The 72,089-nt window shown below is 34.5% G+C and overlaps 1 protein-coding gene and 1 pseudogene across 1 annotated transcript; both read left to right on the top strand.

Moving 5' to 3' along the window:
* Positions 1-23,380: 23,380 nt before the first annotated feature.
* LOC129267434 (tyrosine-protein kinase receptor Tie-1-like) lies at positions 23,381-28,376 on the top strand (annotated as a pseudogene).
* A 4,083-nt stretch (positions 28,377-32,459) lies between these two features.
* On the top strand, positions 32,460-71,013 carry LOC135155042 (fibroblast growth factor receptor 3-like). The gene is made up of 17 exons (XM_064103467.1): positions 32,460-32,571; positions 33,313-33,477; positions 34,320-34,628; positions 38,828-39,157; positions 47,691-47,963; positions 49,873-49,899; positions 54,830-54,982; positions 55,589-55,616; positions 56,811-56,881; positions 58,009-58,179; positions 58,614-58,718; positions 59,344-59,525; positions 59,938-60,042; positions 60,358-60,463; positions 67,255-67,351; positions 68,249-68,348; positions 69,015-71,013. Exons 2-17 carry the CDS (start codon positions 33,396-33,398, stop codon positions 69,072-69,074), a joined length of 2,199 nt encoding a protein of 732 aa, XP_063959537.1. The 5' UTR covers positions 32,460-32,571; positions 33,313-33,395; the 3' UTR covers positions 69,075-71,013.
* The last annotated feature ends 1,076 nt before the right edge of the window (positions 71,014-72,089 follow it).

Raw genomic sequence — 72,089 nt, 5'->3', positions numbered from 1 at the left:
GCAGGATTATAATAAAGTGTTCAGTCAATATTATAACAGTCTTTATTTTTGTAGTATACATAACAGAGGAAAGACATTGCTATATTCGTAACTGTAACGGTAGCAAGGTTATAACATGGAGGATCCATGGTTATAATAAAGTGGTCAACAATATAATGTACTGCAACAAAGTAATCTTTACATGATTGAAGTGGTACTGCAATGAAAGTTTATTAAAAAAAATAATTTTGTGTTCTAGATTTCGACACCTTATTTGAGAAAACTATAATATAATTCACCCTTTCCTTTAGTTTTCTTCCCTTTTCCCATTTTCTCCTTAGTCCTCAGAAGTTATGGAATCCACCAAGCCCCTTCACTATCTACATTAGTTGGTCCGATAGTAAATTATTAATTATTAAATACCAATTCCCTCGCCGGGCTGTCGCCCCTATTTCTAAATTATGCAAAATAACCTCATTAATATATTCTCAAGATTTTTTTAATTTTGAATGAGGAAAAAAATCAGGTTCCATTGTATCTCTGTTCATTCATTTAATTTTACTCGGACTGGTATAGGACGGGAAGTTTCAGTATGTCTGTTGTCATGAGTTGAGTAGTTGATTAGTTTTATGCTGTAATCGACACATGATTTGATTCATTTACATAGATACCGCAAATAATTCTGATGAATTTATCCATTATCTGCTTCTTTAAAAACAATGCAGAGAGAATAGATGTGATTTAATTTTAATTTACCTGTCTACCATATCTTGAGGTCTTAGTGTGCCGATTTACAATATAGGAAGGGAATATGGAAAGACAAGCAATCAGGTCAAATAAAATATAAGGCATTTGTGTATAAATGTTTGTTAATATTGTCCTTTCCGTGATAATTTCCATGTTTATAATATTAAATTTTGACTTTTGAAAATTGGGTACTAATTTTGTTCTGTTTGGATGAGCAAAAAAAAAAACCTTCTCTCATTGGTTTTTGCTCATTTTGCTAAGTAGACTTTAGGAATATGAAATATGGCAGTACAAAAATACAAAAAATCGGCACTGAAAAAAGGAAGGAAATCTAAACAAATGTTCAAAATGACAAACAGATGTTCCCACATTTCCTTGCTATTTTCTTAAAAGCAAAAGTTGATGACGCTGAATATGCCAACATAAGACCTTTTTAAACAATTTAGAGTACTAACTATATACGAACTGTGTAAGTTACAACTTGGAGAATTCATGTACAGGTCTGAAAAGGGATTACTACCAAAATCACTCCAAAATTGGTTTAAATGCAATAGTGATGTCCATTGTCATAATACTCGTAACTCAAAGAAATTACATAGCATATATTTCAGGACCACTACAGGACAGAGAAGTGTGAGGTATCAGGGCGATCTAGTATGGTCTGCTTTAGATGATAACATCAAACAAAGTCCGTCATTACGGCAGTTTAAGATGAAATACAAAAGTTATCTGTGCAATTCTAAATAATCATTAAACAAAATCAGTGTGTAACTCGTTTTAATTCCCTTTTTTTCTGCCCCCCCCCTTATTTCCATTAGGTTGATTTTAAAGTGTTCACTGGAGGAGAGAGCTACTCCAGGAGCTTAGTTGGTCACGGTCAGAGTGCCTAATGCCTCTGACCGTACGTGCTCCCGGGGTGGGCCTCTCCTTCCTTCTCGTATTCTCCATTTCTGCCGGGGCTAGACTCGATAAGCTCTGCTTTTTCTAGCCCCGGTCACATTATTTACCATCGTATTTTAATTTTGTTGTATGTTTTTTTTTTCTCTCTCTCTTTTATATATACATGGAGTAATTTCCTTTTCTGTCTTTTGTAATTGTGTGTATTGGTTTTTAATGTGAAATAAATGAAATGAAATGAAATGAAGTGAAAACATATCACAACTTAATAAACCAAATTGCCGGCGTATACATGGGGAGATGTTTGTGCTCCCAGAAGGGGGGGGGGGGGGGGTCCAATGCCAAGAAAACAAACAAATAATTAATAAATAAATGAAAAACAGAAGGGGAAACAGGGAAGGGAAATGGGTAAAATATATACATGATTCTGAAATATATCACAAAATTAGATTGTCATCCAAAAAGGCCTGAATTTTCCCACTTAAGTTATGTTGTGGTCCCTCTACAGGCTTGGTTCATTATGCCACTAATCCAATTAGAATGATGGCCATTAATGAATACACATTTTTGAAAGGCTATAATAGGAGCATGAACGCACACTCTACGTTTATATCTACTGCTGATTACATAGTCTTTCTCTTCTTAGTAGGTATCAAGGAAATTTTCACAAAAATAATACATAAAGATTTACAAATCTTTTTATCGTGAGTTTCCGTTTCTTGTTTTCGCATTCGAGAACAAAGTAAAATGCAAAAATATTCTCTCTTGAATGTGTTCAAAATCATGAAATACGATACAAAACGGCGTCCTGGACACAGTCGTACGGGACATTGGACAATCTGTGAAATAAAATAATGCCCCTTAAAATACGGGACGTCTCGTCACCCTTGTCACACTCACACTTTACTTTTTCTAATTTTATTACAAATAATCATAATTATTCCATGTTTCGATACGAGTGTGTATGATATGTATCCCTTATGATAAAATAATTTGCAGCGATGAATATCTAATTAATGCACTAAATCAATTTTAGTTATCGTAGAACAAACTTTGAAAAACATAATTTCATGTAAAAGAAAAAAAACAGGTGCGGATATGACATCATCAGTTTGCTCCTTGAATATTCACGAAGACATGTATAGAACGTTGACGAAATAAGGAAATTATAAATGTAATACATTTGAAATTCCTTGTCCGATTTTGACGAAATTTCTTAGTTTTTAATTTGTATGCTTTTTTATCGGTTCAAGTCATACTACCTCAGCATAGATACACACATATGAAATAAGAGACAATTGAAAATTGCGCTGGATCTACAGTAGTTATTTACATCAAGAAGGATCAACAGAAATGATGAAAGATTCGGAAGGAGGGAGCAAGAGGGAGAGTACAAAAAGAGAGAGAAGGAGAGGAAATTAAAAAAAGAGAGGAAGAAAGTTAGTCTGATACCGGAATGCAAACTGAAAAATAAGCTACGAAGTGAGTTCATTCGAATGTAGTTTTTATTGATTTCCACTTAGGACCTAAGATTTAGATTTAGAGGCCTTTCCTAAACAAAGGCTAAAGGATAAGTGATATCATTTATAGTAAATGGATTACCCTGCATTATTCCTTCTCTAGCTGCACCAAGTATGACATTGAATGTGATTAGTACCTTGGTAAACCATGAGGATATGTATGAAGGAACATGTGATGCTGTTGACAATTTCATGACCCCATTTTACAATTTCTTAATTTTTACATGAAATCATAATTCGGTGGTCTGTCAAAATCGACAGATCAGCTTTTAATTTTGTCAAAATTTTCTTTATTCCTATAATTATTTAATTATTTTTAAGACCAGTATTCCACTCGTTTTCTATAGGGTCCCATATGAAAGTTGGTATAAACCAAAATAATGTGTATCATAAAATTGTCACTTGCATATTTTTTTCTGATTTATACTTCTTAATTTAGCTCCAGGAACTTTAACTGGACCAACTGTAAGAAGTTTTGTAAGTAGTAGTGGAGAGGATATGTATGAAGCAACGTGTGAAGTTGTTGGAAGCAAACCACCCGTTAACATCACATGGTATCTGAATGAAACTGAACAGACTAATGGCAATGGGAAGACAATAGTTGAAACACACCCAACAGAACCATCTAATCCACCATTATCTAATACGAAGAGTGTGTTCACATTCCCAGCAACTCAAGAAAATCATTTACAGACTTTGGAATGTCGGGCTACTGGATATCAGCTTACAGAGCTGGAAAGACAGGAATCAAGAGATTTAGATACTCATAGTAAGTAGGAATAGTAATTTTTAAAGAAGGCCTACACTTTACATGCTACTTAGGACAGTGACCATGATATGACATAAGTAGCGTATTGTTTATGTCCGAATTACATAAAAATATAATGTGAAGTAAAACCTTAATTTCTTTTTATGTATTGGAGAGAATGGAAGAGTTGCCATGGCATTGTCTATAACTATGACATCACCATTGCTGCAATCTCAAGTCTCCATTACTTTCATCCTACTATCTACTCGTCTGATTTTTAATTTTCCCTGAAAGTACTTAATTTGGACTGGATTACCCTCTGAACAACATGGCAGCCTATTTGTTCGTATGGTGAGATCTTCCTTATTTAAATAAAAGCTGATGGATCTGATATACAATGATATATAAACTGGAAGGCAGCTACCTGTTCAGAATCTCATTATTATTTTTTATAAGAGAAAACCACGGTGTGAGTACAATGTCCAATAAAACAGAAGTGAAATTTTGTTTTCTTCCTATCATTACTTTGTGCATATACAAGGATAGATAAACATACTATTAGGGGAAATACCTTTGACACCCTTATGATATTGAATTTAACAATACAAAACATGGCTGATTTTAATCTATTCAATATACTTTTTCTTTTCCCAACCTAGCCTCTCCATCTACAGCTGGTACTACTGTCACTGCTGATTATGTAACAGAGGGAACAGATAGGATCAGAGTAACATGAACTTCACAGAATGAACCTACTCCAACAATGAGAAACTACTATATATTCTCTAATGGAACCCTGATACATGAATCACTGAATAGTGTGAAGGAGTACACTGTATCAAATCCTGAAGCTGGAACAGAGTACACGTGTATGGCTGGTAATTACCTTGGAAATACATCACTTAGTGCAGCAGTTACATATGACCCAATAAGTAAGAAAATATACCTTCAAAATTCTGATTCTTATATATATATATCTTTACCTTAAAAAAATCTTCTTTCTTGTCGCTTTTGGAAACCTCAAGATTTCAACCCTTCCATGTGATAAGTTTGTTCTTGTTTAGGATTTTCTTGTGACCCCGCAGGTTTTATATTTTCTTATAGCCCCAAAGCCCCTTCCTCCTGTCGATTCTTTTATATCCAGAATTCAGCTTTTAGTGCAAGGTTGTGTGTGCGCACGTGCGTGTGTGTGAGGGTTTGCCGGGGTGGGGGCACGCTTGTGTGTGCTCGTAAATATGTTTTTGGCTATGCAGTAAAGTGTATAAGTGATTTGTATGTGTATGTCATGTTTGTAGGGGAAACTGCCTTTGTATAGACCCCTCGCCCCCCCTAAAAAAAAAAAAGGGTACAAAAGAGATAAACACAATAATGACAATAACAAGCATTCATGAGACTCATTTTGTTTAAAAGCTAGTACATATATACAATGCGAAGAAAAAGCAATCAAATTCACCCTATCCCAATTTTTTTCATTCGTTATCTATTTTCTAATAAAAATGAGAAATTGCCATTTAAAAATCAACATGGAAGTTTTGATTGTGGCTTTCTACAAACCATGTCAACCTTCCTCAAACTCAGTGAGCAATGTGGCCAAAAAAGACCCGATGGCGGCATATTGGAAGGCTGTGCGGTGTACGAATTCCTGGTCAATAATCTTACATTCACGGGGAGACGATGGAGATTTATTTATATTTTCATGTAAAAAAAATATTCATCTATTTTTTAAAACTATTTTTTAAATTATTTTTGTTGTTTTCAATATCAGGAACGGCCAGTCTTCCCCCGACAGCTGGTATGTAGGCCTACTTTAATCATTTTATAATATAATATTTGCACGAAATTGTGAATTACATGCAACATTTTATTTGTTACATCGTGCAGATGGTCATATCCTTTTTCACCTTCTCCAAATAATTACTCAATGGATATTACACACTTGAATATCAAAACGGTATCAAGACAAAACCAATACTTTATTTAGGATTAATATGAAAGAATCCTGCACAATATACCAGCGACTATGAATCATAACCATGATAACGTTGTCAGTCAATCTACGTAAAACATTATGGTGTATTAACCTTTGTTTTAGACACTACATTGCAAATGTAATTACTGATGTAAGCCAGGGTTATATTTTCCACCTTTACTTAGATATGTTTTTGTATTTATTTGTTTTATTAGGCCAACAAAGACCACATGCAAACAATATAATGAAAAACTAACAATATCATAAACCAATCATGAACCCATCAGGGGAAAAAAATTTTAGTTTGATTTTATGTGATAAAATTTATCAATTTTCACCCAGGTTTAGCAGATATACTGTAACACTTTCAAATATTTGTTTTCTTCATTGATCAAACTCACTTGAAAGGAACGCCAACTGGTATAGACGATCACACCTCGAAATCAACGGAGGGTATGTTGACCTTTGATAATCTTCTTTTCCTTCATCCAATTTTGTGCTTTTATCATTCTTTTGTATGTATTTGGGTTATTTATTGTTTATTCTTGGTGACAATGTCAGTTTGATTTTTCAAACACATTTTTGGTAATATCGTTTTTATTAATATGCACCTAACATGCCTAATACACCTTCACAAATAACACCCGTCGTGAATACGAAATAATAATAAGTAAAAAGTTTATTCATGTCCCTATTTGTTACATCTATTTTTTGAAATTTTAAATTCAAGGGGTAGGGGTGGTGGGGCTATTCAAAAAGACGAATTCAGGTACATATTCGGGATTGACCAGTCAAATGGTGTGTACATAAATATTCTGCCTAGTGCGTGTGTGTGTTTGGGGGATGGGGGTTAGAAATTACGAATATGAAAAAACGGTCTAGTGGGCTATTTGTGCAGTCCCCCAAAGTTCTCAAATGAAAATTACTGACCATTTATTTCTTCATGTCTTAGTTGAAAATGTAATAAACAATTGAATAAGAATATAATCGAAACAATAGATGTTGCCCTCATAACGTATCCAGCTACATATTGCGACCTTCCTATATTTGTGAAGAATAATAATAAATAGGAAAAGAGCGTTATGCCAAAATAGGTTTAAGAAAATGAGATTTCAGGTAACAAGCTGTCTACACTAGACATCCAAATTTCGGTGCATATTTCATGGTTTAAATGGGTAACAGGGGTTAAACGAAAAACAAAAATGAGTAAACACGAGTAGACCAGCTGGTACCTAAAAATGGCTGCCAATTTACAATTCAACTATTACTTTAATTTCAGTGGTCAAGTATGTCCAAAAATCCACGATGGCTTCAAAAATGGATTATAAAATGACTGATCACAAATAGACATAGTCCATTTGATATCTGCCCGGGATCATTTGTTGTTTAAACCATCATATGGTTTGAAGGGTGAAATGATACATTAGGACAAGTTAAAAAGAACACTCAGTGGTCCAGTATGTCCAAAAATCCAAGATGGCTTCAAGAAATTGGAGTCTAAATTTACTGCTGATACTAAGAAAATTGACATACTTCGTTAAAAATCCACCTGAGAGATATGATTGTGGTATTTATATTAAACTATGGTTTGAAGGGTCAAATAATACATCAGGACAAGTGAAAAGGACAATGGTCCAGTATGCCCCAAAATGTAGACTCCAATAGTGGCACTGATTTTGTTGAATAAGTATGGGCTATTGAGCACCAAAAATCGCTGCCCCACTCGATGTTATATGAGAAAACAAAGCGCAAGAGCTGAAAATTTATCAAAAAATAATGAAACAACTCTACTTTTACCATCAGAATGTACACCAATATGTGGACGTTAGTGGTCTAAAATTGGTTCATTACCTTGATAGAGAATTGAATATATCAAATTTTAGATTTAGAGGAGTTGGGCGGATGATACCTCCAAAATGCTCCTATTATTTTAAGAATTACTTGCTTCTCCCCTGTCTTTGTATATATGTTCAAAGCAAGTAAAGATTACACCTTTTGCTAAAATTTCATATTAAGCTTAATACTACATATGGTTTGCGTGAAGGCAAAAAAGTGATTCACTGGAGCAAATCAAACGAGGGGATTGTCATCAAGCATGGAGCAAAGATATTTGGCGGATAGATTGTGCGCTACAAAAGCCATAGTGATTGATATACAGTGCGTCCCATACAAAACGATACCGAGATTTAGCGATGATTTATCATAACTTAATCTCAAATACAATAGACAAATAACCTACCTTTGTAAAGCTTAGAATCTCCTCTTTCATCTGAAATTACTTAGATTATGTCACATGTACGCATGAGTGAGTAAAAACAATTTGAAGAGGGGATACCAAAAAGTCATTAGGCGGGCTGTATCTGGGTTTCAAAAAGAAAACCACATTTTTAAAAAGTTCAATATCTATTCATTAATTTGATACCTCAATTACAGAAAATGGTCAAGGAAAAACAAAGTTCTGGTTATTTGAAAAAAAGCTTGAATTTCAATAATTTCATAAAATGAAGAGGTTTTACAGGCTAGCGTTCAAACTCACTCGACACTCCGTTTAGTTGACGATCAGCCATGCATTAAGTCTTTTGTTAACCGTGCGATAGCTTCTGTGGGAAACCGGTGAAAGCACGTTTATTTAATGAAATTATGGAAATACAAGCATTGTTTCGAGGAAATATAACTTTTTTACTTTTTGACCATTTTCTGTGATTAAGGTATCAAATAAAAGAGCAGATATTGAACTTTTTAGGCATGTGATTTTTTTTTTGAAATTCAGACACCCCCCGCCAAATGAGTTTTTGGTATCCTTTCTTCAAATTGTTTTTGCTCACTCATGCGTGAATTAGGAATAATCTTAGTAATATCAGATGAAAGAGGAGATTCTAAGCTTTACATTGGTAGGTCATTTGTCTATTGTATTTATGATTAAGTTATGATAAATCATCGCTAAATCTCGGTTTCCTTTATTCTGGGACGCACTGTATAGTAAGAAGGGTTACTTTTCTAAATATACCCCTCAAAAAAGTTTGAAAATCTGAGTTTGGTCATTAATTTCTTCAAATTTCACACAGTGTATATTTGATATCATTCAAAAGATCATTTAATTATCTTTAAATTGATACCATGCTTGTTATGATCATGCCATCACGAAAAGAGCATTATTCAAAATTGTTGGATGAGGTCTGAATTGAAAAGCTGCAAAAGGAGCAGAAATAGTCACGAAGGGTCATTAAAGAACATTATTCTTGTTTATGTGTCAATAGAGATAAAAAATCCATTCAAATCAAGCCCCTTTTTCTTCATTTTTGATGTTTTGTTGTGGTTTATGTAGTCATGCATGGTTCTGTGAGATAACAAAGTTTGAGTCGTGTTTTGAAATACCCATGCATGTATGCTTGTTTGTTATGTGTTTGCTTGTGCAGAGGTGTGTTTGATTCCATATTAAGGTTGATGTTAAGGTGCATGAAAAAAAACCGCTGAATAACTCACTCATCATCACGGATAAAAAGAACAGTGAGTTTCAATATTGTGTAATTTTGCAACTTTTGAATTTTGACCTTGCCCCACATTTCAAGGCACTGCACCTCCGCGTGAACCACAATCACATCATGTAGGGTATAATTTTAAAGAGAATTAAATGATCTATTGATTAGTATCAATTACACATTAATATAAACTATGTATGGAAAGATCAATGTCAATATGATATTTATTTGCACACATCATGCGAATTCGCTTTGGTATTCAAGATATAATTAGGGTCCAAAGTCCGTTTACTATTGTTTTCCTGAGCTCCAGACGAAGAGTAAATTCATTTCTTTCAAAATGTTATTTATAAGGTTCCTCTTTCGGTGGTGGATATTTTTTGGGAAGTCCCTTTTCTATCTTATAATGACAAAAATAACACTGCGCAGCCGAATAGAATATTTATAGGATAATGGTGCTACGAAATACCAATTATTATTAGTAGTATTTACATTATATGATAATATTGTCATTATTATAATTATTATTCTGATCATTGTTAGTTTTATTATCATTTAATGTTATTTTTATTATCACCGTTATTATCATTGTGATCATTATTATTATTGTAAATATTATTTATGATCATTATTTCTATTGTTCGTATTATAACAATAATTATTAATGCTATCTCTATTATCATTTTTAATGTTATCATTAGAATTTCATTTATATTTATCGTAAATGTTTTCAGTAAGTCATTATACTGCATGTCTATCAAACCCATCATACTGCCATAAGTTAGTGAAATACTTTTTCGTTAAAAGGAATATCTTCAAAAAGTTCAAAGACACCCTCCCTCAAACATACCGACAAAAGGCCGAGGCACCTCTTTAGTACACCACATCACCAGCACAAACACATTAATTTAATGTTTGAACATGAACAATGAATGACTAAAATACTGTGAAATATATGTAATAATGGGGGTGGCGCAAAACCCAAGTGGGAGAGATGCAGATTTAGTAGGAAATTATTGTAGATATGATATCACATTCTTCAAAATTAGACTTTCATCTTCGCCACTTTGAAACTTTGTAAAATAAAAATGTAGCCCATTACCCGTATATGGTGCATTTTAACAGTTGTCGACTACGTATGCAACTGATTAGTTGTAAACCCATGTATTGTTATATTTAATTATATTTAATTCACTACCTTTTTAACTATTGGGTTAACATTACCCTTCTTTGTGAAATACAAATTCTAACCCCCTAGAATTTAGCTCAGCCCTAAGTTATTATCTAGCTCTATAGAACTTAGTCATTCCTCCTTGTGAATCCGGGCCGAGACGTTTTTCTTCTTGTCTTTTAAAGGAAATTCAGTTTAGGACAGTGATTTATTTTACTATTTTGTTATATGTTTTGCGGCAAATTTGAAGATTGAAAATAATTATGGACATATAATTAGATTTAGAAATGAGACCATACATGACTGACATACTGCACGGGTTTTATTATAGAATGTCGTCCCGAAAACTGGGTTGCAGCATGGACCTTCTACCTCTTGCTGTATGTTTGTAGTATAATCTATGATTATGGTTGAAATATAATCTATGATCAATCGGATTTTACAGGTTTACGAATTAATTCATATGAAATAAATTCCACAATCTATATTAACATCTGATATAAAACTCTCTCACTAACCAGAGACTACACCCGAGCCTACACCATGTCCTTGTGCACCGTCTGGTTTGAGTTCTGGAGCATCTGCTGGAATAGCTATTTTAGCCATCCTCTTAGTAGCTTCTATCATCGTCAACATTGTTCAATTCATTCTTCTTAGGGGAAAAACCAAACCAGGTGATTACTGAGTAGTTATATTCACATAGAGTAAATGTGAATGTAAAAGAAGAAGTAATGTAATGTAATAAGTTAACCCTTGTTTAATTTAAAAGAGTATAACTCCAACACAAGAGGAACATGTTCAAAGGTGCAACTTTAAAGGTGTTCCTCGTCTAATATTTGTAAAGGTGCAAAGTTGGAATATATTTTTTTCTGATGATCATGAAAATACACATTAAAGCAACATTGTTCCCCCCCCCGCTACTCATATCGTGTCTTGTCGTTTATCTAACTAGATCTGAGCATATTTCCGCTGAGTAAGATCGTGTTAGAATTACTATACCATAATTCAAGTAGGTGGGATATTAAATAATCATCGATACGTTAATGTTTTATAAAGGGGAGATAAAACTGAAAGTTGATGGCAAAGGTATATCAAATCTTGAGCATCTTGACCTCGAGTGCTCTCTTGAATTTATTTTGCCATCTCAGTTTACATATGGCTACATTTTTTCCTTCATCACTCTATTGTAAACGTGTATATTTATATATTTATCCACTAGAGTTCCATGAGTCAAAGAATAATAAGAGGTAAGTAGAAGGAAAAATATTTTGTCGGACACACATACACACACACCCTAGAAGGCAACACCCACGCTCACATTTTATATGACTACAATTAATCTATAATAGGTACATATCTCCATTAAACCAAACCCACAAATTTTGCACACCATTTTCTCTCCCCCACATGAAAAAAAACACGCACACTCACCCAGACACCCACTCAGATAATCTCACACACACCCACGCACTCACACTTATCTTTAAAGATACACACACTTTTACAGACACTGCCTGCACTTTCACATTTGCTCCCTATCATACACACACAACTCTCTCACACTCGAACACATCACTCCCTCTCTAACACTCCCGTCCTCTGACACACAACTCGCATCCCGTGCATGCACACACTCTTCTAACTCACCTTACGAATACGCCCGTACAACCTTGCACTCACTCACCACACATTCATCCACTCGCGCACACCCTCAAACCCGATACTGTAACAGCCCATACTAAATAACCACACATATTTATACCAAACTTTACAACATCCTATACCATTGAAAAGAACGGAACACACTCACATTTCTAACCATACACACTTCGCCTCAACACACAAGCTAGTATTAACGTAAATTCAAACGTTCACGCGTAAATTTTACTGAGATACATACACATTAACTGACGGAAATAGGATGACAAAGGATAAATTCATTTCAACAGATATATATTTGATTTTATTTCCAATAGGGGAAAACCCAAATCCTTCAAATAATAAAGGCGTTCTTTGAGACTTTTTTTTTAAATCCCATTCTTAGGAACGCTTTAATAATGGGTAATACTCATTGAATAATATAACACTTCCCTCATTGTGATTGTTGCTGATATATATGTGCCATGAAATGCCTTTGAGTGGATGTAAACAAAAAAATATAATTTCTCATGAGATAAAATAAACTCTATTCAATTTATATATTTTTTACAGCAATGAAATAAATATACCACAGGAGGTGAATGATAACGTGGCTTATGAGATGATTCAAAGTGGGAATCGAGGTTAGAAGTTACTTAAGAAGGAAATTTTCTAACTTTTCTATTGATTCTGCATATTAGCTGTGTATCATTAAATCTTAAACTCCATCTAAATATTATTTATTCAAATAAACGTGTATTTTATTGTCAACATTTTTTTTTCTATTAAACATTATGCATTCATACAACTACTTTGATTTAATGTTCTGTTTAAAAAAAGTACCTCATTCATACTATGTCGTTATCATCCTGATAATTCACAATTAGGTCTCTATGGCGATAGGTCAAAAGTACATAAAAAGGATAAGTGAAAATTATATTTGAAGCATCAGCAGGTGTTTACCTTATCTTTATTCTAAGTGGTGCGAGGGAACTCTATATAAGATGTATACCACTACTATTAAACGGGTACTCCAGGCGGAAAATAATATTATTTCAATAGATAAAGGAAAATCAAACAAAGCATTACCAATTCTATGAAGGGGAAAAAGGTTATGACATTTTAAAGATTTGTATTATATCACTATAAATTTTTTTTTTTTGCATTTCTTCATGAATATTCAGTGGGTTAATTGATGATTTTGTTATTCCCACTTGTAACTTAGTATTTTATTATATGCAATAATGTTCATTAAAATGTTCACCTCCTACAATAAAGAATATTTCAATTGACAACTGGTTTCACGTATTGGATATTCGGTGACCCGACAATTGCTCCGCCGACATCTGCTCCGCCGACAATTGCTACGCAAAATAAGACAGTTGCTCCGCCGACAATTGCTCCGGACAATTGCTCCGCCGACAGTTGCTCCGTCGACACTTGCTCCGCCGATATGTGCTCCGTCGACACTTGCTCCGCCGATATTTGCTCCGCCGATATTTGCTCCGCCGACATGTGCTCCGCCGACATCTGCTCCGCCGACATCTGCTCCGCCGACATCTGCTCCGCCGAAAATTGCTCCGCCGACATCTGCTCCGATTATACGACAATTGCTCCGCGACAATTGCTCCGCCGATATTTGCTCCGCCGAAAATTGCTCCGATTATACGAAAATTGCTCCGCCGATATTTGCTCCGCCGACATCTGCTCCGATTATACGACAATTGCATGAACATCTTATTTCTCCAAGTTGGTCTATGTTAAATGATAAGAAATTCATCCTGATACAAATTGTTTTGTCGTTGTTTTGTTCTTGTTATTCGTTAATGTTTTATTTATTTTATTCTCCCCCTATCATCACAGCTTTCTGCTTAAAAAAACAAAACAAATTGTTCTCCCTGCCGCTGCCACTTGACAAATTGTAACGGAGAAGGGGAATGACACACTCCCCATTGAAATTGTGAATCTGGATTTTTGTTCATATATTATTATCATTGGTTTCACTCCGGTCTTGAGCGGGGAGAGAATTTGGGGAGGGGGGGGGGGTGCTGGACACAATATCTCCTCTGCTTTCCAGCAACTTATACACCATACATTCGCGCGGGCTCTCTCTCTCTCTCTCTTTCTCGTTTTGTTCTTTCACGTTGTTTATTTTTATTGGTGACCGCTTGATTTATTGTATATTTATCAGTATTATAATTATTAATATTTTTATCAATAATTTTTATTTACGTCTTCGGCCTTATCTACCCTTGCACTTTTTTTCCTTCAATTTGGTTCAAACGAAAGTATGATCATCACTTGCGTACAGATGGGGGAGGGGCGTGCTAGGGGTCACGGATCCCCCCATTCTCCCCACCAATGAAAAAACAAGAATAAAGGAAAGGAAAATAAATGTCATCCTTGTCTCGCCCCCTCCATTTTTTGTTGTTGGCTCATTACGCTACTGGTGAGTTACTATAAAAATAGACTTCGGTTGTATTTTTGTTCTATTCTGTGCAATAGCGACAATATAAATATATTATAATAAATGAATATATGTATGTATCTCTCTCATTACGTCTAAACAAATAATGTTATTTTTAAAAGACAATAATATATATACCAGCAATAATATAGTTACAAATTCATGAAACCCAATACGCATCTCACTGAATTTATAATGCGAGCACAAAGCACGAGCTGTTATTGACATGGAAAGGGGACATTTATACGCCTTTTTTAAATTGTAAACATGAAGCATATCTCGGGGGGGGGGGGGGAGATATCTCGTAAAAGAAATGAGAGCACGATGCGTTAATTTAATATTTTGGATATATTTACCAGAGTTACAATTCTATATATTATTTTTTTTGTGTTATTTCTTTCGACAAACTGTAATTGAAGTATTGAAGAGTATATAGGCTGTTATGCCTGCTGCTCATGATAGAATGTGGATTATTTTGCTGATTCATTAGATCTTAACATGTGTTCTTTAAATTTGGTAATTTGGGTACATGTTAGAAACACAGGCATTGTGCATTCAGATGCACATTGTGGAAATGAGATTCAGTATTCCTTGCAGCTAAGAAAGGTTTTGAAAATGACACTACTCTCAATTACATGTATAATGTGTCCATAGTTGCGAGCGTGTGAAAATGAAGGTGTTTGCAGTCATTAAAGTGTAGTTTTGGTTGGAAAACGTCAATAAAACTGTCGAGAACGTACAGTCTTCATGATTTCATTTATATCATGTTCTGATCAGTAAATCAAATAAAAAATTATAATAACGAGAACTTGTTAAGTTTATCCTTTTATTACAATCCCATGAATAAACAGAAATCGCGATATTCAGAAATAATAAGTCATACACCTCCCTTTTTCCTCAAGCTCTCACTCACTCCCCCTCTTTCTCTCTCTCTCTCTCTCTCTCTTTCCCTCCATAACCCTTTTCACAATCATTTTTGTTTGATTTCCGCATAAGCAAAACGACGACGACAATGATAATGATGGTGATGATGAAGATGCTGATGATGATAATGGTGGTACAATGATAATGATAATAAGTACATGAACACACGTTTTCTTCTCATATAGTTCATTCTTGGAAAATACATAGGCGGCCATATACACATGAAGGTATATCATTTATAGAAGAAAATCTTGTTTGATTGATTTTTTTTATTTTTTGAAACTACGTGTAAAATTATATCCCCCATCAACAACAAATTGTTACTTACATTATAACATCATAATGAATATAATTCGACTATTGGCGGACCATATTTAGATTTAGATTAAGATTTATTCACTTTCCGTTCACAAAGCACAACAAAATCAAAGTAACAATACATAGTCAAATTTAAACTACAATATCAATCGGAATAATGCATAAGAATTAAAACGTATAAACAATGAGAACTAATGCGAACTAAAGTAACCTTGACTAATAACTATATAAAACAGAACATATGGATTTTATTTTTGGATTATTAAAAAAAAATTAATTATCCTTTTTCTATCAGTGAAGAAAACAATCATGATCAACATAAAACAAAAAAGCAACTCACTATTATATACAGTATTATCATAATCTAAAAACCTACGGTGTGTATGACATGATGTGGATGTTGAGACCAGACTGAGAGCACTGTGTGTACGAGATGATATGGAAACCAGAGTGGAGGGGTGTGCCGAGAAGGTGACACGACATGTAGCCTTTCACAAGTTGGTATTTACTTGAATATTAATTTTTACTTACTGAATGTCTTGGTCATGTTTGTATGGCACAAAATTTGCCGACAGTAAACATTTTGCGTGACTACAGTACAGGTTTTCGACAAAATAAGGTGGGGTATACCGTTGAATTTCACCTGGAGCAAATGTCTCCACTTCGGAGCATATTTCGCCAGTCTGAGCGATTTTGACGCTAAGAATGGGGTAGGCCTATGTCTAATTTGTTTCTACTGTTATAACATGGAGCTATATGGTTATAATGATTACATGAAAACGCGTTTTTTTTTTTCATTTTAATCGCCAAGCACGTAATAAAACTTACACAAACGCTCCCCCCCCCCACCATGAATAAGCATTAAGAATATCTATCCCTCCTTTGTGCTTACCCTTTTTTTTTCTATTTCTTTCTATATGCATGTATCAGGGGCCGCGGAGCCGGGGGGCTTTAGCCCCCCAATTTTCCAAAGCCGTGTACAAAAAACGTAAGAATGACCATATGATTGTGATTTTTAGCATGGACAGCCCCCCACTTTTGACTCAGCCCTCACTTTGAAAACCGTTCCGCGGCCCCTGTGTAGGCCTATGACATGTAATATATCATGCAAGCATAGTTTAAGTTTACTTTGTAAATTCATGGAGCTATGCTCCATGGTAAATTGACGCCTTCAGCCTGTGCTAAAATTGTTATGCGTATGAAAGTACGAATAAAAAAATAAATAAATAATTGTGGCATTATCGGAGCAATTTACGGCGGAGCAGATGTCGGCGGAGCAATTATCGGCGGAGCAATTGTCGTATAATCGGAGCAGATGTCGGCGGAGCAAATATCGGCGGAGCAATTGTCGGCGGAGCAATTTTCGGCGGAGCAGATGTCGGCGGAGCAAATATCGGCGGAGCAAGTGTCGGCGGAGCAATTTTCGGCGGAGCAGATGTCGGCGGAGCAGATGTCGGCGGAGCAAATATCGGCGGAGCAAATATAGGCGGAGCAAGTCGTCCCTGTTTTTACGAAGTGACGGATACGAGAAAAATCGCATTTTTTTCAATTTTGAGTTTTTTGCATTTTTGGAGATCTTTAATTCATATCTCGAACCTCAACAAGTTTCAGATCACAAAAATTTCTAATTACGTTGCTATGACAACAGTGCACACACGAAAATACCCAGATTAAGGATTTCTTGTTTTTACGAAGTGACGGATAAGCAGCCGTCAATTCGTGAAAATAAACGAATACGCTTCATCACTCAAGAGTTTTTTCACGAAGTGACGGAAGGCAAATTTTTACAGTCTGGAACAGCCGAAGACCATGAAATGGTGAGTTTTTTTGTAAATGTAGGAAAGTAAATAAATTTAATGCAGCTCTTTAAGTCATTTCGAGTAATTTCAACCCTTTTAAACGTCTCTGATCGCAAAAATCCTTAAATTAACGTCCAATCTTTCCATACATTGCCCCACATATTCATTTTCGTGTCAGTGAAAATTGAATGGAGTATTGCGTGTCATTTTTTTGTCCTCAATTCAACTTGAATGTTAAGTTTAGTCAAACTAAAAGGGTAAGAATATTTTCCCAACATTAATCAAGACTAAATAGATTTAATGAAGGCTGAGGATTTGGTTAAAAAATCTACAGGGGCATTATTTTGGGCCTAGATCTAGATTAATTTACACGAATTGCATTGCCATTGGACTCCAAAAGAGTCCAATGTTAACTCGTTATGTTCTAACTTGTCTTCACAAGTGCCTAGTATTTGCAATAAATTTCCACCAAAAAAATCTGAAATAAATACATAGATTATATTGTCTTCTTTACTGTAGTGTTAGTTAACTCATCATCTAAATTCAGTAGTACTTTCAAACATATGTAATGGAAAGATACCCCCCTCCCCAGGGGATGGGGGGGGGATTTCTATAAATGACAGTGAGAATGCTGAGATCATGAATTAATTCAGTTAAGTTAGTGGCCAACCCATTTGTGCAAATAAGTTGAGTCCTTAGTTAAAATGAGGATTACTGGAGATTTCTGTTTTAAATAAATCATCTCGAGTCAAGAGTCAGTCTACATCTAATGTAGATAGAGCTTTATAATTTGTTGTTTGGTGGCCACTCCCTCGCCCTTATCTCTATGACATTTTACAGAAAATGAAAGAATCTACATAAATAAACTGCACCTCGGTTCTGATCATAATCATGATGAAGATATTTTCATTTCTTTTCAGATGCAGTATATACAGTAAGCAATGTTTCAGAGAACAAATGAGAGAAGTCCTGGAACCAGTACACTCGCTATTTAACAATACAATTCAAGGTGAGAATTTTCATAGTGTTATAATCCAACATGACATCCTGTCAGTATCAGCCATCCATTCATTTGCACTCATTACCAAAATTAATTTCAATTGCAAATCTAGTAAATAATGTAGTTATAAAAATATATTGACTCAAAGTTATAATAACCAGAAAATATTAATTTGGGAATATGTTAGCATTTAGCAGATACAAGTGTATTTCTAAGTTGTAAAAGAACATTATTTCCATTTTGACAAGTGCATTGTGTACTGCCCTAGAGCATTGAAATTTGACATGTAATCATATTTTCAGCTGAAACTTTCTTATAAATTGGAAACATTTAATTGGAATATTTGCTGTAAATATCAGTGGTAAATAGAGTATATAAAATATATTCTTAATAATCTTGTAGTACCATACTGACTGGGCAGGTTTTGTTTGGAAAGGGCAATTTAAAATATTGAGTCTGCTATCAATTCTACAAATTCGATATTGGATTGACAAAAAACTTTGAAAACAAACAGTTGATTTGTATATTATTTCATTCTACATACTTAGGTTGGATCCAGGAGCCAACATGCTTGTCAGGTGGGTCATTGATAATTCCCTGAGCACCGCAGATGTGATCTGATTTGGTGACATGACAGTTGAATTGGTAGTGACTGGATTTTAACAGTGTGCCCTGGTTTGGAATTGTTGAAGTAACCAAACTAGAAACATCTTCTGAGAACTCTGACTGCGATTCTGATGATGAAACTCTGTCTACACTTGTGAAAAGTATGAAGGAATTGGCTCTGCCTCATGGCCTTTTAAGGCTCTCACTTAACTTTTTCTTTAGTTTCCAGCTGGGTAACTGATGCCAGTTTTAACTTTCTTGTGATTTTGACTTCAACATAAGTTTAGTTTTAGAGCAGTGTATTATATAAAGAAACCATGTTGCTTGAACTAGTCTGTGCTCTTACAGTGATATAATTATGAACTCCTTCAAATATGTTTTATATATACAGTCAAATATAAAGTTCAGAATAGTCATTTATCTGCTATCCTTACCACATGTTTAAATTGCTTATAAATACACATCGTCCGCATATGGATGCAGAAGAATTACCCTTCTTTATTCATTTTGTTTGGCATGTTTTCATTTTGCTTGGTGCCATCTAAAAAAAAAATCCTGCATATGTCTACATTTTTGTAAAACAGAATGTTACTATCTTTATTGTTCTTAAATGTATTGTATTAATACTTCATACTTTCTTATAATAACATAACCATACAATTTAGACTGACATGCATTGTGAAACTCGATTGTTACAGGATATATTACTAGTAAGGGTGAAAATCATATTAAGTTTTCATGAATTCATTTTCAAAAGCCAGATGTGTTAATACAGACCCCCCCCCCCCCTTCCATGAGGTAATTTTTTTTGGTCTATCAGGGGTGTGAGAATTCTTAAGCTGATTTCTGCTATTTTTGTTTTTTATTTTCAGCTTGATATCCCTTTTTGTGTACAATAGTTTGAGAGCTCATTCAATTTCATCCCCTAAAACTCTTCAGCATTTTCAGCTCTTTATCTTTTATTCACACCTGGTTTATGCAGTTTTACAGTTGATGTGTCATCATTTTATTCTAGAATTTTCTAATGAATGATATTCAGGAAAGAAATAATACATGATTATTTTTAGCAGACATTTTACATTAGCTTGAGGTTAAAGATAGATTGCAGCACATGTTTTTTCTGTATATTTGTAGTAAGAATTTAACTCATTTCTACATGATCCCACTAATTCAAAGATGTTACTTGCTAAAATCGTGACAATTTATTGTAAAGTTTTCAGAGTTGGAACTAAGGTGTATTTTACTGTATCTTTCTGTTTTTGGACTCGGGCCATAATTTGCTATTAAAAAAACAAGTGTTTGATTGGAAAATGTATTGATGAGTGTATTTAGCCAATAACTTGAGAATGATGGAAAAAATACAAATCTACTTAGTCATTCGTATTTTTATTACTGCATTTTTTTGTTGCTTTTGACGCTGTCGTTCGGGATTTTGATTATAAATTTGTTAATAAATGATCCTGTTTGATATGAAGTTAAATAATTGATTTAAAATTATATTTCCATGTTTGAGTTTCATTAGTTGATACTTGTTTATTCAAAGGTTTACATGTTTCCTTTGGTAGACTTTTTAGTACTTGACAGTGTGTAAAAAGATGAAATAACTCTCAAGGCAACTGTGTCGAAGGATTTAATTATGACATTCTTAAAAAAAAGTGCAGTGAATGTAATAAGTAATAGTGATTATGTTACTTCTATTTTGATGGAAAAGAAATATACCATTTTACTTGAATATGTGTATGTCAATACAAATAGACATAGAGAATACAACTTTCCTGCACCACTAGCATTGATTATATTCCAGTATTCTTGTGATGGAAAATGTATTCATTTGACATTGGAATGTTTTGAATGTAGAGTAACTTATTGAATTTGGTACTAGTTAGCAATTCTGTATTTCAAAATGTGGCATTCACAGACTAGGATTGCTAATTGTGTTAAGCATATAAAATGACAAAATTCTGTCAATGTGTACCTGATAATTCACTTCTTATGCATTTCACAGTGCAATATTAGATTCATTATAATAATTATGAATGTCGTTGTGTTTGTCACTAGCGATTATGGTCTGATATATTATTGAATTAAAAATATATTTCCATTGTTAACATTGTATGGAATCGATATTTTAATGAATTTATTAAGCATAACCATTATCATAATGATTGACATGAAAAAAATATATATTTTACTTGTCTATTTGTCACTTGCTGCTATGGTTTCATATGTTATAAAATTAAAAGAGTTCTTCTAAATTTATTTACATTGCTAACTTTGTGGAATTTATTTTATATAGTTAGTATTTTCAATGATTTATGAAAAGTCATAACTCTTATTTTGCATGATAAAGGTATTTTAATATGATGTTCAGGAGAGAATACATGACTATTTTGATAAGGGAAAACTTGAGTAGAGAGAGAAAGAAAGGGAGCAAGAGTGGTTGTACTCGACATTTGCTCGCTTTATTTTGACAAATTCTTATTCTTCTCATTTTTTGTTGTTGGGGGGGGGGGGGGGTGACAATCAGTCATAATTTACCAATTCTTGTTGCCGTTTTGACAAGTTAGTTCCACATTTAGTTTTGTACCATTTTCGAGGTAATTAAGTCTCAAAGAATAATTTTGAATAGCTAACTCGGCCTTAACAGAGAATACCTTTAACATTATAAACAACATTTAAGAAAAACTTCATTGGGATTTCATATTTTCAGGGGGGTAGGGAGGTTAGTAAACTGACAAATATTTGTAATGTCGCATTATCTACTCCAACGGAGTCAGTGCTTAATAGTCCTTTCTCAAACATAGAATTACAAAGACGAAATGTGTTGTATCTCTTGTAGTCATTTTATTAATATCCTGTTAGGAATTTTCCTTATATCAGAGTTCATCTCTCAAAAATGAAGATAATATTGAAATGAAATAGGCATAAGTATAACACGTGTGTTAATTGGTCTTCCTGTTATTACTTGAAAAATGAAATCAAAGTATTTAAAGTGATTTTTTTTATTAAAAGAAGTAAATGTAGGCCTAATTGATCTGACATTTGGAATTGATTTTTCTTACAATAGCAAATAAAGAAATTATGTATATCTAGACCCTATTTATCGAATTGCATCGACAAGGCTATACGTGGGACTAAGGCGAAGCTTCTTCCCGTCACTTCGTAAAAACAAAATTGAAGCGCGTCCTTGAATTTCGGATTTTCACGAAGTGACGGTTATGCGCGCGGAGCACTATCCGTCACTTCGTGAAAATAAATCTAAGCGCGTACCGTAATATATTTTTTTCACGAAAATATGGTTCTGCTTACAGCTCATTATCTTCTTAAATATTTAAGTAAAATGCAAATGATTGGACTTGAATATTGTCCAGAATATGCCCAATACGAGGATATGACATTTATTCACCCTGCATACGTAGAAGACGTTGAGATTGAGGTCTAAACCTTTGAACGCGATTTACTCAAAACTAACTTTTTAAAAGTTGCGCGCTCATCCGTCACTTCGTGAAATAAGGGACGAAGTGTCGACGGAGCACATATCGGCGGAGCAAGTGTCGACGGAGCAACTGTCGGCGGAGCAACTGTCCGGAGCAATTGTCGGCGGAGCAGTTGTCTTATTTTGCGTAGCAATTGTCGGCGGAGCAAATGTCGGCGGAGCAATTGTCATGGAACCGGATATTCATTACTGCAACTATTTTGTCATGAGGGAGACATATCTTACAACTTGCATGAATATTTTAGATAATTATGATTTCAAGTAATAACATAAGAAAAAAAAATGTGGGGACATGGCATCATCAGTCCATCTTAATATGTGCATATAACTGTTTTCACAAAATATTACTAAACTTGAAATTTCACTAATTGAGTTATTTGCGATCATATTTTAACGACATTTTCAGCACTTTGCTCATTGAATTCTTTTCTATTTCTTAAGATATGATTTATTTTCAGCCCGGAGTATCCCTCTATTTTTTAATCTCAAATCCATAGTTACTTTATATTCTCTGGAAATATATTATTGACCAAGACACTTACTACAAATCTCACAAGATCAGACATAATGGATTAGGTGTTTTAAGTACATGTATTTTAAATGAACTTAGTCGAAAATATATATGTTTTATAACAATGCAGCATACTCAACGTTAAGACTTGGTCCTACCCACTCCTTCGTCATTTCCCGTGAAAACGTGACATTCTTCACCAGACTTGGCTCGATTGGACGGGGTGACTTCGGCGAGGTATGGAAGGGAGACCTTCGATCAAAACAAAACCATCTCGACGTTGCTATTAGGCAAATACCAGGTGATGATTTGTAGCTCGTAAAGTTAACAATAATTAAAAACAATGAGAGAAGTTCAAATATGAAGGTCATGTTTAATTTGTCATCTCAATTAAATTTTAATTCAATTATTTATGCTATTACCACATCGTTATAGGATGTTATTCTGAACAAGCAGATTGGAAACCAAAGTAAATAATTAAATAGTTTTGACGCCACAGGCTTCCCTTTCACTTGAATTCAGTTTCACCGGGATCAAAGAAGGAGGGGGGCAGGGGTTACTGAAAGGGGGGAAAACATGCCCCCATTTTTAATAATAATAATTTTTTGTTGTTGATATTTTCTCTGCTTGTCCAGAAATTGGTCAAGGGTAAACACTCCGGAAGGGGAATATTAAAATGAAAGGTCATACCATTATATCATTATGTACTATACATTATCTTAGATCGCGTGACAAAGTCATTACAATTTCTTCAAGCCATCAAGGTACTTTACGAGCTATCGGATCAACCAAATATTGTCAAATGCCTAGGATATTGTAAAGACCAAGGTCCGTAAACCCTCTTAAATATATAATATCGAATATAATTTGTTCTCTTGGAAACAACAAAAATATATCAATATTTGTTTTAATCGCTAAAGAGTTCGTTGGCCGCTTTCCCTCATCCAAGGCATCTCGACGAGACACAAGAGAGAGGTAGTTACCAATTAAAAGATGGCACATTGCACCTTCTGATGAGTGAAAACCCCTAGAAGAGATTGAGAGTGTGTGTGAGAGACACAGAGAGGGGGAGGGGTTGGGGGTACTTACACCAAAACAAAAGGAGAAGACACAATAACTATCCATTCCATTTGATAATTCAAGGATACTTATCCTAAATTACAATGAAGAAGATGCAATTATTAAACATGACGTCACAGAGTTTTCCTTTCTATTACAATTTATTACACTGTAAAAACTGCTGACACCAGTTGGTGTTAATAGAGGACCACACCCCGAGGTGTTAAGATTACACCCTAAAGATAAAAAATAACACCATAGCGTGTAAATGTAACAACCAAAGGTGTTGTAATGACACCTCTAGGTGTAAAACTAACACCACCGATTCAACACCGGTGTAAAATAACTGGTGTGGTCATCTATGTATACCGGTTAACACCACAGTTTTTGATGTGTATTCACGCATGCAGGTAGTATTCTGTATGAGTTCATCTCAGGGGGTACACTCCTTACCCATCTACAGACTTCAGGGGTGCAATCTCAACCTACGTACAGCAATCTCAAACCAAGCGGTGTTCGTATTGATGAGGGTACCCTACTTTACTTGGCTTGGCAGGTTGCTAAAGGGATGCAGTTCCTTGCATCTAAGAAGGTATTTTTATGAGATTCCTTAACAAAAAAGGGGCATAAGAGGAGAAAGGAAGGCAGTTGAATTTTTAAATAAAAATCGCCCTTTAAGCTGAAATGGACCCTTTAAGTCAGACTTGAAAACTTGACCGGTCCAAGATACAGTAGAAAATCGTTTTCGCAATTAGGGTTGCAACTCTGTACAACCATATCATCAGAAATATTTTCGGCAGCCATACTCTCCTTAAACCTAAATTATTTTTGTTTTGAAACATTACAGGTATTATTAATCTTACAATTGGAATAGGAAGGGTTTATCGCTCCTTTTTTAACACAGATGTAAGACGGGAAATTTGTCGACTTTCACAGAGATCAAAATAAATGTATATGAATACCCTAAAGACTATATAGAGTTGCAAGTGTATCTCTCTTTTCTTCAGATCATCCACGGGGCTCTCTGCGCTCACAATGTTTTGCTAGGAGAAAGAAAGCAATGCAAGATATCAGACTATGGACTTTCTTCATCGATCTTTGGTGACGTAGCTGTAAGTATGACTCGTTATGCCTTACAATAATGAATGTTTATGTTGTAGGCTTGTTATAAAGATCTATCTCCTATTTAACAATTTAAATAAAAATAAATGGTACTAAATGAAGCGAGGCTGAAAACCATAATTCACGTGAACCTTGACTTTGATTCCCAACCTGCAACTATACCAGACTATTATTGCTTAGGCCAATATTAAGACATCTTTGACATTTTATATGGTCACTGCAGATTATAATTTCCAATCGCTTGAATCATTGTTAAAGCAAGATTCTTTGTAATCTGCACACCGTCCTATATAGAAACCAACCAGATGGAGTTCACCAGAAACCATGGCAACGGGTGACCAAACAACAGAAGGAGACATATGGTCTTTTGGTATCGTCTTGTGGGAAATCGTGACACTGGGTAAGAAAGGAGGTGCACGAAGTTTTGTGTGTTAATGTCTAATATCTTAGTCATATATCACAAAATAACAATGATGGGTTTGACGATTGTGGTGATCATGATAATTTCCACCAGTTGTCGATGATAAAATGATAAATGATTTTGATAAAAGGCAAAATACAACAAAAACAACATCTTTACTTTTTCTAGCATGACTACTGCTGCTACTACAATACCGACAACTACAATGACGGGAATATCAAAATAACATTTTACATGATATCTTTATTCGGCTCGAAAGATAATGATATCAACATTCTAATAATACATAAAACGCCGGGTGATGTTGGACATTTTAAAAGGGATTAAAGCGCATTGAAATGTTAATGTAATGCGCTATATAAATGTATTAATTAATAAATTATTAATAATTGCTACAAATAAAGTTATTTAGGTTATGTATGGTTAAACCTGTGACTGACAATCAGATGAATGATATACTGTACAACATTAGACGCAGTAATTTTAGCTGTGATAAACGGAACAAAAAACTTGAGATTTACGCCTCTTTGTCAGTTGGGCACATCTGCAAACATGGATGAGCGGTTTATCGGTGTCGAGATATTAATTAAAAGGAATCAAACTTTTACATGTTCATACTTCTACTTCTAACAATATATGATTATTTTGGGAAACTTCTAGATATCCTATATTCAGATGCTTCATAATATCATTGTTCCTTTTTACATTCTGATAGGTGCAAGGCCATACCCAAATATGACATTCAGCACGGTTCAGACGGAGGTTGATAATGGTTACCAGATGCCACGCCCTCGTCCCTGTGCACAAGAAGTGTAATACTTCCTTTTTTAATCAAAAAAATCTAAAACTTGCTTGTCCAGGATTACTAGAATTGTAAATTGACCTATAGAGAATTTCACTTGTTGTTTGCTCTCGTAAACTCATTTATCGTATATGTTCCAAATTCACAACAAAGTTTTAACAAAATCAATCTTCGTAGATACAGATTTTTCGCACAATCCTTGGGAAACATGATTTGAATGGTCTTTACTAAAGGGGTACTCCGTGTTGAAAATAATTTTCATCTAAAGTATAGTAAAAATCATTTAGCAAAATGCTTATGATTTCATCAAGATCTGACAAATGTCGAGGTCATTGAATTTTGATTTTTTTTTAACAGCTATATACATGCACGATAAGTATCCAATAAGTGGGCCGATTATGTTTTGTACCATTTTGTGTTTTCTTAAGTAATTACCTGATATCATTATTATTGCATATTGTTATTCTTACGTGCATACAATATGTCTTTTTTAAACAAAAAAAATACTGCAATAAATATCTCACCGATATTCATTTCATTTTTTCATTTCAGGCGGACAAAAAAAAAATCTAAATTCATATATCTTAAAAGAGAAGAAGTGAGAACCAGCTTTCTCATTGCATACTCGAGTGGACATGCGTACAACTTTTTCACAAAAAATAGTGCAAAACTTTAAAATATCATACCTTTGTTATTGTACGATTTTGAAGGAATTTTCAGGGTTTTGTTTGTGTAAATTAACCCTGTCTGTTTAAATCATAAAATTTCAGCCTGTAGTAGGCCTACCCGTCTTAAAATTCCATTTTTAATACTTCTTAATTACTTATGTAATTTTTTTTACACATCACCTTTACTTTATTTCAAAGGTATGCAGTTATGACTGGTTGTTGGGACAAGGAACCCCCAAATCGGAGTAACTTTGATAACATCCTGAAGAGTATGGAAAGGATTTAAAAAAAAAACACGTAAGATTAAAACGATTCTGTCTTATATTTTTCATTACGAGCTCTCTTACATGTAAGTATATACACACATATCTCTTATTGGAATGTGGTTTGGGGATGTGAACGTACAACTACGTTTAGGTCGTACAGATATCTTACAGAAGAAGGCACTTATTTGTTTGCTTTTTTTGTATATTAATTTCTATGATTTTAATGTGTACCATATATATGACAAGGAGTCTATTTTTTCTTTTAACAGGAGTCTCTCTTGACATGCAGTTGACTATCATATTGATCGTTATAACATGTATTATATATTGTTTTTGTGGAAATAAATAAATAACTATGTAAATCTAATCTGTGAAGTACCGTCATTATAGAAGTAAATTTGAATTTATCATTACTGGTTTGAAATTTAATTTTTGATGACGTTAAAATTGTAACGATTTTTTCTTCTTATTTCACAGAGTTACCTGTCTCTGAATGACTTGGATGAAGGGTTGTATGCTTCTACTCTGGAGATGTGATGCTAAGAGCATAAAACAATGCCTCACAATATGTGTTTTATATGGAAGATCAATGCATACGTGTTAGATTTAAGTGTAATTAACCCACGCATTTCATTTTTTTCTGGATATCATTGGTCCATTAATTTAGATTAAATTTATAGTTTGACTTCTTTTAAAATATATTATGCTATGCAGTGGTATATTTGGTATCAGAAGGCATATACAAATGTAATATAATTTTCCTAGTAGTAGTCTGCTATTTTACCCCTCACCGAACCCAATCCAAGGTCCCGTAACACAAAGGTAAACAATTAATCGTACTCTTGATTTTCATGTTTGATCGTACTTGTACATTATAGTCAGTTCAATTAATCGTTTAAAAAATTATACGATTATTGCTAAGCTTTGATTTACGGGACCCTGATTGACCTTATTTCAATTTGCATACAATCGGTTGGGTAGGTTTCGTTGACCGTTACAATAGCATAAGATGAAGAAAAATATACAAAGTTTTACATGTAAAGGGTCTATGTATACATAATTACTTTACCTTTTATTCATACTACATATAGTCCAGGTTAGAAGAGGCGCGACCTTGTTTCATATATTTATAATATTCTTTATGGTTTCTTGTCAATTTGAGGGTGCAGATTATAAATCTGAATGATTTCACTCGTGTAACGTTGAGCATTTTACGCAAATTGGCAAAATACAATATGGCTGCCAAAATATGTAAATTTCCCATGAAAATCACAAAATTGCATAAATCTATGTGGCAGGAGTGAAATACTCTCTGAAAAAAAATATTTTGGCAACATATTTATTTCATTGATATTTAAAAATGCCGCCTTAGACATAGGCTACTCTATTATGTACAATGAGAATAGGGAAAACTAATTTTCACGAAAATGAGCACTTAAGGAGTAAATATGATCTGTGAACGAAGAAATGGGTGAAAATCACTATTACTTACGAGATATATAATTTATTATGTCATGTATAAGGGAAAGTTGCTGTATCTTTATATTTAAAATAGCCGTGCATTGGCCCAAACAGATTGGCAATGGGGACCAGAAAAATCACAAGAGTAAGCACTAAAATGTATGTATAAAATAAATGCTGTATTTTGATATTCAAAATGGCCGCCGAAGACCCAAACAGTATTATGTACAATGAGAAAGAGGACAAAATAAATCCAAGAGTGAGCAACAAATACATGTATTAGTGTTAAATAAATGGGACACTGTCTAAAAAAACACACAACTTTTAACGAAATATATCATTCAGGTTGCACGTAATGTTTGTCACAATCCTGAAAAAGAAGGGGGATAAGAAATGGTTGACTTAAAGACAAAATGTCGATCACTACGTCTATCATGGATCAATACATATTTAACAGGTGAAGACAGTGCTTGGAAAACCCTGTTTGAATATTGGACTCAGAAAATCGGCGGGGATTTGCCTCTTTGTTTGACTTTTAATTGCAAAAAAGAGTCATATGTATCGTTTTTGTATGAAAAAACATTTGCCCATATCTTATGTTGACATGTTCTGTTCATGGGATGATTTAAAGTATATTGATATGTTTAAAGTAACGAATATTGTAATCGAAATTATTTGGTACAATAGTAACATAAAGTATAAAAAAGATGTGTTATATTTCCCTAACTGGATAAAAAATAATATTTTTAAAGTTAAACAAATCCTAACAGGTGGTGAATGTAAGAAGATTGATTCAATATGCACTATTTTTAAAGAAAGAGAATTACTTTTTACCTTTGAATTGGTGAAAATAAAAAATGCGTTCCCGAAGTTCTGGCTTGACAAATTACGTAATGGTGCACGAAATGTAAATAGTATACCATTGAAATTCATCACTTTTGAAATTTCAACAGGTGACTCTATAGAAATCAATGGCATGACAGCCAGACATTGTTATCATTTGAGAAAAGAGACCTCCCTTGTATTCATTTTGGAACGATTTCTTTAGCCTGCCTCTTTAATTTAATTGGAAACCATTATTACAGTTTAAACTTGATTTTATAAACGACAACAGGATTAAACAATTTAATTTTGAATTAATTCATAGAAACTACCAAGTAAAGACAATCTTTGCAAGTGGAAAATACAAAATGATATTTTATGTAAAACCAGTATTCATATTCTTTTTACTTGTCAAGTGGTAACAGCATTTTGGAAAATTGTTGCTAAATTAATAGTGCTTTGTTTGATGTAAAGATTGTCTTGAGCGAAAAAGTATCCTGATAGGTCATGAAATAGAACAAACATAAATGGATGTGGTTAACCTTATTTTAAATTTTTCACAATTTGTAAAAATTGATAGGAATTATAATATATTTTTTTTGGAAACGACAAACATATGACTCATGCTTTTTATTTTATGAAAGATCTAAAGGTAGAAACTCGAAGTCATAAAAAAAGAAAATGTAATCAGAAGAGACTTGATTTAAAACAGGTATCAAAGGTTTTTTCAATCCTTTAGTTCCTGTTTCGTTATGTTATTTATCTATATTTTTGTATGTGACTTATAAATGTAAAAACGATTGTAAATATCATATGAACAAATAAATTCCCTCGTATGAGGATTAAAGAGAAAAAAATTCAGGTTTCACGTTTGTGTTAAATACTGTATTTTGACTTTCAAAACGGCTGTCATAGACATTGACTGTATTATGTACAATTGGATTTTTTTTTCACAGGAGTGAGCACCATAAATGCACGTAATTGTGATCAATGAGTAAAACATTGTCTGAAAGCATAATTAGTAACAAGATATATAATTTCTTGTGCCAAGTAGGTGATGAATACTGTATTTTGAAAGTCAAAATGGCTGCTACAGGTCCTAACGGTATTATGTACAATATGAAGGTTACACTTCGTAATTCCGAAGGTTCGTAATTCCGAAGGTTCTTTATTCCGAAGGTTCGTAATTCCGAAACACGTAAATTGACTAAACCTCGATGTTCTTTAATCCGAAAACGAAAAAGGGTTCGTTAATCCGAACATTTGTGGCGTAATTCCGAAGGTTCGTTAATCCGAAAAGGAAATGAGAGTCGTAATTCTGAAGGTTCGTTAGTCCGAAAACGAAATGAGGTTCGTAATTCCGAAGGTTCGTTGATCCGAAAACGAAATGAGGCTCGTAATTCCGAAGGTTTGTTAGTCCGAAAACGAAATGAACAACGAACCTCATTTCGTTTTCGGATAAACGAACCTTCGGAACAACGAACCTTATTTCGCTTTCGGATTAACGAACCTTCGGAACAACGAACCTCATTTCGTTTTCGGAATATCCGAACCTTATTTCGCTTTCGGATTAACGAACCTTCGGAATATCTGAACCTTCGGAATAACGAAGCTTCTGAATTACGAATGTATACGCAATATGAATAAGGACAAATGATTTTAACAGATTTTGGCTTTGCTTGAATGTTGTATCAGTGAAGTATTGTCTGAAAAGTGATTTCTAATGGAATATATCATATCTTATGTAATTTAGTAGATAATTGCTATAATAAAAAAAGCAAAATGGCCGCCTAATATGTTCTTATGTGAAAATTATCCCAATTTTCCCCATTCAATTTGTACATGTACACGACAAGGGCCTATGGCGGCCATTTTCAATGTCAAAATGCAGCGTTTATCACCTTAATAACACAGGATATGATATATCTCGTTAGAAACCATAGTTTTAGAAAATAATTCACTCTTACACCATAATTATATGCAATATTTATAGTCAATTATTCATAAATAGATGGATTAAAATTCTACAAATGAAATTTAATCAAAAATTGATTTTTAAATGTAATTAAATTATCAAATGTAAAGTTCGGCAATTTTTTTATGTTTTTGCATGCGGTCATAAATATGCAATAGATTGGCTGATGACGTCACATCCCTACTTTCCTTTTTCTTATCATATTATAATATTAGTTAATCTATGGTTTCATATGTGTGTGTGTGTTACGTTTATATCCCTCTTAAAATGAAATAATTGGTTCAACGAAATTATACATACCTTTGAAATTTCATAACATTGTTAGTTCTTTACCCTCTGTTTTAATTCTTTTTATTAAAACCATTTAATTTTCAGCCTCAATACTGAGTACTCTTTACCTTTGCCGATTATTAAGATCCCTCACAGGAAAATCAGACTGCAAGGAAATCTTGACTAGAAACACCAAAGGTTTTCCACGCTGCATTCGCTCAATATAACCCCGACTATGTTTCTTGTTACGCCCTCTTCATGAAAAACGTATATATTATACTGACTGCAAATTCAACTTTTAAAGCAGGAACTTTATAAAATTTTGTTTACATTGACAAAATGAATTAAGTGCTCGTCGAACTGCACTGTGCTCACAAAACAGACCAAATAAGTGAAGTAGGATACAAACGAGTTGAATGGGTGATAACTGTATAAGGTGAGTTATTTGTATTATTATGTTCAGTGTTGTAAAATATGCTATGAACTGTAAATTGATTGGTTGTGATTTGGACAAGAAGAAAATGACAATCAAAAAAGGTAGGGTTTTAGCTTCAAGATTAAGTTGATTTTGGGTAAAAATTCTAATTGTGGCATACCAGCCTGAATTCGAGGCGATTAATTCAATACGCTTTGAGAAGTCGACTGAGTTAAAAAAAGAACCTGTACTGAACAACTTCTAGCATCCTGTAAATCACGGACCTCAACATATCGGAAGAAGAACAGTTGAGGCCCACAATGATGAGAGTGCATGGTAATTTAGTATAAATGTAGTGGCAAACTAGTAAGCCATTTCATATTTCTTACACTGGACATATCCTTTTTAAAAGTATTTATTGATTTTCAACGATTGCAACAGGGTCCTGGGGACAAATTTTATAGACAGGGGATGCTCCTTTACATTTGACAAGCCAAAAAATGGTTTCCACCACAAATTGAATGTAATTTTGGTCAGGATAAATTTTGACAAGGAAAAAAAGAAGACTTTTGCTACCAATTGAAGATGATATTTTATAACCTTCTGCTATATACCATACCTACCAGATTTCTAGGGGATCCTTCAGCACCCATGCTTCCCTAGGTCATGGGTCGTAATGCAATTTAAAGTAAGTAAATCAACCATGTTATTCAATAATAAACGCTATTAATATATACATTGTTTTATAATTTGAAAACCTAGGTTTTGGAGATGAACTTAATTTTGAAAACATTTGAAGCCAGAACATTGTATGAGATATCATCTATCATAAGGAAGAGAATAACATGCTGTTCACCACTGACATGTCCAAGGTGATGGCTGGCCTGGTTTCATGGCATGCATTTTCAGTTCTGATGCTTGTTGTTGGTAATTATATTTAAAAAAATTCGTTGAGTTGAAAAGGAGTAGTCGAAAGGACGTATGGACCGATTTGTTCTCATAATGGCTGTGTGTTTACTGATGAGCAGCTATAGTTCAATGAGCCTACAAGCTAAATGTTTCCTATAATAGGAACACGATGCCTAAATGGTAAATTTACCAGCCAATGTTAACTACCATGGTAACAATGTTCAACGCCCAAACAAAATACAAGATACAATTGAATGAAACAAAGTTACTATAATAACAATTCTCATGCTATGAGGTCAAGAACTTAGTAACAAGTCCCTTGTATCTGTTAGTATTATTTGCTGCAATAATATGAAGCTGGATGATGATATCTACCTATATCTGTCTAAATGTGTTCGATCGATAAGGATCGTTAGGAGAAAGCCTACGATAGACTCCCAACACTGTACGTTCTTAAAAACAAGAGCGTTGTTTAAGCCATCACTTAAAACAAATATTGTTTAAAGTTAGAAACAAGTTTTTATAACTTTAAAACAACATCTACAAATATTAAAGAAATTTATTTATTTCAATCTTAAATTACGTTATTATAGTGAAACAACTAAGCAATTGGTATTGGCCAATTTCGTTTTAACCATGCATCGAACCGAAGTTAACTTTTTATATATGTGAACATTTCAATAAATAATAAAAGTTGTGTGATTTTTTTTCTACGCGCTATTGTTTCGTATTCGATGAAAACACCTCTTTTCCAATAAATGCACCATTAATTTTGATTCATTCCTTTATCCTGCCATGATGTTTCTGCCAATACCATGGACTTTTGGTTTTATTTGTTTGAACTTTCTCCTTTATTCCAGGAACCAATGGGCAAACAGCAACTGTAACCGGTAATTCGCCAGCAGCAGCTGGGACTGATGTCACACTCACATGTGATATTACAGGTGGAACAGCAAGTTTAATTATATGGGCAGATGACAGTACAGGTGAAATTATCTTTGCTGGAACGGCCCCTGCCACTGGTGATGAAAAGTTTAGTAACTTTGATGTAACTACCCTGACAGATACACAATCAGCGATGAAAATTTCTAGTGCAGAAGTAACAGATGATGGGGTCTATAGATGTGACATTCCGGGTACTGATGGTAGTTTGGACTTTGTGGTGGAAGGTGAGTAAAATGCACAGCATTTTTTGAATTACTTGTCAAATTCCATTCAATTTTATAATTTCAAGAAAACCCCCCAAATGTTTGAAGATAATTTAATACACGGTATCCCGCGCGGCTGGCCATTGACTGACACCGGAAAGTGGAATTTAAGTTTGATATTCACTTCTGGTGTGAAATTGAACAAGCTAGTAAGTGTTGTTCTTACTGTGATCCTCGCAGTGAATGCAACATGATAAGTAGTGAATAACCAAGTTTTTATGGATATATTACAGTCTTACCAAAGATATTTCAGGCCCGAAACGAGGAATTCATGTTCGTTTGTTTGTGTGTGTATGTGGATGAGGGTGGGAAAGTGCTTGTGTGTGTGTGTGTGTTTGGGGGGTCTGATTTAGTAAACCTTTTATGTTATAAGTCCCATGCCTATATTCGGTTCCGATATTTCGTACATTCTGACCGAATATCAACTGAAGGAAACTCAATTTACAATGACATAAGAAAAAAAACTAAGAAACATAGTGGGTGATTTCAAGTTTAGTGTTGACCTTTTGGTGTTGGTGTTAGGTCAATTCTTATACGAGTATTATACCAAACATAGAATGAAGATGCTCCTTAAAAGTCACTTACTGGTTGTTGAGATGTCAATAACATGATCTCGATCAGTTTTACAAACTCAGAATAAGTTTTGGAGCAAGGGGGAAGCAATCCAAATCCCAACACTAACACCAACACCAACGCCAACACCAGACTTGAAATCACCAAATTTTTGTTCAACTACTGTCACAACAACCTTATATAAATGAATATCAGCAAAATTGAGAACCTAAGCGATTTGATAACCAAATTTATTGGGAATATAAAACAATTATAAAAATAACATCTGAAATTAAGATATAAATTAGATCTCGAGATCAAATCGAATGCAGAAGAGAAAAAAAAAAGAGAAAAGGGGAGATAGAAAGAGAAATGAGACAATTGAGAAAAGTAAATTAGAGAAATAGTAACGAAATAACATTAAAAAAAATTCAGTATGGCAAACACTACTAAAATTACTCCTGTGAATAAATAGGGCCTATTAAAGTTTTAGTAACACAGAGTCGTCTCTTGCATGTCTGCATGTAAACATATTGTTACAAAGACAACAAATACATTGAAAATGATTTGACATGATTTGGAATTTTAAAATACTAGCAAGTATGAAATACTATCCGTAAATTTAACAGTGACATTGTTCTAGCAAAGTGATTTGAATGAGTGAGAACTGCACAAACCTCTTTACATGATTGGTTTATTTTGCATTGGTATTAAAAAAATAAAAATATTTTCATACATACACATGCAAATAGATTAAAAAGGTAACAGTAGCAGGATTATAATAGAGTTTAGTCAATATTATAACAGTCTTTATAGGATTGATATTTTTTGCAGTATGCAAAACAGAGGAAAGACAATGCCATATTCATATCTATATGTGGTAACAGTAGCAAGGTTAACATGGAGGATCCATGGTTATAATAAAGTGGTCAACAATATAATGTACTGCAACAAAGTCACATCTTTACATGATTGAAGTGGTACTGCAATGAAATATTATATAAAAAAACTAATTTTGTGTTCTTGTCTTGTCTTGTCTTGTCTTGTCTTGTCTTGTGAATACTGCACTTGAACGCCTCAAAGAGGCTATAGATTCTAGATTTCGACACATTATTAAGAAAAACATATAAAATAATATACCCTTTCCTTTTGTTTTCTCTCCTTTTTTATTTCCTCCATTAGTCCTCAGAAGTAATGGAATCCACCAAGCCCCTTCACGATCTACATCAGTTGGTCCGATATTAAATTATTTTCTATGAAATGCCAATTCCCTCGCCGGGCTGCCGCCCCTATTTCTAAATGATAAAAAATAACCTCATTATCATATACTTAAGATTTTGTTTTGGAATGAGAAAAAAAAAAGAAAGTTTCATTGGACCTCTCTGTTCTTTCATTTGATTTCACTCGGACGGGTTTAGGCCGGGAAGTTTCAGTATGTCCGTTTTCATGACTTGAGTAGTTGATTAGTTTTATGCTGTAATCTACACATGATTTGATTTATTACAGAGATACCGCCAATAATTGTGATTAATTTTCCCATTATCTGCTTTTTTAAAAACAATGCAAAGCGAATAGATGTGATTTAATTTCAATTTTCCTGTTTACCACATCATGAGGTCTTAGTGTACCGACTTACAATATAGGAAAGGAATATGGAAAGACGAACAATCAGGTCAAATAAAATATATGGCATTTGTGTATAAATGTTTGTTAATATTGTCCTTTCCGTGATAATTTCCCTGTTCATAATGTTAAATTTTGACTTTTGAAATTTGGGTACAAATTTTGTTCTGTTTGGATTTGCAAAAAACTCCTTCTCTCATTGTTATTGCTCGTTTCACTAAGCCGACTTTAGAAATATGAAATATGGTAGTACAGAAATTGGTACTGAAAAAAGGAAAGAAATCTAAACCAAATGTTAAAAATGACAGACAGGTGTGCCCACATTTCTTAGCTATTTTCTTAAAAGCAAAAGTTGATGACGCTGAATGTGCCATTATATCACAACTAAATAAGTCCAAATCGCTGGCGTATACATGGAGAGGGGGGGGGGGGGGGGCGGAATCCAATAGCAAGAAAAAAAAATAAACAAATAAATAAATAACAGAAGGGGAAACAGGGAAAGGAAAGGGGTGAAATATATACAGGATTCTGGATATATCACAAAATAAGATTGCCATTCAAAAAGGCCTTAATTTTCCCACTTAAGTTATGTTGTGGTCCTTCTACATGTTTAGTGCATTATGCTACTAATCCAATGAGAATGAAGGCCACTAATGGATGAAAAATTTTGAAAGGCTATAATAGGAGCATGAACGGACACCCTATGTTCACGTATACTGCTGATTACAAAATTTTTCTCTACTCAGTAGGTATCACGGAAATTTTCACAACAATAATACATAAAAATTTACAAATCTCTTTATCGTGAGTTTCTCTTCTTCTTTCTGCATATGACAACAAAGTAAAATGAAATAATATTCTCTTTTGAATGTGTTCAAATCATGAAATACGAGAGAAAATAGCGTCCCGGACAGAGTCCTACGGGACATTGGACAATATGCGGAATAAAAGAATGTCCTATTGAAATACGGGACGTCTCGTCATCCTTTGTCACATTCACACTTTCTTTTTTCTAATTTTCTTACATGTATTCATAAGTATTCCATATTTCGATACGAGTGTGTATGATATGTATCACTTATAACAAAAATAACTTGCAGCGATGAATGCCCAATTAATGCACTAAATCAATTTTAGTTTTCGGAGGAAAAACTTTGAAAAACATAATTTCATGTAAAAGAAAAAAAAAGGTGTGGCTATGACATCATCAGTTTGCTCCTTGAATATTCATGAAGACATGTATAGAACGTTGACGAAATTAGGAAATTATAAATGTAATGAATTTGTCATTCCTTGTCCGAATTTGAAGAAATTTCTTAGTGCTAAATTTGTATGTTTTTTATCTGTTCAAGTAATACTACCTCAGCATAAATACACACACATGGAAAAGTAGTTACTTATGATCAACATAAATGACGAAAGATTGAGAGGGAGAATACAAGAAGGATTGGAAATAAAAAAAGAGAGGAAGGAAATTAATCTGATACCAGCCATGCAAACTGAAAAATAAGCTATGAAGAGTTCATGAGAATGTAATTTTTATTGATTTCAATTAGAACCTAAGATTTAGATTTAGAAGCCTTATTTAAGCTAAAGGGTAATAGATATTATCATTTATAGTAAATGGATTACCTTGCATTATTCCTTCTCTAGCTGCACCAATATGACATTGAATGTGATTAGTACCTAGGTAAACCATGAGGATATGTATAAAGCAACATGTGATGCTGTTGATAATGTCATGACCCCATTTTCCCATTTCTTAATTTTTACATGAAATCATAATTCGGTGGTCTGTCAAAATCGACGGATCACCTTTTAATTTTGTCCCAATTTTCTCTATTCCTATAATTATTTAGTTATTTTAAGACCAGTATTCCACTTCTTTTCTACAGGGTGCCGTATGAAAGTTAGTTATGGTATAAACCAAAGTGATGTGAATTATTGAATTGTCACTTGTGTATTTTTTTTTCTTCTCATTTTAGCTCCTGGGAGTTTAGCTGGACCAACTGTAACAAGTTTTGTAAGTAGTAGTGGAGAGGACATGTATGAAGCAACGTGTGAAGTTGTTGGAAGCAAACCACCAGTTAACATCACATGGTATCTGAATAATGTTGCACAGACTAATGGTGATGGGAAGACGATAATGCAAACACACCCACCAACACCATCTAATCCACCATTATCTAATACAAAGAGTGTGTTCACATTCCCAGCAACTCAAGAAAATCATTTACAAACTTTGGAATGTCGGTCTACTGGATATCAGCTCACAGAGCTGGAAAGACAGGAATTAAGAGATTTAGATATTCATAGTAAGTAGGAATAGTCGGGTTTTTTTTTAATTCGCTTACATGCGACCTTAGGCAGTAGTCATATGTATTAAAGGTTGCATATTGTGTTATGTCCTTAAAATGATAATATAATGTGAGGTAAAACTTTTGAAAGAAATAGCAATTTCATTTACTGGAGTGAATGGACGAGTTGTCATTACCTTACATTACTATGAAATCACTACTCTGGCCAATTCGTAGTACCCGGGGGCCACTTCCATTGGCGAGTGGATACCATGCACGACCATGTGGTCTAGAAAAGCACCCTAAACACGTATTTTCCATATTCTGAAAACGCACCCCTTATCAAGCATTGGCGTGTGAAACCTTACCCTTAACAGGTATTGGAAACAAAACGATACTATTGGCAAGTATTCCCTGAATTGAACCCTTATACAAGTACAGCGATATTTCAATTGTTATGTCACGGACGTCAGTCGTAGGTTGACGACACGTACAGTGCCGGCCGCGGGAAACGTCACAGAACTTGGGACCTTTCGCAGTCCTCACGGACGCTAATATTAGGGTCCCCTAACACAAAAGTTAACGCTTAATCATACACTTGATTTTTAAGATTGATTGTGCGTTATAGTCAATAGAATCAAACGTAGAAAACTGCTCTACAATCAATGCTAAGCTTTGTGTCACAGGGGGGTTATTACAGGCCCTACAGATCAGCTTTTCGTGTGCAAAATCCTTTTCCGCGACACCCACCATACATGCATGTATATTACGACTGATGGCTGGAGATATTCGAAATGCAGGACCTAAAATAGATTATGACATGGATAAGAAAGTGGTTTTTCAAACAAATTGAGTACATATTGAGTGAGGAAAAACTTACTGAATGAAGGCTTAGATGTAGATCATTACAGTCCATCGAATCGATATTACATTTAATGTGGATTATTGGTGGATCACTGGCAATTGATTTCATGGGTCAGATCAACCTCTCCAGCCGAAAATTCGCACGCGTTGATATGTGCACAGCATATGCAATACGTTTGAACTCGTTTCTTTTGTTTCTTTGTTTCTTTTGTTTCTTTTGTTTACTCCTTCTACACAAACGATATGCCTCTCGCACACGATGTAATGGGCATTATGTTTTACTTTCCCCAGAAATGGGGGATTAGATTCAAATTCCGGGGGGACCACTTCCATTGATGAGTGGATACCAGGCACGACCATGAGGTTTCGAAAAGTACCCTAAACAAGGGAAGCAATTCTTTTCCAGATTATGAAAATGCATCTCTTAACAAGTATTTGGCTTGTGAAACCCTACAAGTATTAGATATATATCCCTTTTTTCAGCATTTTAAACATCGTTTTGACACTCTAATTACGTTACATAGGCCTATAAGTAACGTACCTGCCCACTCTGTCCCCTTAAACGCGTGTTCGCTCCTGGTATCCACTAATCAACGGAAGTGGCCCCCCGGGCGGCCTCTCGAGCTCTAGGAGGAGTCAAATGTGGCTTTGGAAAGTCGTCCTCAATCGGATATATCGCTGTTACCATAGTAGCAACCAGAATTTTGCACACGAAACGCATATTGAATGTTTCCGTCGCAGATGCGAAACGAAAAAAATAATCTCATGTCACACAATTTGCATTGTAGGACAGAGTTTTACGACCATGATGACGGGCCCAAAAAGTCTCTTCCAAAATCAACTACCGTCGTAAATAAGCGTGCGCGTCCTCAAACGAAAGGTCGGGAATGCCTCCTAGGGCGAACGCGGTAGCCCGTAGCGGACATTTGAGGGGAGCGGACGAGGGAAGACGCCCGCGTCCGCTCCCCTAGGACATGAGTGCCCTAGGGGAGCGCCCGAGGATAGTGCCCGCGTCTATCCTAGGGTGTTTCCCTAGGATGTTCGGCCGTGCATTCTTGGTCGAAAGAGGAGGTCTGATTTGACACATTCGTTCAAGACTGCATGTGATTTTTATCTCATATCAAGCATAAGTTTTCGATAATTTATCGTGGATAAAATCTGTTATGAAAATTACAAAGTTTTGGGTTGATAACTGGGATTTTAGGCTTTTCACCGAATTACTTATAGTGTTCGATTACACACTGGCACCAGCGTAAAGGGTCCTTTCCTATACATGTATATGAATATTCTCCCGTGGTGTCCGTTATTTCATTCACTGACATGGTTAGTCGTGATCGTAAATGAGTTTCTGACGAAGGAGCAGGTATTTGTCGATGTTGACCCTACATTCCAGAGGTCGTCCTAGAACTATTTACTCTATTCTTTCCCTACATGGTCATCCTTTTTTATATACCCTGACATGCGTTTCAGGCGCGGATCTACGAGATGCAGATGAAAGGGAGAAGAAGAAAGCAAAAATGAAAGAAAAGGCGAAAATGAAGTGATGGATTGAAGACGAGAAGGAAAGAGATAAGAGAAATAGAAAAAGTGAGAGAAGGGGAAAGGGGAGAAAGAGAAAATAGAGGGGGGGGGGGGGGAGGACGAAGAGGAGAAAGAGGGAGAGGGGGTAAAGAAAAGAAATAAGGAAAAGGTAAAATGGAGAAGAAAACAGAGGGGATAAAAAAGGGAAGGTGAGGCAGAAAGAAAAGAGGGAGAAGGAGAAAAGGAAAATAGATTGAAAATCGAAGGGGAGAAGAAGAGACAAAGGAAGAAAAGGAAGGACAGAATGAGAAAGAGAGAATGATAAGGAGAGGGAAATTAAATAAAATGAAGAAGGGAGACATAATAAAATGTGGGGACAATAGAAGTGGGACTTAAGAAAAAGTAGAGGAAAAGAGAGAAAGTGGGAAGAAAAATTTGGGAATTTGTCCAGATTTTCATGTCAGAAAATACGATAGTAACTCGCATATGCCCATTTTTACGCTGATGACAAGTATTGAACATTCTTGCGCTCAATCTTGTAATTATTTTCTCTCACCATGCTCACAATTTCCTGCTCTCGTTGCATCAATTAAAAACTTGTCCCGAATTAACATCCGCTCATTCAAGAAAGAAGAAAGAAAAATGAAAGAAAAAGGCAAATAGGAAGGGATGGAGGGAAATGAGAAGGAAATAGAAAAAGAGAGAAGCAGAAGGGAGCGAAGAAACGAAGGGGAAAGGGGAGAAAGAGAAAATAGAGGGGGCTTATTGTTTCATGGTGATATGGATACCATATAGTTCTGCAGTACTTAGTTATAAAACTTGTTTTACTCAGTAATGCTCACGCGTGATGATTAAAAGGATTTTCGACTATATAAAGGTGAACCGGGACGGGGCTTTCATTCTTTAACTTGGCTTGACTGACTCCTTTGTTCCCCCAAAAGAATTGTTAGGTTTGGTAGTTAGCGTTTGCGTGAGCACCCACCAAAACTCTTAACAAAAGAAAATAATGATTTGTATAGCTGCTCAATTCTTGCTTTGTCGGCAAGTGATAATTAACTCGTTAAGTACCCATTCCACACACTACTTCATAGTAGCTTTCGAAAACATACTTTTACTAGGGTATGTGTTTAAACATTGAAGCTAAATGCGCTAGAATTTTTTTAAATAGTTACATTATGTAAATAGCTTTGGTTGCTTTGCTCTGAAGCGCATTGAGCATCCAATCAAGATGGAAAGTGCGCTTTACAAATGCCATGTATTATTATTTTTAGCTGCCATATAACACTGAATTCTGTATTATACCAAGTTGCGACTTGGTTTCATCATTTCCAATTCATATAACAAAGTATATTTCTTCCTTCTTCTCATTTATTATTTCCACCACTTTCATCTCTTCCCAATTCGAATATCTACCAATGTAACTTAAAAACCGCAATAGAGTGCAGGTAATGTAATCAGATGTTTTAGCCAAAAGATAAATCTATTCCATTTAGGTAAATTTATACTTTTTATAGGGTGAGGGTTTTAGAGACCCGATTTGAACCGAAATGAAAAGAACATCCTCATTTATTGTTGTTAACGCATCAACAAATTAATCCCCCCCCCCCCATTTCTACGAACATCCTGTCATAAATTGGGAAGCGGATGTGATCAAAGGAGATCAAAGGTGTGGGCGGGGAGCGCGTTTCCGTTTTACACCCTGGCGAAGGCATTTTCCGCAAAAATAGCCACAAAGCGACTAGTGAAGAGTCTACACACGTCGCTGGTTGCAGCGTGCGACACAGGCGAATCCCACACCACCGCATGCAATCTGCACAGTTACTGAATAGAGTTCCTCGGCACTTCATGTACAGAGAGCAGTCATATGAGTGAAATACGAACATGCTTTTGCAGTTACTTTTTCATGAAAAGTTATGAAAAAGTTTTTTTTCTATAAATTATGAACTAAATGAATCGAATGACAGACAAAATAAAAATAAACAGATACATATAATAGAAAGAAAATTGAAGACTGATAAATTGATAGAGACATAGATAGATAGATAGATATATAGACATATAGAAAGATAGATAGATAGATAGATAGATAGATAGATAGATAGAAGTAGAGAGTGAGAGAGAGAGAGAGTAAGACAGAGAGATGGATATATAGATAGATAGATAGATAGATAGATAGATAGATAGATAGATAGATAGATAGAAGTAGAGAGAGAGAAAGACAGAGAGATGGATAGATAGATAGATGGGGGAGAGAACTTGAGAGATGGAGAGATGTTATAGATAGATAGATAGATATATAGATATATGGACGGATAAAGAGAAATAGAGAGAGAGAAAAAAAGACAGACAGATGGATAAATAGAGAGAGAGAGAGAGAGAGATAGAGAATTTGAGAGATATATAGATGTTAGATAGATAAAGAATGAGAGAGACAGAGAAGAGCGACAAATTAACAGATAGATAGATACTGCAGTTACATATAGATAGATAGAAGATAGATAGATAGATTAAAGAGAGAGTGAGAGAACTAGAGAAAGACAGATGGATAGATAGAGAGGGGGGGGGGGGAGAGATAGATAGATGTTAGATAGATAAAGAATGAGAGAGACAGAGAAGATTAACAGATAGATAGATACTGTAGTTACATACATAGATAGATAGATAGATAGATATAGATATAATTTGAAAGATAGATATATAGACGGATAGAGAGAAATAGACAGACAGATGGATAGATAGATAGAGAGAGAGAGAATTTGAGAGACAGACAGACAGATGGATAGAGAGAATTCGAGAGATAGATAGACGGATAGAGAGAAACAGAGAGAGAAAAAGACAGACAGATGGATAGATAGAGAGAATTTGAGAGATATATATATATATATATATATATATATATATATTGGATTTTATTGCAATAAAAACTATCAAAATAAAATCACAAGCAGTCAAAGACTGAAATAAGTGAATGTTTACATACAAAATATAAAGTAAACATTATAAATAAATATCAAATACAATACAAATTCATACAAATGAAAAAGAAATGTATCATAAATAAATACAAAAGGCCAAAAGTACTACAAAGTGTCACCAAAGAAGAAAAAAGCGGAATGAAAGATTAAGAAGAAAGAGGAGAGAGAAGAGGAAAGAGGTGAGAGAAGGGAAAGAAATTGGGATAAGACAAAGAGAAGGGAAAGCAACTGAGGTGGAATTTGAAAGAGAATAGGAGGCAACCTTCAGAAAAAAACTCATTATGCAATACAAGACATTTAACAATGGTAACAAGTAAATAAAGTAGTAATTGAATCGAATCGAGCACAAAACGGGAAAAGTAGAGCTGAGGAAATAGACTCCCGAAGGAAGTCGAAGCAGTGTTGATATTGCACGAGTAGATTAATAGATGGATAGAGAGAAATAAAAGAGAGACAGATGGATAGATAGAGAATTTGAGAGATGGATGTTAGATGGATAAATAGATAGACAGATAGATAGGTAGGTAGAGAGCGTAGAGAGAGAATGAGAGAGACAGAGTAGATAGACAAATTAACAGATAGATATATCATGTAGTTCCATAGATTGATTTATAATATAGATAGTGGATAGACAGATATGATAGATATAAGGATAGATATAATATGAAAAAAAGTAATTATGTGTTTTATTTTTCAATATTTTAGCTATTATTCGTTTTCATTCATATAAACGATCATGTGCGATAAAGTAAAAAAAAAAATCATGGAGCCAACGTATATAGTTCAGCGGAACAACCAAAATACAGAGACTGAAGCTTTTGGTCTATAAACTCAGCTGCATTTGCACGTATGTTCTGCGGATATCTTCGGTGCGGACTTTTGGATCGCGCGCCCAGCTGATTATGTAAACAAACGTAGACGTAGACTCTTCACTAGTCGCTTTGTGGCTATTTTTCCGGAAAATGCCTTCGCCAGGGTGTAAAACGGAAACGCGCGGGCGGGGAGCAAGACTACCAGACTGTTGACAATAACAAAAGAACCAAATAACAAATCGATGAGCACAACCAGTTTTTATGGTGTTCGCTTTTTGCACGTCTACTTTGTATGATCTTGGTCATACTAGTATTTGTTTTCACGTACCTTTCATTCCCTTTATTAGGGTTTTATCAACTATGTCAACGAATTGACGATCCCAATATTGACCGCACGTTTGCTTTTACATAATGAGAATTCACAAATGCCCTTGATATTCATAATTCTGTTTGTCATTAATGTTTGTTAACATTCACTCTGTTAATAACTTGTCAATTTTGATTTAAAAAAAAAATCATGTCTGCTTATTAAAATCTTTTGTCTATTTTAATTATTTTTTGTTGTTGATATGCCTTTCTTTCTTCTTTCCTGATTCCACCCTGTGCACCCCGTTAAAACTCAAGGAAGAATATTTCAAATGTTTTCTAGTTCTTACACTGTTCATTATAAGGAGATGGCACTTCACCATGGCACCTCGCACTGATACACAGAATGTTTTCATCCCGGGATAGCTTTGAAGCTGCTGAAAGGGATTATTCTTCAAGGTTAAAGGTTCAAGGTGTAAAGTTCACGCTGAAGGGAGAGGAATGGGTACGTTTGGAGAGAAAAAAAAAAGATAAAGAATTGATCTCCATGACATTAAATCACAATTGTGTCCTATTTTTTTTAACAAGTTTGTATGATACATGTATGCCTCCCACGTAAGGCGTAAGGAAAATAAGTTTACCTAATGCATCAAATTAGATTAATTGATTAGATTCATTGCGGTAAATGAAAAACAATAAATTCGATGTTCCAGCAAGGGTGACCAGATTTCACAAAATTAAATACGGGACAATCGACAAAGCACTATGTACAATCGGATCGACCGAGCCAGGCCAAAAAATCAACAAAAAGGCTACACAATGTTAGACTTGTTAACAAAATATATTAAGAAAGGGGAAGGGAGGGTAAGCGGAAGAAACAAAAGAGAAAACAAATGAGGAAACAAGAAATGAATTGAGAGGAAAGAAAAAAATAAGGAAAAATTAAAAGGAAAAAAGTTTGAATAAAAGGATGAAAGAAAGAATAAAAGACAGATAACAGTTTCCGTCATTACTTGAAATGAATAAAGAAAGAAAGAATTAATATAAAGGAAGGGAAGATGAATAAATGTGTGAAAGAAAAAACATAAGGAGAGAAAAGAGAAAAGTAAGAAAAATGGAGGAAAAGAGAAAGAAAGAAAGAAAAAGAATTCCTTCATTATTTGAAAGAAACAAAGACAGAAGAAAACATGAAGGAAGGAAGAAAGGAAAGAGGGAATAAGGGAAAAGAATTAAAAGGGAAAACAGAAATGAAAAAATGAAAGAAAAGAAAACACATAACATCTAAAAAAAAAAAAAAATCTAGAATAGATTCTGATCACGCTAGTATAAAAATATAATGGTCTATCACAACATAACCAAAGTACATGCACATGTAAACATAATGCAATGTACGTACCATAGGGTACCCGAGGATAAGTGCGGGCACGGCCAATATTATATAGCACGCAGGAAACTGCGGGCGCGGCTAAACACCCTAGGGGGCTCCCCTTGAATACCCTCGGTTAGACGCAAAAGCCCCCTAGGGTGTTTGCGTGCTCGGGCGTGACGTTTCCTGCGGCCGGCACTGTAGTGTTGACTCTTGGGGCAAAAAGTACACCCTTTGTAAAACCTTTTAGTCGTAATTTTTTATACCATCGCAAATTTGACCCTAAACACGTAGCTTTCCTAGCGAAAATGTTAGTGTTTTTGACACCCTTATTAACGTGCCCTATCTTGAAAAAGACATAATTTTTACGTGTTTTTTGGTCGCGCATGGTATCCACTCGTCAATGTAAGCCCCCATTCGGGTCGTAGTATCCATGGGGATAGTGATTACCAAATCTTCATAACATTCTAATTGTTTGTCCTTTTTTCTAAAAACGTTCTCCTATCTACTCGTCTGATTTTTTTTCCCTTTCCTCTAAAACCACTTTATATGGAATGGATACCTCTATTTGTTCGTGTATTGGGATTTCTCCTGATTTAAGTGACAGCTGGTACTAGATTTCACTATACAATGATATATTAATTGGAAGGCAGCTTTCTGTTATTTATTATTTCATTGTAATAGTTTTTTTCTTTTCCAACCTATAGCCTCTCCATCTTCCGCTAGTACTACTGTCACTGCTGATTATGTAACAGAGGGAACAGACAGAATCAGAGTGACATGTACTGCACAGAATGAACCTCTTCCAACAATGAGAAACTTCTATATATTCTCTAATGGTACCCTGATACATGAATCAATGAATAATGTAAAGGATGTCACTGTTTCAAATCCTGAAGCTGGAACAGAGTACACGTGTATGGCTGGTAATTACCTTGGAAATACATCACTTAGTGCAGCAGTGACATATGAACAACTAAGTAAGAAAATGTAATTTGCCTAAATTCTGACGCAAATATCACCCTATCTTTACCCTAAGAAATCTTTCTTTGTAGTCCGTTTTATAAAGCTGACGATTTCAACCTTTCCATGTGATAAGTTTGTTCTTGTTTAGGATTTTCTTGTGACCCCGCACGTTTTGTATTTTCTTATAGCCCCAAAGCCCTTCCTCCCGTCGATTCTTTTATATCCAGAAACCAGCTTTTAGTGCAAGGTTGTGTGTGCGCACGTGCGTGTGTGTGAGGGTTTGCCGGGGTGGGTGCACGCTTGTGTGCTCGTAAATATGTTTTTTGCTGTGCAGTAAAGTGTATAAGTGTTTTGTATGTGTATGTCATGTATGTAGGGGAAACTGCCTTTGTATAGACCCCTCGCCCAAAATAAAAAATACAAAAGATACAAAAGAGATAAAGAAAATAATGACAATAACAAGCATTCATGAGGCTCATTTTGTTTAAAAGCTAGTACATATATACAATGCGAAGAAAGAGCAATCACATTCACCCTATCCCATTTTTTGTCTCACCTGCATAGCAGAGTGAGACTATAGGCGCCGCTTTTCCGACGGCGGCGGCGGCGGCGGCGTCAACATCAAATCTTAACCTGAGGTTAAGTTTTTGAAATGACAGCATAACTTAGAAAGTATATGGATCTAGTTCATGGAACTTAGCCATAAGGTTAATCAAGTATTACTGAACATCCTGCTTGAGTTTCATGTCACATGACAAAGGTCAAAAGGTCATTTAGGGTCAATGAACTTAGACCATGTTGGGGGAATCAACATCAAAATCTTAACCTAAGGTTAAGTTTTTGAAATGTCATCATAACTTAGAAAGGATATGGACCTAGTTCATGAAACTTATACATAAGGTTAATCAAGTATCACTGAACATCCTGCATGAGTTTCACGTCACATGACCAAGGTCAAAGGTCATTTAGGGTCAATGAACTTTTGCCGAATTGGGGGTATCTGTTGAATTACCATCATAACTTTGAAAGTTTATGGATCTGATTCATGAAACTTGGACATAATAGTAATCAAGTATTGCTGAACATCCTGTGCAAGTTTCAGGTCACATGATCAAGGTCAAAGGTCATTTAGGGTCAATGAACTTTGGCCAAATTGGGGTATTTGTTGAATTACAGCCATAAATTTGAAAGTGTGTCGGTCTAGCTCATAAAACTTGGACATAAGAGTAATCAAGTATCACTGAACATCCTGTGCACATATTAGGTCACATGACCAAGGTCAAAGGTCAATGAACTTTGGCCATAATGGGGGTATCTGTTGAATTACCATCATAACTTTGAAAGTTGATGGATCTGACTCCTGAAACTTGGACATAAGACTAATCAAGTATCACTGAACATCCTGTGCGAGTTTCAGGTCACATGATCAAGGTCAAAGGTCATGTAAGGTCAAAGAACTTTGGCCACGTTGGGGGTATTTGTTGAATTGCCATCATATCTCTATAAGTGTATTGGTCTAGTTCATAAACGTGGAAATAAGAGTAACCAAGTATCACTGAACATCTTGTGCGAGTTACAGTAGTTTTCAAAATCAGCACTGCTGCTATATTGAATCGCGTGATGCAGGTGAGACGGCCAGAGGCATTCCACTTGTTTCCATTCGTTATCTATTTTCTAATAAAAAATAGAAATTGCCATTTCAAAATCAACATGGAGATTTTGATCGTGGCTTTCTACAAACCATGTCAACCTTCCTCAAACTCAGTGAGCAAGACGGCGTATTGGAAGGTTGTGCGGTGTGCTAATTTCTGGTCAATAATCTTACATTCAATGGGAGACTATGGATATTTTTTTTTTCATGTAAAAATTATTAATCTAATTATAACTCTTTTTTTTTTACATTCTTGTTGTTTTCAATATCAGGAACAACCAATCCTCCCCCGACAACTGGTATGTAACCCTACTTAAATCATTTCATAACATTATTTGCGCGAAATTGTGAATTATAGGCAACATTTTATTTGTTGTTGTTGTTGATGATGACGATTATGATAATGATGGGCTCTTGTATTAAAATAACGCTGGTATCTGCCTCAACTGGGCACTCGTGGTGCGTGCTCAAAAATAGGAAATATCTCACAAATTTCAGTGTCTTCAAACAGTGCGTAGAATCATCATTCAGTTCAAATTACATCATGCAGATGGTCATATCCTCTTTTTCACCTCCTCAAAATAATTACTCAATGGATATTACATATTTGAATATCACAATGGCATCAAGACAAAACTAATACTTTATATGGGATCGAGATGAAAGAATCCTGCAAAATATACCATTGACTATGAATCATAACCATGATAACGTTGTCAGTCAATCTCCGTAAAGCATATGGTGTGTTATGCTTCGGTTAAGACACTTCATTGCAAATGTAATTACTGATGTAAACCAGGTTTATATTTTTCAACTTTATTTAGATTTGTTTTTGTATATATTTGTTTTATTGGGTCAACAAAGACCACATATAAAAACAATATAATGAAAAATTTACAATATTATAAAACTAATCATGAACTCATCAGGGAAAAAACTGTTTGATATTAGTTGATGAAATTTATCATTTTTCATCAATAAACCAAAGTTTAGAAGACATACATGTAACACTATCAAATATTAGTTTTCTTTGATCGAACTTATTTGAAATGAACGCCAACTGAAATAGACGATCAAACCTCGAATCCAACGGAGGGTATGTTGACCTTTGATAATCTTCTTTTCCTTCACCCAATTTTGTGCTTTTATCATTCTTTCATCTGTTTTGGGTTATTTATTGTTTAGAAAAAAAGACAATTAAGTAAACACAAGTAGACCAGCTGATACCTAAACCTAAAAAATGGCGTCAATAAATCCACAATTCAACCATTACTTGAATTTCAGTGGTCAAGTATGTCCGAAAATCCAAAATGTTTCAAAAATGGATTCTAAAATGACTGATCACAAATTGTACTTTTGACATTTGCCTGGGATAATATGATTTTGTTGTTGGTTTGAAGGGTAAAATAATACATGAGGACAAGTTAAAAAAGACAGTCAGTGGTCCAGTATGTCCAAAAATCCAAGATGGCTTAAAAAATATAGTCTAAATTTACTGCTGATACTAAGAAAATTGACATACTTTGTTAAAAATCCACCTGAGAGATAAGATTGTGGTATTTAAACTATGGTTTGAAGGGTCAAATAATACATTAGAACAAGTAAAAGGGACTGTGGTCCAGTATGTCCAAAAAGAAGTGGCACTGATTTTGCGTGTACATGATCATGATATCAACTTGTATTTTTAATGAATTAGAAATAAATGCTGAATTGAATAAGTGTGGGCTATTGAGCATCAAAAGTCACTTTCCAACTCGATGTTATTTGAGAAAGCAAAGTGCACGAGCTGAAAATTTATCAACAAATAATGAAAAATAATGATACCATCAGAATGTACACCATACGTTAGTTGTCTAAATTTGGTTCATTACCTTAAGAGAGAATGGAATATATCAAATTTTAGATTTAGAGGGGGAGGGCGGGTGATCCCTCCAACATGCTCCTATTACTTAGAATTACTTACTTCTCCCCTGTCTTTGTATATACAATCAAAGAAAGTTAAGGTTACGCCTTTTGTTAAAATTTCATATTATACATATGGTTTGTGTGAAGGCAGGCAAGTTACTCACTGCATGGACCTATGAAGAGATGGACTATCAACGCGAGCATTTCTTTGGTCCAATGATAGTCACCGTCGCTTGGTTATGCACATCTTAATGAGAACATACAGGTGTTGTAACAATAGCAATTACCATGACTACCAAGGCGTATCTGATTACCTAAAGACGGAACAGTTACCCGGTCTTGATTTTTGTTGGATGATACCCTGTTTTAGCATGAGCCTTTCAGTCAACATGCTTCATATTTGGAGCGGCAAACTTGAGAAGCAGACGATCTTTATGATATAAAATATGATATCATTCGATCCGCTAACTACCGCTCACACATAAGGACCTCAATAACATTGAGAGATACACGATCTATATATGTTATGTACCACGTATATCTGGAATATTATGGAGAAACTTGGGAAAATTAAAGTTTAAATGGTAAACAATCAATCACAAAATTGCCTCTATATTAAAATATGCAGACATTTCTCCCAAATAAAACATATGGAACTAAGAGTACCAAAGGTAAAAAAGAACTGCACATCGATTTGCCATGATTTAAGTGATTTGTTGTCTATTGCGCATATAATTTGTGAAATATAAATGTCCAGTCACGAACTGCTTCCGTCCCTTCTCACGGTGACGATCATGGAACCAAAGAAGACTAGTATGAAGAGAATGTTATTCAGAGGACAATTACAGTCACCTGTTAGTGAATTCATTAAGTAAGCGATGAATGTCCATCTCTTCATAGGTCCATGCTCACTGCATGGGGCAAATCAAACGAGGGGATTGTCATCAAGCCTGGAGCATAGATATTTGGCGGATAGATTGTGCACTACAAAAGCCATAGTGATTGATATATTGTAAGCAGGATTACATTTCTAAATATACCCGTCACAAAAGTTTGGACATTTGAGTTTGGCCATTAATTTATCCCAATTTTACACAATTTATATTTGATATCATTCAAAAGATCATTATGTATTTAAATTGATACCATGCTTGTTATGATCATGACATCATGAAAAGAGCAGGATTCAAAAGTGTTGGATGAGGTCTGAATTAAAAGGCTGCAAAACGAGCAGATATGGTCATGAATGGTCAATACAGAACATGATTCTTTTGTCTGTGTCAATAGCGATTAAAATCCATTCAAATCAAGCCCCTGTTTCTTAATTTTCGATGTTTTGTTGTGGCTTATGTAGTCATGGTTCTGTGAGATAGCATTGTTTGAGTCGTGTTTTAAAATACCCATGCATGTTTTTTTGTTTATGTGTTTGCTTTTGCAGAGGTGTGTTTGATTCCATGTTAATGTTGATGTTAAGGTGCATGAAAACAAAAGAAACTGCACCTCCGTGTGAACCATAATAATATAATTTAAGGTATCATTTTAAAGATAATTGAATGATCTATCCATTAGTATCAATTATCCATTAATATTCACTAAAACCGAGGAGGGATTATCGATGAAAGTCAGATTTCCAAACTTTTTTTGAGGAGATTATATTAGGAAGTAGTCACTGTGCCTGTGCACTCTTCAATATTGCTATATACTATCTCTTAACGACGATAGAATGAAAACATTAATCGACATGCAAATCTGCACAAAACTTAATGCTTAAAAATGAGTCAAATTCAGGTTCAAACTTGTAACCGAATCTCACATTTATCTATAGATATATTGTCCATGGCAGTATATATGTAAGGATCAATGTCAATATGATATTTATTTGCACACGTTATGGGAATTCGCTTTGGTATTCAAGATATAATAGGGTCCAAAGTCCGTTTGTTGTTGTTTTCCTGGGCTCAAGAAGAGGTGTAAATTAATTTCTTTCAAAATTTTATTTACAAGGTTCCTCTTTCGATGGTGGATTTATTCGGGAAGTCCCTTTTCCATTTTGCAATGACAAAAATATCAGTGCGCCGCCAAAAAGAATATTTTTAGGTTGATGGTGCTACAAAACACCTATTATTAGTAGTAGTATATGTCATTATCAGCATTATTATTCTGATCATTGTTAGTTTTATTGTCATTATTTAATGTTATTATTATCATCATTATTATCATTGTGAACATTATTATTATTATCGTAATTATTATTTATGATCATTATTACTATTGTTCGTATTATAACAATTATTATTAATGCTATCTCTATTATCATTTTCATTGTTATCATTATCATTATAATTTTCATTTATATTTATCATAAATGTTTTCAGTAAGGCATTATACTGCAGGATTATAATACCCATCATACCTGCCATCAGTTAGTGAAATACTTTTTCGTTAAAAGGAATATCTTCAAACACACTATTCTTCAAACATACTGACAAAAGGCCGAGGCACCTCTTAAGTACACCACATCACCAGCACAAACACATTCATTTAATGTTTGAACATGAACAATTAATGAGGTAAAATACAATAAAATACGTGTATATGTAATAATGGGGGTGGCGCCAAACCCAAGTGGGAGAGATGCAGATTTATATGAAATTATTGTCTAGATATCATATTACATTTTCAAAAAATAGACTTTCATCTTCGCGACTTTAAAACTTTGTAAAATAAAAAAATTGCACATTACCCGTATGTTGTGCCTTCTAACAGTTGTCGACTACTTACGCAACTAATGAGTTGTAGTATTATTACATTAAATTGACTAGAAAACTACCATTTTAACTATTGGGTTAACCTTATCCTTCTTTGTGAAATATAAATTCTAACCCCCTATAAGTTAGCTCAGCCCTAAGTTATTATAGCTCTATAGAACTTAGTCATTTCTCCTTGTGAATCCGGGCCCAGACGTTTTTTTTTTCTTGTCTTTTAAAGGAAATTCAGTTTAGGACAGTGATTTATTTTACTATTTTGTGATATGTTTTGCGGCAAATTTGAAGATTGAAAATAATTATGGACATATAATTAGATTTAGAAATGAGACCATAGATGACTGACATACTGCACGGGTTTTATTATAGAATGTCGTCCCAAAAACTGGGTTGCAGCATGGACCTTCTACCTCTTGCTGTATGTTTGTACTATAATCTATGATTATGGTTGAAATATAATCTATGATAAATCCGATTTTACAGGTTTACGAATTAATTCATATGAATTAAATTCCACAATCTATATTAACATCTGATATAAAACTCTCTCACTAACCAGAGACTACACCCGAGCCTACACCATGTCCTTGTGCACCGTCTGGTTTGAGTTCTGGAGCATCTGCTGGAATAGCTATCCTAGCCATCCTCTTAGTAGCTTCTATCATCATCAACATTATTCAGTTCATTCTTCTTAGGAGAAAAACCAAACCAGGTAATTACTGAGTAGTTATATTCACATAGAGTAAATGTGAATGTAAAAGAAGAAGTAATGTAATGTAATAAGTTAACCCTTGTTTAACTTGACTACATAGACGAGGTAAAACAATGGACATGTTACCTAAAGTCATACCAATTTAAAAGAGTATAACTCCAACAAAAGAGGAACATGTTCAAAGGTGCAACTTCAAAGGTGTTCCTCGTCTAATATTTGTAAAGGTGCAAAGTTGGAATGTATTTATTCTGATGATCATGAAAATAAAAGCAACATTATTTTCCGCCCGCTACTCATATCGTGTCTTGTCGTTTATCTAAAGAATGTTTGTTAACTAGATCTGAGCATATTTCCGCTTAGTAAGATCGTGTTAGAATTACTATACCATAATTCAAGTAGGTGGGATATTAAGTGATCATTGATACGTTAATGTTTTATCAAGGGGAGGTAAAACTGAAAGTTGATAGCAAAGGTATACAAAATCTTGAGCATCTTGACTTCGAGTGCTCTCTTGAATTTATTTTGCCATCTCGGTTTACATATGGCTACATTTTTTTTCTTCATCACTCTATTAAAAACGTGTATATTTATATCTTTATCCACTAGAATTCCATGAGTCAAAGAATAATAAGAGGTAAGTAGAAGGAAAAATATTTTGTCGGACACACATACACGCACACCCTAGAAGGCAACACCCACGCTCACATTTTATATGACTACAATGAATCTATAATATGTACAGATCTCTATTAAAGGGGAATCCAACCTTGGCCATAAAATGTTGTGTTGGGAAGGAGAAAAATAAATTAAACAGAATGGTGGAAGCTTGAAAGAAATCAGACAAGCAATAGAAAAGTTATAGCTGCTTATAAAATTGAGATCACTGATACTTTCTTGTTGTTTGTCAAATATTGTTCAAACTTTCTCCTATCAACTTGTCTGATTTTTCTTTTCCTTATAAAAACAAGTTTTTATTTGGGTTGGATTCCCCTTTAAACCAAACCCACCAATTTTGCACACCATTTTTTCTCCCCCACATGAAAAAAACACGCACAGACACTCACTCAGATAATCTCAAACACACCCACGCACTCACACTTATCATTAGAGATACACACACTTTTATAGACACTGCCTGCACTTTCACATTTGCTCCCTATCATACACACACAACTCTCTCACACTCGAACACATCACTCCCTCTCTAACACTCCCGTCCTCTGACACACAACTCGCATCCCGTGCATGCACACACTCTTCTAACTCACCTTACGAATACGCCCGTACAACCTTGCACTCACTCACCACACATTCATCCACTCGCGCACACCCTCAAACCCGATACTGTAACAGCCCATACTAAATAACCACACATATTTATACCAAACTTTACAACATCCTATACCATTGAAAAGAACGGAACACACTCACATTTCTAACCACACACACTTCGCCTCAACACACAGGTTAGTATTAAAGTAAATTACAACGTTCACGCATAAATTTTACTGAGATACATACACATTTACTGACGGAAATAGGAAGACAAAGGATGAATTCATGTGAACAGATATATATTTGATTTATTTCCAATAGGGAAAAAACCAAGATCCTTCAAATAATGAAGGCGTTCTTTGAGACGTTTTTCCTAATCCCGTTCTTAGGAACACTTTGATAATGGGTAATAATCATTGACTGATATAACATTTCCCTCATTGCGATTGTTGCTAATATATATGTACCATGAAATGCCTTTGAGTGGATGTAACAAAAATATCATTTCTCATGAGATGAAATAAACTCTAATCAATTTATATATTTTTTACAGCAATGAAATAAATATACCACAGGAGATGAATGACAACGTGGCTTATGAGATGATTCAAAGTGGAAATCGAGGTGAGAAATTACTCAAGAATGAGATTTTGTAACTTTTCTATTGATTCTGCATATAAGCTGTGTAACATTAAACCATAAACTCCATATAAATATTACTTATTCAAATAAACGTGTATTATGTTGTCATTTTTTTTCCTTCTATTAAACAGTATGCATTCGTACAACTACTTTGATTTGGGCGCTCTGTTTAAAAAAAATAACATCATCCATATTATATCTTTATCACCCTGATAATTCACAATAAGGTCTCTATGGCATATAGGCCAAAGGTACATAAAAAGGATAAGTGAAAATTATATTTTAAGCGTCAGCAAGTGTTTACCTTATCTTTATTCTTAGTGGTGTGAGGGAACTCTTTATATGATGTATACCACTACTATTAAACGGGTACCCCTGGTTGAAAATAATATTATTTCAATAGATAAAGGAAAATCAAACAAAGCATTACAAATTTTATCAAGGGGAAAACAAGGTAATGACATTTTAAAGATTTTTATTTTATCGCTATAACAGGTTTTTTTGCATTTCTTCATGAATATGCAGTGAGTTAATTGATGATCTTGTTATTCCCACTTGTAACTCAGTATTTTATTATATGCAATAATGTTTATTGAAATTTTCACCTCCTACAATAAAGAATATTTCAATTGACAACTGGTTTCATGTATTGGATATTCATTACTGCAATTATTTTGTCAGAAGGGAGACATATCTTACAACATGCATGAACATTTTAGACAATTATGTTTTCATGTAATAACATAAGAACAAAAAGTGGGGGTATGGCATCATCGGTCCATCTGACGATGTGCATATACATGACTTCACAAAATATTACTAAATCTTAAATTTCACTAACTGAGTTATTTTCGCGATCATATTTTTATAACATTTTCAGCACTTTGCTCAGTGAATTTTTTTAGATATGATTATTTTCAGCTCGGAGTATCCCTCTATTTCTTAATCTCACATCCATAGTTACTTTATATTCACTGCAAAGATATTACTGACCAAGACACTTATTAGAAATCTCACAAGATCAGACATAATGGACTAGGTGTTCTAAGTACATGTACAGTATTTTAATTGTACTTAGTGGAAAATATATATGTTTTAAAACAATACAGCATACACAGCGTTAAAACTGGGTTCTACCCACTCCTTCGTCATTGCCCGTGAAAACGTGACGTTCTTCACCAGACTTGGCTCGATTGGGCGGGGTGACTTCGGCGAGGTATGGAAGGGAGACCTTCGATCAAAACAAAACCATCTCGACGTTGCTATTAGGCAAATACCAGGTGATGGTTTGTAGCTTGTAAAGTTAACAATGATTAATGACAATGAGAGAAGTTCATATTTGAAGGCCATGCTTAATTTGTCACCTCAATTAAATTTTAATTTCATTATTTATGCTATTACCACATCGTTATAGGATGTCATTCTGAACAAGCAGATTGGAAACCAAAGTAAATAATTAAATAGTTTTAATGCCAAAGGCTTCCCTTTCACTTGAATTCAGTTTCACCGGGATCAAAGAAGGAGGGGGGGGGGGGCAGGGGTAACGTGAAGGGGGGGGGAACATGCCCCCATTTTGAATAATAGTAATATTTATATATTTTTTTAATATTTTCTTTGCTTGTCCAGAAATTGGTCAAGGGTAAACACTCCGGAAGGGGAATATTAAAATGAAAGGTCATACCATTATATCATTATATACTATACACTCTCTTAGATCACGTGACAAAATCATTACAAGTTCTTCAAGCCATCAAGGTACTTTACGAGCTATCGGATCAACCAAATATTGTCAAATGCCTAGGATATTGTAAAGAACAAGGTACGTAAAGCCCTTTTAATTGGACAATATGGAATATAATTGGCTCTGATGGAAACAACAACAATATATCAATATTTGTTATAATCGCTAAAGAGTTCGTTGGCCCCTTTCCCTCATCCAAGGCATCTCGACGAGACACAAGAGAGAGGTAGTTACCAATTAAAAGATGGCACATTGCACCTTCTGATGAGTGAAAACCCCTAGAAGAGATTGAGAGTGTGTGTGTGAGAGACAGAGAGAGGGGGAGGGGGTGGGGGTTCTTACACCAAAACAAAAGGAGAAGACACAACAATCCATTCCATTTGATAATGCAAGGATACTTATCCTAAATTACAATGAAGAAGATACAATTATTAAACATGACGTCACAGAGTGTTCCTTTCTATTACAATCTATTACACTGTAAAAACTGCGGTGTTAGAACTGACACCAGTTGGTGTTAATAGAGGACCACACCCCGAGGTGCTAAAATTACACCCTCGAGACAAAGCGTGTAATTGTAACTACCAAAGGTGTTGTAATGACACCTCTAGGTGTAAAACTAACACCGGTGTAAAATAACTGGTGTGGTCCTCTATGTACACCGGTCAACACCACAGTTTTTGATGTGTATTTATGCATGCAGGTAGTATTCTGTATGAGTTCATCTCAGGGGGTACACTCCTTACCCATCTACAGACTTCAGGGGTGCAATCTCAACCCACGTACAGCAATCTCAAACCAAACGGTGTTCGTATTGAGGAGGGTACCCTACTTAACTTGGCTTGGCAGGTTGCTAAAGGGATGCAGTTCCTTGCATCTAAGAAGGTATTTTTTATGAGATTCCTTAACAAAAAAGGGGTATAAGAGGAGAAAGGGAGGCAGTTGGGTTTTTAAATAAAAATCGCCCTTTAAGCTGAAATGGACCCTTTAAGTCAGACTTGAAAACTTGACCGGTCCAAGATACAGTAGAAAATCGTTTTCGCAATTAGGGTTGCAACTCTGTACAACCATGTCATCAGAAATATTTTCGGCAGCCATACTCTCCTTAAACCTAAATTATTTTGGAAACATTACAGGTATTATCAATCATACAATTGGAATATGAATGGTTTATCGCTCCTTTTTTTAACACAGATGTAAGACGGGAAATTTGTCGACTTTCACAGAGATCAAAATAAATGTATATGAATACCCTAAAGACTATATAGAGTTGCAAGTGTATTTCTCTTTTCTTCAGATCATCCACGGGGCTCTCTGCGCTCACAATGTTTTGCTAGGAGAAAGAAAGCAATGTAAGATATCAGACTATGGACTTTCTTCATCGCTCTTTGGTGACGTAGCTGTAAGTGTGACTCGTTATGCCTTACAATAATGAATGTTTATGGTGTAGGCTTGTCATAGAGATTAATCTCCTATTTGATAACTTGATAATGTAAATGAAAATATATTATTCTAAATGAAGCGAGGCTGGAACCCTAACTCACGTGACCCTTGACTTTGATCATCAGCCTGCAACCATACCAGTCTATTATTGCTTATTTCGGCCAGTATTAAGACATATTTGATATTTTATAGGTTCACTGCATATTATAATTACCAATCGCTTGAATTATTGTTATAGCAAGATTATTTGTTATCTGCACACCGTCATATGTAGAAACCATCCAGATGGAGTTCACCAGAAACCATGGCAACGGGTGACCAAACAATAAAAGGAGACATCTGGTCTTTTGGTATCGTCTTGTGGGAAATCGTGACACTGGGTAAGAAAGGAGGTGCACGAAGTTTTACGTGTAAAAGTCTAATATCTTATGGGGTGTTGCAAGAAACTTGCGATTGAACGCAAATCGAACGCAACTCCCAAAATTGAGCGTAAGTCCTCCGATTAAACGCAAATCTGCAATTGAACGCAAGTTACGTTCAATCCTGTTGCAAGAACAAGTTGCGTTTGATCAATTGAACGTAGATCAAGCGCAAGCTTTGCAATTAGTTGCAAATCGAACGTAACTTATGTAATATTTTGGAGGACGCGCAAAATTTGCGCTCAATTTACGTTCAATTGATTGTCCATACGCTTGTGTACTATTTTTTCCAAAAAAAAATTGGGGGGGTGATTTGTTTTGAAAACTTGTGTAAATTATGCCATTTTCAATTTTCCATAGGTTTTTTCAAGAAAAACTTAAAATACTTTTATTTTCAATCTTCATACAGCAATTATGCCATTATTTTCACACAACTTCACTACATTCTCTCCTAATATCATTTTGAAGTGTGTCAATCACCAAAAATATTTTGTTCTTATTAACAGAGGTCATGGAATATTCAAATTGTGATTTCTGAAATAATTTGTATGAAGAAATGTTAAAGAAATAATAACTCTCCACAGGCACAAAAGCCACTCTTTATCAAAAAACTTCATGCACTGGCAAATTGTTATATGTATTTCTGAGGGTTTGCAGTAAATACAATTCAGAATTTGTTTTGCAAGAGCACCAATTTGCTTCAATGCTTTCATTCATAAATATCATAATGAATAACATGCCTAATTAAGTTATTTTAGTTTGATTTTCAAATAAAACATAAATTTCAGGAGATTGCTACACTTCAAAATCTGAAGCTCTCGTTTCTCTCTCTTTAATCATGAGATTGCATCGTAGATATATATCACATTTGCATACACAGTGTAGTAAAATAACACGAAATCGTCATTACGGTGTAGCGTTAATTTTGGTGAAAGTTACGTAATCTTCGCACACCGAATTCGCATAGCGGCAGCATGGTCGAGTGATTTTTGTAGCCTGTTATTAGTCGTTTCGCGCGTATTTGACACAGAAGCTTGCACCGTGCGATGATGCACACAGCACCGGCGCTCTTGACCGAAGAGCCGACCCAACATGCCCAATGAACTTACACACAAACTAAGGCCTATACCTCAGGTATATTTCCTTGCATGCCCACACCAGTTAGTAGCTCCATGCACACACCAAACCCCATCTCCCAGGTATACACATGATACATGTAATGATAAGCATGATAAGAGAGAATTGAGGGAAATTGTTCTCTGACCATCGTGATCATAGTGAATGTAGGCCTAAAACATGCACGCTAACTGACTACGGGAACAACCAGCCAGTACCAGTTAAAATAGTCAACGTTTCCCCCTTTTCTGCACTCAACAGTCATTATAAAGCCAAAGGAAAAATAAGGGATATTATGATTCATGTGATATTGGACAAGTCATGTAAGTTTTATAATTTCATCATGTTCAACTGTTTTGTAATAAGTGATGATGTGATGATCCTGATAATTCCTTCACTGTGTCAGTGAAATGCATCAAGGACTCATTATTTTTATATAGTTTTACTGGATTTTATTGAACATGTCAATCTTATATGCTCCCGTTGCTTTCACCTCTGAATATTAATACTAACGCAAAAACCTTCGATATCACTGTAGTATATAGTACGACGTTGTGTACATACCAGTACACTACATGTGGAATGAAAGTTCACATATCGGATACAAAAGTTTACATGAATGACGGCTGTCATAAACGCCTACCAGTCGTTTTATTCAGCTTGGCAAAACTGATGTACATGTTCTTTTGCTAATTTATAACAAAATGGCACGGTAAAAATCTAATTGGCATGGATAGATCGGATGTTAATAAAGTTGAAAAACAAAGTATCGTAGTTTGCGGAAATCCTTTTGTTTTGGGACAAATCGCCGGGAAGGGAAAGAGGGGGGAAGAGCTCGTGGAATCGTTCGCTCTCGCTTGTTTCTCATAGGTTTGCGTGCAAATCTCTGTGAACCGTTGGCAATGTGCAGCGCTCTCGCTGTTATCGATTCACTGTGGTGACCTCATTTTATTACATGTTTGCGTAATGACGATTTCGCGTGATTTTACTACACTGATACAGGGATGAGGTCGAGGCTGATCCTTCCGAGTCATGAGGCAGCTTGAGAGAACTTCCCATAGATTATGTACAGTGTCTCAGACCAAGGCCAGCAAAGTGTTGCCTCGAGGTCAGCATTGACTACATACCTGCTTGGAATTGAAATGCTTCATTGATCTGTGCACAAAAAAAGAACACTGCTCAAGAAATTCATTATTGATGGACATTTCATTTTTATTTTTCATTGTTTCTTGCTTCCGAGGAATTACTTCTGAGATTCAGTAATAAAATTTCATTTCATCTACATCAAGTGTTTCACCACAGAATGTCTTGTTTGAAATTGACGTGTATCATGCAGAAGACCACAGTTCTTAAGGTTGGCATGAAGAATCCATAGAAGTCCAGTCAGCAGGGGTGTGAGTGGTCACAAATAAAAAGATCTGAAAAAAGCTGAAGAGTGTTGACAAAGTCTGAAATAGAAAGAGCTCCCATACTTTTTGTACAGAGGAAGGCCAAAAATAAGCTGAAATTAAGCTGAAAAAAAAAATCGGAAATCATATAAAAATCTGAACTCTCACACCCCTGAGTCAGGAAAGCCGCAAGTGTCTCTGCTTGAAGGAACAAATCTGGTTTCCAGAAGCAGTCTAATTTGAGATAAATTTGGAGAGCTCCATGGAGTGAAGTTTTTAAACCAGTAAAACCCCTATTCTGAAGTCCACTCTAATAATGATGTTACTTCAGACAGGAGCAGCTCTGAATTCAGTTCTGATAATCAACCTGTTCATAAAAAAATAATAATATAGGAAATAATGCAAGCCCATAACTAATACATAGCTTGGGTTAGTTCAAATTTTGTCCTTTCAGTGCAAGAACACCCTTAGCAAAACATTTTTGTGCACCCCATCGGTGCAGAAATGCCCTTATGCCTGCTGCTAAGGGCGTTTGCACCGACATGATGATATGATAGAGGGATAGTGGCTTACTTCTGAGACCATTATAATTTGCAAGTTGCCATGATGTAATCTAAAAAAAGTGTGAACTTACTGTTTTTCCCCAAATCAATGAATTATGAAATTAAAATACGCAATAAATTAAATCAATGAAAGCAAAATATACACTTCCATACAGTACACCTTGGACGATGAGCACAACCACACCCCCCCCCATCAATGAGGTGTCTTCATTGCTGAGAAATGTCCAGTCAAGATAGGGATTTGTTTTTGTTTTTTTCATTTTGCATTATCCTTGGTACAGATTTCACCCCCATCCCCATTTCGATCATGGTAAATTATTCATATTAATAGTTTACATTTAGCCTACCATTTGATAAAATGAATCAATCAGCTGGTTGCAAGAACATACATTGTAACAGACACAGTTATGGAGGTTCTGAGGTTTCTTGTTTATTCCAGACTTCTTTGTCATCGTATCCATTAAACTGTAGTAAGCAATGAAAAAAAGAGATAAAAACATGTTCATGAAATTAATATACAAGTCAAGCTCAGTTGCCAGTGTGTTAATCATTATAGTAGTCCCAGGGTGTTTTGATTATGGTCACTTCTGGCCTGGGGAGGGGCATTGTGGTTCCTCAGCCATGGGTGGCACAATTAAATAATCTATGAAATCATACCTTTTGCTTTAATTTACAAAAAAAAGCTTGTAATAGAATGGTAAACTTTGGTGTACATATTCCTTTTTAGAGCATTCCTAACAACTTTACTTTAAAAATCTGGTATCAAAATAAATTCCTTTCATGTTTTTTTTTTTTTTTTTTTTCTTAAAAGTATTTTTCAATTTTTTTTCCAAAGATCATCAATGACATCAAATTACTATTGTCAATAAGTAATTACCCAATTATGAATATTGACTTTTTACATGTAATCATGTTTTTGTCTGACATGTACTTAAACAAACACAATGTTGCACAATATCCTGACCCTGCACCTTTGGCATTGGAAATTTGGTCTCAAATGTTGTGTGAGACTTGAAAGTAAAACGTCAGTCAGCGGTGCCGTAATCAAATTTTGAGTGGCAGATTTATTCTGAAAAATGTCAAGGGGGACCATATGCCCCCTACGAGCATTATGCTTGATGTAAAAAAAAGAAAAAAAAATCATGATTATGCACTCAATATTAATAATGATGCACCATATGAGACACCCATTTACTGAAAGCACTTGAAAAAGCATTGTAATCATCCATTAAATCCATTCATGTGCTTGTATATAAATCAATTTAAGAGTCAGCTACATAGTAGCCGGGGGGGGGGGGGGTACTCACGAAATAAGGCATACAGGGATGTGCCTGGAATGGGTTGCTTTTTTGGAAGAAATCCCTAAACATGGGTATGGTTTTATGCTGGAAAATCCCTAAACATGGCCCAATGTTTAGATACTGGCTTTAAACATGGGTCCATATTCTACTCCATTGTCTTAGGTGCAAATACGAAATGACCGTACATTTTGGGTGATAACCTTTTCTTTTTTTTGCTTGTCGAATTTTCCAGGGGAAAATGTGCCCCCCCCCCCTTTGAAAATCCTGGATCTGCCCCTGTAATGAATCCCTAATAATGGGTACCTTTTTAGCCAAAATGACATGTAAATATGGGTATGGATTTTGAACCTTCAGCCGCAAAGTCCAAACCAAATGTAAGTACCCCCTCCCAGGCATAGAAGATCTACATATTAAATCTAAAAAAATGTATTTACATGTATATCTTATATGTGATGGATATTGAAAATGCGTACAGCACATCATTACAAATCAATGACACAAATAGACTGTCCTTGCAAAGAACCTTTTGTGCAATCTGCCCGTATTTTTTTTTTTTGAGCCCTGGGCTGGCAACTCCCTTTTCAATGTTAAAAACTTCCCCAAGAATGTGGCAGATGTGGCCAATAGGTTAGCCCAATAACATCTTTATAAATAATTAATAATGTAGACCCCCTATACCTTTGTTGTTGTTGTTTTTTGCCTGGCGAAATATGTGGAGAACCCCCCCAAAAAAAAAAAAAAAAAAAAAAAAAAAATTAAATAAATAAATAAAAAAATTCCTCCAAAGTCAAAAGAGCCAAATTTTCACTCTATCCCAGGCCAGGCCAAGGAAAGTCATAAAAAGGGAGGTTAGACAGACTCTTAACAAAGAGAGACTAATGGAGAGGATCTAATAATGGAAGTCTTTGATTTAAAGCCTAACGTTAAATTAAAAATCCTTTAGTTAAAAACAAAAAATTGCTTTCTGTCGAGTGTTTCTCAAAAGTTGTGGCCATTCGACTGCATTGAATCCATTTACTGGATGGTTATTCGCCGTTGAAAGAAACTGATATAACTTAAAAATCATTTCAAATATGAACAATAATAATCTTTTAAGGTCATTCTCGATATTTCATACATAATTAGAGCCTACAAATTTACTTGCTTCAGGGTGATTTTTAACAGCACTGCACCGGCAATGTCCTGTCGTGTTGGTACAACCGTGCATTACCAACACAAAAAGTCAAGAGCGGGACTGGGTTCAAATTGTGTGCTTAAAAAATTGTTGAAGGTGAAATTTCGACTGGCGATAAAGATACATTTTCACTTTTTACAAAATATTTTTTTCCCTGGCATAGGTCTAAAACATATAAATTCTCTGAAAACATACATAATGGAGAAAGAAAGCTGTGAAAAATGAATATTTCTACTTACTCTCTTCCACAGTCACGATTATCGCAAGAGTTATTTTGCTTCATCAGCTAGTCTTGTGCTGCAGACCCTGTTTACAGCTGCAAATCGTCTGCAAATCAGCTGCAACTTGCGTTCAATCGCAAGCCTTTTTCTTGCAACGCAAATTGGCGATTGATTGCTAGTTGCAGTCGATCGGAATCGGCTGCAAAGTTGCAGTCGATTTGCAATCAATTGCAACATAACTTTCTTGCAACGCCCCATTAGTCATATATCACTAAATAACAATGATAGGTTTGACGATGGTGGCGATGATGATAATTCTCTACCAGTTGTCGATGATAAAATGGTAAATGATTATGATAAAAGGAAAAATACAACAAAAACAATTATCTTACTACCATGACTACAACTGCTACTACAACACCAACAATAATGACGGAAATATTGAAATAACATTGTACATGATAACTTTATTCGGCTCGAAAGATAATGATATCGAACATTCTAATGATAAATAAAACGCCGGGCGATGTTGAACATTTAAAAAAGTTATTGATAATTGCTACAAATAAAGTTATTTGGCTTAGGTATGGTTAAATCTGTGACTGATAATCAGATGAATGATATACTGTTTAAAATTAGACCCAGTAATTTTAGCTGAACGGAACAAAAAACGTGTGATTTACCCCTTTTGGGGGCACATATGCAAACATGGAGGAGGGGGTTATCGGAGTCGAGATATTAAAAGAAATCAAACTTTGATACCATGTTCATAATAATAATAATAATAGACAGTTCTTGTAAGCGCATAACACATTATAAATAACGTCTCTATGCGCTTCCAAAGGACTTGGATATTATTACCCTGGCTTTAGGGTAAATGAGAATTTTCATACTTCTATTTCTAATAATATATAATTATTTTGGGCAACTTCTAGATATTCAATATTCAGATTCTTAACAATATGATTTTTGCTTTCACATTCTGATAGGTGCAAGGCCATACCCAAATATGACATTCAGCTCGGTTCAGACGGAGGTTGCTAATGGTTACCAGATGCCACACCCTCGTCACTGTGCACAAGAAGTGTAATACTTAAGTTTTTATAAGAAAATCTAGAACTTGCTTGTCAAGGATTACTAGGATTGTAAAATGACCTATAGAGAATTTCACTTGTTGTTTACTCTCGTGAATTCATTTATCGTATATGTTCCAAATTCACAACAAAGAAAAACAAAATCACTCTTCACAGATAGAGATTTTTCGCACAATCATAGGGAAACATGATTTGAATGACCTATACTAAAGGGGTACTCCGGGTTGAAAATAATTTTCATCTAAAGTATAACAGAAATAATTTGGCAAAATGCTGATGATTGTATCAAGATTTGACAAATGTCAAAGTTATTGAATTTTGATTTTTTTGTGAAAACAGCTACATGTACGCCGTCATAAATATTTAATAAGAGAGCCGATGATGTTTTGTCCCATTTTATTTTTTTCTCAAGTAATTTCATGAAATTATTATTATTTCATATTTTCATTCTTATGTGCATACAATATGTCTTCTTCTTAACCAAAAAAAATACAGCAAAAAATATCTCACAGATTAAATCACTTATCAATCATTTTACTTTTCATTTTAGGCGGACAAAATATTAAAAAAATCTTAGTTCATATATACTGAAAAAAGAAAATAGAATCAGCTTTCTCATTGTATACTCGAGTGGACATGCGTACAACTATTTCACCAAAAAATAGCGCAAAACTTTAACATATTATACCTTTGTTATTATATGAATTTGAAGGAATTCCTAGTCTTTTTTTAGTGTGAATTAACCCTGTCTGTTTAAATCATAAAATGTTCAGCATGTAGTAAATAGGCCTACCCCTCTAATAATTCCACGTTTTAAATCAGTTCCATTTATACTTCCTTAAACACTTGTAATATTTTTTATAAACATCATCTTTTATTTATTTCAAAGGTATGTAGTTATGACTGGTTGCTGGGACAAGGAACCCCAAAATCGGAGTAACTTTGATCACATCCTGAAGAGTATGGAAATGATTTTAGAAAAGACACACGTAAGATTAAAACAATTCTGTCTCTCTTACACAAAACTACGCTTTTCTTTATCATTTAATATTATTTATGATTCATTATACAATTAATTTTTAATGCCATGATATAATATCAATGAAAAAAATATATATGCAAGATGCAATAAAAACAAAATATGATATCTTCACTTATTTCCATTACAATTTAAAACCCATCTCTTTCAGAATGTTTAACTTAGTCACATGTAGGTTCAATCCCTGTTTAATATTCTTTGATGTTATGTATAATCATTTGATATCTAATTATTAAATTTACAATTCTAACCACATCCTAACCTCGCGCATAGAGACATGTAGGTGTTATGCGTATTAAGAACTGCACTGTTATTTTTAATATTGTCATTATCATTTTTATTATATAATTTGTATGATTTCTATGTGTACCTTTGATATTACAAGGAGTCTATTTTTTTTCTTATTTTAACAGGAGTCTATATTGACATGCAGTTGATATTATATTGATTGTTAAAACATGTATTATACATTGTTTTTGTGAAAATGAATGACTAACTAAATAAATTTAATCCGTGAAGTACCGTCATTATATAAGTAAATTTGAAGTTATCATTATTGGTTTGAAATCTAATTTTGATGACATTAAAATTGTAACTATTTTGTCTTATTTCACAGAGTTACTTGTCTCTTAATGACTTGGATGATGGGTTGTATGCCTCTACTCTGGAGATGTGATGCCAAGAGCATAAAACAATGCCTCACAATATGTGTTTTATACGGAAGCTCAATGCATACTTGTTAGATTTAAGCGTAATTAACTCACGCATTCCATTTTCTCTGGATACCATTGGTCCATTGATTAGATTAAATTTGTAGTTTGATTTCTTTTAGAATATATTATGCTATGTAGTGGTATATTTAGTATCAGAAGGCATATAAAAATATGATTTAATTTTCCTAGTAGTAATATGCTTTTGTTTCGTTTTATTTTAATCCTCACCGAAACCAAATTTAAGGTCCCGTAACAAAAAGGTAAACAATAAATTTACTCTTGATTTTACGCATGATTGTACATTGTAGTCAATGCAATCAATCGTTTAAAAAAATTCTACGATGATAACTAGGCTTCGTGTTACGGGACCCTGATTGACTTTATTTCAATGTACGTACAATCGGTTGTGTAGGTTTCGTTGGTGTTACTATGGCATCAGATTAAGAAAACTGTAAAAAGCCTTATATCTTCATGCCAGGGTTGATGTCTACATAATATTTAGTTTATCCACATTAAATACGTCGCGTTGGCAGTTTGTTATGTAACCTTATTGCTATGTATGATATATCTTTATGTGAAACGTATGTTGGACACCTATTTAAAGCAAATATTAAAGCTGAACAGGTTAGTCTGACTATATGAAACATATCATTCATGTAAATTATTGTTTCGAAAGAATGTAAGAACGGTAAGTGCTATACCAAATCAAATGAAAGCGGAGTTGTATTGTATTGTATTGTATTTATTTTCCATTCATAAAAACATGCAAAATACAAACAAAATACATCAGATATAATTACAAAATAAAAATAAATACATATGAATGGCTGGATTGCCCATTCAGAGTGGTAATTTTTACCACTCTGTTCTGCCTAGGGGTCCAGAACATAATAAAATAGATCAGATTGTTAACAAATCAGATTCTCATTGCATTGAGGAATGCGGTGAGTGATGGTGTATGTGCGGTGTTTTTTGTGGGGGGGGGGGCGAAATTAGTGTTGGTGCTGTTGATGAAGATGCATGTGTACATGTATATAAGGTGATGAAGTACTGTGTAATAGCTGAGCTGAAGATGTACCAATTAAACAGTGAAACAGACAGAACAAGATGCATGAAACATATTATTTTTTTCAACTATATTTTTACCTGAATTTCTCAAAAAAAATGTGCCTTGGATCGTTAATGTTTTCCTTTGATTTGCCATTGATTATGCAGCGTATACAGTTGTGCTTTTTAAGTGAAAAGGGGAGGGAGAGTACATAGGCCTATCCATTTAAAGGTCCTCCCTTATACATGTAGGCCTACATCTTTACGTGACTTATCGAACATTTCGAATGTGAAATGTGCTCTTTATTAATTTAATTTTGCTCACACTTTTCTTACCTTTTTTTAATAGGAATGATATTATGTTGAATGTATACGTTACTACTATTTTCATCGTAAATTGACCAAATTTAATGTTGGTAATCAAGTTATTGGTGTTTACCTTTCTCAATGCAGTGAACTACTCGAGGATCAAGACTACCATTATAAAACACCGCTTTATAGTCTGGTAAAAATCTGCAACGATTCTCTAATCATGCTAATATATTATTTGGTTATGATATATAGCTGTGGCCCAACATATATAGATGATAAATTAAAATATAGAGGTAGTGTGATTAACTGCAATTGATTTGAATTGTTTTTTGTAAATGCTGATCGTTTACAGAGAAAATCATGAGAAAAACATGTGTTACGTGCTGTATTTTAAATATCGTGTTATATATGCAATAAACGGATGGGAAAAAAAATAAATGTCGCTTAAAGCGTTTGTAGTGTACGAGAAAATAGTGTTATTGTGATGATAGTTGAACATGATTTCAATGTAACGACAAAATAAAATTGCGGCATTTAGTCAAATATCGTTTCATATCGAATGATGTTATTGTTTTACCATGTGAAGAAGTGAAAGAGACAATTTTGTCCTGCTCAAATTAACCACTGGCAAACATAAACTAAACATTTTCATGATTGAAATAGCGAGGAGGTGAATAATTATTGGATTGAAAGGAGGGGGCATCAAAATTAAACGATAATTGAGAACTGTCTGAAAATATCGAAATTCAATGAATGAAAATACAGTATTGATTTTTTATGACTACATTATCAATAATTCTACGCATTTTCATTTTACATCAACATTCATACCCCCAAACCTAACCATCAATAGTTCTCAAACACAGTGTTTATTCGAGCAAAATGCTGAAAATTTGATCAAAATAGGATCACAGCTAACGAAGTTATTGATATTAAAGATTTGCATTTTTTCCGGTGAAAAAGTTCTAGGCATGTCTTTATGAATATTCATTAGGTGGGCTTATGATGTCATATCCCCACTTGTTATTTTGCATTTTATTTTATGAAATTAGGTATATTCAAATTTTTTCTAGCAAGAACCAAAACAATTTGATAGACGACTGATTGTGTGTGTGCATTAATTATTTATTGCAGGAACTTATTACATCGAAATGGAAACACATCGTTTGCACATGTATGACAAAAATGAAACAATTTATGATTTCATGTAATGACAAATAAAAAAAAGTAAAGTGGGGATGTGACACCATCACTGTTTAAAAAAAAATATTGATAAACTTTGAAATTCAATAACTTCGTTATTTGTTATCCGATTTTGATGATTTTTTTAGCATTTTGCTCTCTTAATTTTATTATATTTATTTCGATATAAATATTTTCAGCCCGGACCATCCCTTTAAGAATTGTGTCGTTGATGACCGTCATGAATACATTTCGTTAATCTATTGTATTGAAAAAAATAAGATAAAAAAAAAGGAATGGCCCAAGAATGGGTCCTTGTGGGGCTCCCATCGTATCTTTTGATAAACTTGAAGTGGTCCGTTTGAAATAAAGTTTTGGGTTTATAACGCTTCGTGAAATCAGTGACGAAACGTAGTTGACACACGCTCGACGACCCT

This window comes from Lytechinus pictus, chromosome 8, assembly GCF_037042905.1.
Source record: "Lytechinus pictus isolate F3 Inbred chromosome 8, Lp3.0, whole genome shotgun sequence".
Taxonomy (NCBI): domain Eukaryota; kingdom Metazoa; phylum Echinodermata; class Echinoidea; order Temnopleuroida; family Toxopneustidae; genus Lytechinus; species Lytechinus pictus.
This window is presented reverse-complemented; position numbering and strand designations above follow the sequence as displayed.

What these genes read in the sequence shown, in the direction of transcription:
- LOC135155042 (XM_064103467.1), top strand. Translation starts at nt 33,396, where the DNA reads ATGCTGTTCACCACTGACATGTCCAAGGTGATGGCTGGCCTGGTTTCA. An exon ending in TAGGAGAAAAACCAAACCAG is followed by an intron (nt 54,983 to 55,588) that starts GTAATTACTGAG and finishes TTTATCCACTAG; the next exon opens with AATTCCATGAGTCAAAGAAT. An exon ending in CGCTCTTTGGTGACGTAGCT is followed by an intron (nt 60,043 to 60,357) that starts GTAAGTGTGACT and finishes CGTCATATGTAG; the next exon opens with AAACCATCCAGATGGAGTTC.